This window comes from Hordeum vulgare, chromosome 1H (genome assembly GCF_904849725.1).
Source record: "Hordeum vulgare subsp. vulgare chromosome 1H, MorexV3_pseudomolecules_assembly, whole genome shotgun sequence".
NCBI classification, from domain to species: domain Eukaryota; kingdom Viridiplantae; phylum Streptophyta; class Magnoliopsida; order Poales; family Poaceae; genus Hordeum; species Hordeum vulgare.
Window position 1 is genome coordinate 372,471,385 of NC_058518.1, and position 72,089 is coordinate 372,543,473.

Sequence of the window (72,089 nt, forward strand, 5' to 3'; positions counted from 1 at the left end):
CTTTGCCATGTGCAACCCTAAACCTCTACTTCGTAGTTCTTCCTCTAGATCGGTTTTCTGCGGAGCTCGGGCGGAGCCCTACAAGAATAGATCATCCCCATCAGCGGTGTGCCATCACTCTGCCGGAGAACTCATCTACTTCCCCGTCTCTCTTGCTGGACCAAGAAGGCGGAGATAGTCATCGAGCTGTACGTGTGCTGAACGCGGAGGTGCCGTCCGTTTGGTGCTAGATCGGGACGGATCGTGTGACGACGGTGATTTGAATCACAAAGCTGTTCCACTACATCAACCGCGTTTCTTAACGCTTCTTGATCTACAAGGGTATGTGGATCCGATCTCCCTCTCGTAGATGAACATCACCATGATAGGTCTTCGTGTGCGTAGGAGTTTTTTTTGTTTCCCATGCAATGTTCCCCAACAATGGTATCAGAGCTAGGTTCATGCGTAGATGTAATCTCGAGTAGAACACAAAAGTTTTTGTGGGCGTTGATGTTTGATTTGCTGACCTTGTAAGTCTTTTCTCGATTCGGCAGTATTGTTGGATTGAAGCGGCCCGGACCAACATTACTCGTACGCTTACGAGAGACCGGTTTCATCGACTAACATGCAACTTGTTGCATAAAGATGACTGGCGGGTGTGTGTTTCTTCAACTTTAGTTGAATTGGTTTTGACCGAGGCGGTCCTTGGAGAGAGGTTAAATAGCAATTTGCACATCACCATTGTGGTTTTGCGTAAGTAAGATGCGATCATACTAGATACCCATAGCAGCCACGTAAAACATGCAACAAAAAATTAGAGGACGTCTAACTTGTTTTTGCAGGGTATGCATGTGATGTGATATGGCCAAAGACATGATGTCATATATTGGATGTATGAGATGATCATGTTGTAATAGTTAAATATCGACTTGCACGTCGATGCTACGACAATCGGCTGGAGCCATAGGGTTGTCATTAAACTAACGTTTGTGTTTGCAGATGTGTTTACTATATTGCTAGGTTGTAGCTTTAGTAGTAATAGCATTGATAGCACGGAAACCTCGATGGTGGAACGTTGATGGAGATAATGACGATTGATATCATGGTGTGGCGCCGGTGACAGTGAAGATCATGCCGGTGCTTTGGTGATGGAGATCAAGAAGCACAAGATCATGGCCATATCATGTCACTTATGAATTGCATGTGATGTTAATCCTTTTATGCACCTTATCTTGCTTAGAACGACGGTAGCATTATAAGGTGACGCCTCACTAAAATTTCAAGATAAAATTGTGTTCTCCCCGACTGTGCACCATTGCGACAGTTCGTCGTTTCGAGACACGACATGATGATCGGGTGTGATAGACTCAACTTTCACATACAACGGGTGCAAAACAGTTGCACACGCGGAACACTCGGGTTAAACTTGACGAGCCTAGTATGTGTAGACATGGTCTCGGAACACATGAAACTGAAACGTCGAGCATGAATCGTAAGGTTGATATGATTAACATAGAGATGTTTACCACTGAAGCTGCGCTCAACTCACGTGATGATCGAACTTGAGTTAGTGAATTTGGATCATGTGACACTCAAATAACTAGAGGGATGTCTAGTTGAGTGGGAGTTTATTAGTAATTTTATTAGCTAAACTCTAATTGTCTTGAACATAGTCTAAGTCCACTTTGCAATAATTTATGTTGTAGATCAATGGCTCCCGCAGTAGCAACCCTGAATTTCAATACGTCCCTAGAAAAAGCTAAGCTGAAAGATGATGGTAGAAACTTTGTAGACTAGGCTCGTAATCTGAGGCTCATCCTACAAGCTGGGAAAAAGAATTATATCCTTGATGCAGCGCTAGGAGATGAACCACCCGCTACGTCTAATCAAAATGTTTTGAACGCTTGGCAAGCACGTAAGGAGGACTAGTCAGTAGTTCAATGTGAAGTTTTGTATGGCTTAGAACCAGGACTTCAACGATGCTTTGAACGTCATGGAGCATATGATATGTTCCAGGTGTTGAATTTTATCTTTCAGAAGAATGCCCAGATCGAGAGGTATGAGACCTCCGATAAATTCTATGCTTGCAAAATGGAGGAGAATTTGTCTGTCAGTGAACATGTGCTCAAAATGTGTGGGTACCCAAACCGTCTAGCTGAGCTGGGGATTGAACTCCCGCAAGAGGCTATGACTGACAGAATTCTTCAATCACTGCCACCTAGCTACAAGAGCTTTGTGTTGAACTATAACATGCAAGGGATGAATAAGTCACCCGGCGAGTTATTCACGATGCTGAAAGTCGCAGAGTCAGAACTCCGGGAAGAACATCAAGTGTTGATGGTCAATAAGACCACTAATTTCAAGAGAAACGACAAAGGCAAGAAGGGTAACTCCAAGAAGAGTGGCAAGACTGTTGACCCTCCGACGAAGAAACCCAAGGCTGGACCTAATTCGGAAACAGAGTGCTATTATTGCAAAGGGATGGGTCACTGGAAGCGCAACTGCCCCAAGTATTTGCCTGATAAGAAGGCGGCCAACACCAAACCAGGTATATGTGATATACATGTAATTGATGTGTACCTAACCAACTCTTCCAGTAGTACCTGGGTATTTCATACCGGTTCTGTTATTCATATTTGCAACTCGAAGCAGGAACTGCGGAATAAACGAAGGCTGGTGAAGGATGAAGTGACGATGCGCGTGGGAAATGGTTCCAAGGTTTATGCAATCGCCGTCGGCACGGTCTCACTTGACTTACCATCAGGATTAGTTATGAACTTAAATAATTGTTATTTAGTGCATGCGTTAAGCATGAACCTTATATCTGGATCTTGTTTATTGCGAGACGGTTACTCATTTAAGTCAGAGAATAATGGTTGGTCTATTTTTATGAGTAATATCTTTTATGGTCATGCACCCAATGTGAGGGTTTTTTTCATATTGAATCTTGATTGTGATGACACACATATCCATAACATTGAGACCAAAAGATGTAGAGTTAACAATGATAGCGCCACCTTTTTGTGGAACTGCCGCTTAGGTCATATTTGGTGTAAAGCGCATGAAGAAACTCCATGCTGATGGACTTTTGGAGTCACTTGATTTCAAATCACTTGATAGGTGCGAACCATGCCTCATGGGCAAGATGACTAAAACTCCGTTCTCCGGAACAATGGAGTGTCCAAGTGACATGTTGGAAATCATACATACTGATGTGTGTGGGCCGATGAGTGTGGAGGTGCGCGGCAGATATTGTTATTTTCTCACCTTCACTGATGATTTGAGTAGGTATGGATATATCTACTTGATGAAGCACAAGTCTGAAATGTTTGAAAAGTTCAAGCAATTTCAGAGTGAAGTTGAAAATTATCGTAACAAGAAGATTAAGTTCCTACGATCTGATCGAGGGGGCGAATATCTGAGTTTTGAGTTTGGTGCTTACTTAAGACAATGTAGAATTGTTTCATAGTTGACACCGCGTGGAACACCACAACATAATGGTGTGTCCGAATGTCGTAATCGTACTTTGTTAGATATGGTGCGTTCTATGATGTCTCTTACCGATTTGCCATTATCTTTTTGGGGATATGCATTAGAGACAGCTGCATTCACTTTAAATAGGGCACCATCAGAATCTGTTGAGACGACACCATATGAGCTGTGGTATGGCAAGAAGCCGAAGTTGTCATTTCTTAAAGTTTGGGGATGCGATGCTTATGTCAACAAGCTTCAGCCTGAAAAGCTGGAACCCAAAGCGGAAAGGTGCGTCTTCATAGGTTACCAAAAAGAGACAGTTGGGTACATCTTCTATCTCAGATCCTAGGGCAAAGTGTTTGTTGCTAAGAACGGAGCTTTTCTTGCGAAAGAGTTTCTCTCGAAAGAATTGACTGGGAGGAAGATATAACTTGATGAGGTTTTGGAACCTCTGCTCCCTCTAGATGGTGGCGCGGGGCAGAGGGAAATCTCTGTCGAGGCAACACCAGTTGAGGAGGAAGTTAATGATGATGATCAAGAAGCTTCGTATGAAGTTACTATCGGACCTCATAGGTCGACAAGATCACGTACTCCTCCTGGGTGGTACGGGAATCCTGTCTTATCTATCATGTTGTTAGACAACAATGAGCCTGCGAATTATGAAGAAGCAATGGTGGGACCAGATTCCAGCAAATGGTTAGAGGCCATGAAGTCCGAGATATGGTCTATGTATGAAAACAAAGTGTGGACTTTGGAAGTATTTCTCAAGGTCGTAAGACTATTCAGAACAAATGTATCTTTAAGAAGAAGACGGACGTGGACAGTAATGTGAACGTTTCTAAAGCTTGACTTGTGGCAAAGGGTTTTTCACAAGTTCAAGGAGTTGACTACGATGAGACATTCTCACCGGTAGCGATGCTTAAGTCCGTACGAATCATGTTAGCAATAGCTGCATTTTCCGATTATGAAATCTGGCAGATGGATGTCAAAACAACGTTCCTTAATGGTTTTCTTAAGGAAGATTTGTATATGATGCAACCCAAAGGTTTTGTCGATCCAAAGAATGCTAACAAAGTATGCAAGCTCCAGCGACCCATTTCTAGATAGGTGCAAGCATCTCAGAGTTGGAGTAAGCGCTTTGATGAGGTGATCAAGGCGTTTGGGTTTATACAAGTTGTTGGAGAATCTTGTATATTCAAGAAAGTGAGTGGGAGCTCTGTAGCGTTTCTAATATTATATGTGGATGACATATTTCTTATTGGAAACAATGTGGATTTTTTAGAGAGCGTAAAGGATTACTTGAACAAATGTTTCTCAATGAAAGACCTAGGAGAAGCTGCTTACATATTAGGCATTAAGATCTATATAGATAGATCGAGGCGCCTAATAGGACTTTCACAAAGCACATACCTTGATAAATTTGTGAAGAAGTTCAAAATGGAGCAGTCCAAGAAGGGGTTCTTGCCAGTGTTACAAGGTATAAAGTTGAGTAAGACTAAGTGTCCAGTAACTGCAGAAGATAGAGAAAAGATGAGTACCATCCCCTATGCTTCAGCCATAGGGTCTATCATGTATGCAATGATGTGCACAAGACCGGACATCAACCTGGCCATAAGTATGGCAGACAGGTTTCAAAGTGATCCAGGAGTGGAACACTGGGCGGCGGTCAAGAATATCCTGAAGTACCTGAAAAGGACTAAGGAAATGTTTCTCGTTTATGGAGGTGACGAAGAGCTCGTTGTAAAGTGTTACTTCGATGCAAGCTTTGACACTGATACGGATGACTCTAAGTCTCAAACCGGATACATATTTATTCTTAATGGCGGCGCAGTAAGATGCTGCAGTTCCAAGCAAAGCGTCGTAGCAGATTCTACATGTGAAGCGGAGTACATGGCTGTCTAGGAGGCGGCTAAGGAGGGTGTGTGGATGAAGCAGTTCATGATGGATCTTGGAGTTGTGCCGAGCGCATTAAATCCATTAACTCTATTCTGTGACAACACTGGTGCCATTGCTCTAGCCAAGGAACCATGGTTTCACAAGAAGACCAGAGACATCAGACGACGCTTCAACCTCATCCGCGACTATGTCGAAGGAGAGGATGTAAATATTTGCAAAGTGCACACGGATCTAAATGTTGCAGATCCGATGACTAAACCTCTTCCACGAGCGAAGCATGATCAACACCATAACTATATGGGTGTTAGATTCATTCCAATGTAAATCGCATAGCGATGTGAGGCCAGATTATTGACTCTAGTGCAAGTGGGAGACTGTTGGAAATATGCCCTAGAGGCAATGATAAAATAGTTATTATTATATTTCTTATTTCAAGATAATTGCTTATTATCCATGCTATAATTGTATTGAATGAAAACATAAATGCATGTGTGGGTATATAGACAAAACTATGTCCCTAGTAAGCCTCTAGTTGACTAGCCAGTTGATCAAGGATGGTTAAGGTTTTCTGACCATATGCAAGTGTTGTCACTTGATGAGTGGATCACATCATTGGGAGAATGATGTGATGGACAAGACCCAAACTATAAATGTAGCATGTGATCGTATCATTTTGTTGCTACTGTTTTCTGCGTGTCAAGTATTCATTCCTATGACCATGAGATCATGTAACTCACTAACACCGGAGGAATACCTTGTGTGTATCAAACGTCGCAATGTTACTGGGTGACTATAAAGGTGCTCTACGGGTATCTCCGAAGGTGTCCGTTGAGTTAGCATGGATCAAGACTGGGATTTGTCATTCCGTGTGATGGAGAGGTATCTCGGGGCCCACTCGGTAATACAACATCACATATAAGCCTTGCAAGCAATGTGGCTAATGTGTTAGTCACGGGATCTTGTATTACGGAACGAGTAAAGGGACTTGCCGGTAATGAGATTGAAATAGGTATACGGATATCGACGATCAATTCTCGGGAAAGTAATATACAAAAGGACAACGGGAATGGTATATGGGATTATATCAATCCTTGGCACAGAGGTTGAACCTATAAGATCTTCGTAGAATATGTAGGATCCAATATGTACATCCAGGTCCTGCTGTTGGATATTGACCGGGGAGTGTCTTAGGTCATGTCTGCATAGTTCTTGAACCCGCAGGGTCTGCACACTTAAGGTTCAGTGACGTTTCAGTATAGTTGAGTTATAGGTGGTGGTGACCGAAGGATTGTTCGGAGTCTCGAATGAGATCACCGACATCATGAGGGTTTCCGGAATGGTCCGGAAACGAAGATTGATATATATGATTGTTTCATTTGGCCTCCGGAAAGATTTCGGGCATTACTGGCAGTGTACCGGGAGTGACGAATGGGTTCCGGGTTATTATCGGGAGGGGGCCACATACCTAGGAGAGAACCTAATAGCCCATGGGTGGAGCACCAGCCCTTGGTGGGCTGGTGAGGCCAGCCCAGGTGGTCTATTTCGGCTAAGGGAAAAATCAAAGGATAAAAAAGAAGAGGGAGGTGGGATGGAAGGAAGGGACTCCTCCTTCCCCAAACCGAATTGGAGTTGGAGTCCCTCCTTTCCCACTTTGGCCGACGCCCTAGGGGATCCCTTGAGCCCCAAGGCTAGCCCCTCCCCTCCTCCTATATATACTAGAGGTTTTAGGGTTTTTGAGACACAACTTTGCCACGTGCAACCCTAAACCTCTACTTCGTAGTTCTTCCTCTAGATCGGTTTTCTGCGGAGCTCGGGCGGAGCCCTGCAGGAATAGATCATCACCATCACCAGTGCGCCGTCACGCTGCTGGAGAACTCATCTAGTTCCCCGTCTCTCTTGCTCGATCAAGGAGGCGGAGATCATCATCGAGCTGTACATGTGCTGAACGCGGAGGTGCCACCTGTTCGGTGCTAGATCGGGACGGATCGTGGGACGACGGTGATTTGAATCACGAAGCTGTTCCACTACATCAACCGTGTTTCTTAATGCTTCCCTCTTAGCGATCTACAAGGGTATGTGCATCCGATCTCCCTCTCGTAGATGAACATCACCATGATAGGTATTCGTGTGCGTAGGAATTTTTTTGTTTCCCATGCAACGTTCCCCAACACCTAGCATGTACGGACATGGCCTCAGAACACAAGAGACCGAAAGGTCGAACATGAGTCATATAGTAGATATAATCAACATAGAAATGTTCACCATGGAAGCCAACTTAACTCACGTGATGATCGGACTTGAGTTGGTGAATTTGGATCATGTATCACTCGGATGACTAGAGGGATGTCAATTTGAGTGGGAGTTCTTAACTTATATTATTATTTGAACTTATTGTCGTCGTTTTCTTATGACAGATGCCATGGGTAAGCTTATCGAGGGTGGTTGGGACCGAAGGGACACCGGCGGGCTCCGGGAACAGGATTGGTAACTAGCGATGCAAGACGCACGATGTACCCAGGTTCGGGGCCCTCCGTGGGAGGTAACACCCCTAGTCCTGTGTGAGTGGTTGATGAGACAACGGAACTACAATGTGCTCCTTTAGCTGTTCGACGAAGGAGGAAGAAGGAGTAGCCGACTTGCAGTCTACCTCTCATGTGTGAGTGTGTGTGTGCGTAAGAATGGCCGACCCTCTGCATGGAGGGGGGCCAGGGGGTTTTATAGATGAACCCCCGGGCCTACAATATGGATATAAGGTACAACAAGGGGGGCCCGGCTGGCACCTTCTCCGGCTAGACATAGGGCCCACAGTTGATCAGTTTTGTCGCTGGCGGGGCCCGACAGCTGTAGGGTCCCATCTGGCTCTGGGACCCGCCGTCTGGCGTATGGGATTGGTGCGTGCTCCCCACGCGGGGTGCGAGAGGTATGATGGCCGTCGTCTTGCGGGATCCGGCGTCGATCAGCGGTACAGCCGTCTCCACTGTAGCCACGTCGGGCCACGTAATGGACTGGGTGGTGGCGTGGGGTACTGTACACGGTTGATGGGTCGCGGCCGGCACCGGTCAGCGGTACGGCCGCCCCCACTGTAGCCATGCGTATTCCACTCCATCGTACCTGAGCTGATGTACTTTCGCCTTTAATCGAAGGCCACCGTCGCATCATAGGGGCTGATATGACGGGTGCTCCCCAGCCGGACGGTGGCTAGCCATCCGGCCAGAGAGTAGACGACGACGCTCCTAGTCGGCATGAGCCATGCAACCGACCAGGAGGGGCCGACATGTGAGGAGGATTTCGCCCCACTCTAGGCCAAAGCGTGAAGGAGTGCGCTAGGTGAGCGTACCCCGGGGTTATCTCCCTGACAATAGTCCCCGAAGCAGGGGAGGTCCGCCGGCTCAAGGAGGAGGGCCTCACCAGCTTGGAGGTCATGCTCGCGGGTCCTGGGAGCCCACGGCTAGTGAACCCAGGGATTGGAGACGGCCAGGTGGGTAGCCACCCGGCTTTCGCGAGGCACCTCAGCTTTTCTGTTTAATGTGGCGGTGTGCCACGCTGCGGGCTTTGGGGGGTTGCGCCCTCACAGACCACGCGTGTGACAGGACCGGGCCTATACAACGGGGCCAGCAAAGCCGCGGCCTCGGCCTGCGCGTGAGGATCTTCTGCGGATACGAGGCGACGGTTGGTGTCCCGGGGCGTATAAACGTCTCCGCATAGCGCGGTGGGAACAGGGATCATGTGCACCGGATCCCCTTCCCCTTACCCTGCTCGGGGTTTCAATGGGCATGCGAGGAGGTCGAAGAGGCCATTCGCCCCCATCTTCATGTTGCTCCTGTGCCCCTCCCCTCCCGAAGCAAGAGAGAGAGAGAGACGCCGATCGCAAGCTCACCACCGCTCGCCGTCGTCGTCCGGCGCACCTTCAACTTCTTACGCTGCCCTCTTTGTGCCATGTCTCGAGCCACCGCCTGAGCGGCGAGGGTCGGAGCGAGGCGCCTAGGAATGCAACATCGTTGGGGAGGGGCACATCGAGTACCTCCGCCATTGTCGCATGATGCCTCCGCCGGAGCTCGTCGTCGCACGCATCCCGGGGGGAGAGGGCTCTCCGGCCCCGAGAGCCGGCGAGGTGGTGGTGTTCACTGAACACTTCGCTCGTGGGTTTGGGCTTCCGGGGAGCGACTTCTTCTCCGGCTTATTGGCGCACTTCGGCCTGTAGCCGCACCATCTTGCGGAGAATGCCGTGATGCAGCTGGCCGCCTACGTCACTAATATGTCTCCAACGTATCTATAATTTTTTATGGTTCCATGCTATTATCTTGTCAACTTTGGATGTTTTGTTTGCATGATTATGCTATTTTATATCTTTTTTGGGATAACCTATTAACTCAGTGCCAAGTGCCAGTTCCTATTTTTTCGTGTTTTTGACCCTTTTCAGAGAGGAATATTAAACGGAGTCCAAACAGAATAAAACCTTCAGAAAGATTTTTTCCGTAACAAAAGATACGCAGGGAACTTGAGAACCAAGGCAAAGGACTCCGGGGGAGGCCACAAACCCCCTAGCCGCGGCCTAGGGGGGCCGGGCCTACCAGGCTTGTGGGCCCCCCATGGCTCCTTTGCCCTACTTCTTTCGCCTATAAATTCCCTAAAAATCCAAAACTGCCAGAGAGAGCCACGAAACTACTTTTCCGCCGCTGCAAGCTTCTGTCTCCGCAAGATTCCATCTCGGACCATTCTGGTGCCCTTCCGGAGGGGTGATTCGGACACGGAGGGCTTCTTCATCAACACCATTGCCTCTCCGATGATGCGTTAGTAGTTCACCACGGACCTTCGGGTCCATAGCTAGTAGCTAGATGGCTTCTTCTCTCTCTTGGATCTTCAATACAAAGTTCTCCATGATCTTCATGGAGATCTATCCGATGTAATATTCTTTTGTGGTGTGTTTGTCGAGATCCAATGAATTGTGGATTTATGATCAGATTATCTATGAATATTATTTGAGTTTCCTCTGATCTCTTATATGCATGATTTCGTATCCTTGTAATTCTCTTCGAGTTGTGGGTTTCGTTTGGCTAACTTGATCTATAATTCTTGCAATATGAGAAGTGCTTGGTTTTTGGTTCATACCGTGCGGTGTCCTCACCCAGTGACAGAAGGGGTAGCAAGGCACGCATCGTGTTGTTGCTATCAAGGGTAAAAATATGGGGTTTATATCTATTGCAGGAATTTATCCCTCTACATCATGTCATCTTGCTTAAGGCGTTACTCTGTTTGTTATGAACTCTATACACTAGATGCATGCTGGACAGTGGTCGATGTGTGGAGTAATAGTAGTAGATGCAGACTGTATCGGTCTACTTGTCTCGGACGTGATGCCTATATGCATGATCATTGCCTTAGATATCATAATGACTTTGTGCGGTTCTATCAATTGCTCGATAGTAATTCGTTCACCCACCGTAATACTTGCTATCATGAGAGAAGCCTCTAGTGAAAACTATGGCCCCCGGGTCTACTTCACATCATATTTTCAGCTCTACACTTTTACTTTGTTGCTCTTTCCACCTTCAGACCTCACCTTGCAATTAATCGTGAAGGGATTGACAACCCCTTTATAGCGTTGGGTGCAAGTTTGTTTGTTTTTGCGCAGGTACATTGGTGACTTGTCTTGGTACTCCTAGTGGATTGATACCTTGGTTCTCAAACTGAGGGAAATACTTACTGCTACTGTGCTGCATCACCCTTTCCTCTTCAAGGGAAAAACCAATGCAAGATCAAGAGGTAGCAAGAAGAATTTCTGGGGCCGTTGGCGGGGAGTATCAAGTCAAGAATAGTTACCCTTCAATGTGTTAATTTCTGGCACCAGGGACTATTCTAAGTGAAGCTTATCCAAGTAACTATCGCAAACTCATCTCTTGCATTTAATTTTTTGCCTTTTGCCTCTCGTTTTCCTCTCCCCCACTTCTGAAAAAAAAAAATTTACAAAAATATTTGCCTTTTTCTCTTGCCTTTCCTTTGCTTGTGTGCTATGTGCCTTCAATATGCTTCCATCTTCGCTTGCTAAAAATCTATTGATATGTATCCTCATCCACTTGCTAATCTCTTTAAGAGATCCAATTATGTTGAACCAATTGCTAGTGAGTTGAGTGCACTTGACTATCTTTATGAAGTTTTGCTTGAGATGCGTGAATCTAAAAATTGTGATGAAGAAATTTATGAAGTGATTCACGAGGGCTCCTTGAATGAAAAGCATGATTGCAATGGTTTCACTATGAATTCAATTAATGTGAGTCATGCTAAAAATATACAAAACCCTAAGCTTGGGGATGCTAGTTTTGCTATGTCCACTACTTGTTGCAATGATCATGATTGGGTAATGATTTGTCTTATGATCTTGAAAATTTGTTTAAGCCTCATGATGAATATGATATTTGAAATAATATTGAAAGTGGGTTTGGAGAAGTCATGACTTTAGTTGATGATAATACCACTATTTTTGAAGAGCGTAAACTTTGCCTGCATGTGCATCATGAAAAGAATATCCTATGTGATAGCTATATTGTTGAATTTGAATATGATCTCACATGTAATTGTTACGAGAGAGGAAAATATTGTGGTAGAAACTTTCATATCACTAAATCACCTCTCGTCATGTTGAGATTGCTATTGTCTCTTTCTTCTTCCTTGCATATGGCCGTTATTGCTTGTCTTGATAATTTGTTTTCCTATAAAATGCCTATGCATAGGAAGTATGTTAGACTTAGATGTGATTTTCATATGCTTTATGATGCTCTCGTTGTGCTTCAATTCTTGTCTTTTATGTGAGCATCATTGAATTATCAATGCCTAGCTAAGGGAGTTAAACAATAATGCTTGTTGGGAGGCAACCCAATGAATTTATCTTTGCTTTTTTGCTTTCTGTTTTGTTGTGTCCACACCATCATAAGTCTGTTATGATTGTGTTTTTTGTGTTTCTTTTTGTGTTTGATCCAAGTAAAACTGTATGACTAGTTTTGGTGTTGGTTGTTTGATCTTGATGAAAAAGACAGAAACTTTGCGCTCACAAAATTATTTTTAATTCCTATCCAGAAAGAGATTTTGAGTTGATTATTTTTGCTGCTGGTTTATATGACAATTGACCTAATTTTCGTAATTTTTCAGAAGTTTTGAGGTACCAGAAGTATACGAAGTATACAGATTGCTATAGACTGGTCTGATTTTGACAGATTCTGTTTTTTTTGTGTTGATTGCTTATTTTGATGAAACTATGGATAGTATCGGGGGGTACTAGCTATGGAAAAGTGGGAATACAGTAATATAACACCAATATAAATAGAAATCAAGTTTGCTACAGTACCTAATGGGGTGGTGGTTTGTTTTCTTATGCTAATGATATCACGAGTTTCTGTTTAAGTTTTGTGTTGTGAAGTTTTCAAGTTTTGGGTGATGTTCTCATGGACAATGGGATAAAGAGTGGAAAGAGCTCAAGCTTGGGGATGCCCAAGGCATCCCAAGCCAAATTCAAGGACACCAAAAAGCCTAAGCTTGGGGATGCCCCGGGAAGGCATCCCCTCTTTCGTCTTCAATCCATCTGTAACGTTACTTGGAGCTATATTTTTATTCACCACATGATATGTGTTTTGCTTGGAGCGTCGTGTATTATAGGAGTCTTTTCTTTTTGTTGTGTCACAATCATCCTTGTTGCAGACTTTTTTGAGAGAGACATGCACTCTTCGTGAATTTGCTAGAATACTCATTGAGCTTCACTTATATCTTTTGAGCTAGATAAATTTGCTCTAGTGCTTCACTTAGATCTTTTTAGAGCACGGCGGTGTCATATTTTGGAGAAATAAAAACTCTCAATCTTCATTTATATCTTTTTGAGAGTGCTCTCTCTGAGTAACTTGGTAGTTGACGTGTGCCATGAAAGAGTCCTAAAGATGATAGGCATCCAAAGAGGATATAATAAAACCTCCATATTCATGTGCATTGAATAGAAGGAGAAGTTTGATTCCTCACAATTAGTTTTGAGTTGTGGATTTGGTAATTTGAGAGTCATGTTAGTAGGGTGTTGTGAATCTAGAAATACTTGTGTTGAGGTTAGTGATTCCCGTAGCATGCACGTATGGTGAATCGCTATGTTAGGAAGTCGGAGCATAATTGATTTATTGATTGTCATCCTTTGTGTGGCGATCGGGATCGCGTGATGGTTAACACCTACCAACCCTTCCCTTGGGAGTATGCGTTTAGCACTTTGTTTCAATTACTAATAAAACTTTTGCAATAACTATATGACTTCTTCATGACTAATGTGAGTCCATGGTATAGATGCACTTTCACCTTCCACCATTGCTAGCTTCTCTAGTGTCGCGCAACTTTCGCCGGTGCACAAACCCACCATATACCTTCCTCAAAACAGCCATCATACCTACCTATTATGGACTTTTCATAGCCATTCCGAGATATATTGCCATGCAACTCCCACCGTTCTGTCTCATGACTTGTGACGTCACTTTCATATTGCCATTGCATGATCATAAGCTAGCTAGCGAGATTTATCAACGTCATACGCTAAGCTAGATCGTTGCAAATCCTGGTACACTACAGGAGGCATTTCCTATAGAGTCATCATTGCTCTAAGTGTTGAGTTGTAAGTAAATAAAAGTGTGACGATCACCATTATTAGAGCATTGTCCAATGTGAGGAAATAAAAAAAGAGGCCAATGATGCCCACCACAAAAAATGAAAAGAGGTCGAAGAGCCCAAACAAAAAAACAGAGAGAAAAAGAGAGAAGGGACAATGCTACTATCTTTTTCCACACTTGTGCTTCACAAAAGCACCATGTTCTTCATGATTGAGAGTCTATTGTTTTGACACTTTCTTATACTAGTGGGAATTTTCATTATATAACTTGGCTTGTATATTACAATGATGGGCTTCCTCAAAATCGCCCTAGGTCTTCGTGAGCAAGCAAGTTGGGTGCACACCCACTAGTTTTCCTTTTGAGCTTTCACACACTTATAGCTCTAAGTGCATCCGTTCCATGGTAATCCCTGCTCATTCACATTGATATCTATTGATGGGCATCTCCATAGCCCGTTGATACGCCGAGTCGATGTAACCATCTCCTCCTTTTTGCCTCACAACCTCCACCACACTCTATTCCACCTATAGTGCTATATACATGGCTCACGCTCATGTATTGCGTGAGAGTTGAAAAGGTTTGAGAAAGTAAGAGTGCGAAAACAATTACTTGGCCAATACCGGGGTTGTGCATGATTTAAATTCGTTGTGTGGGGATGATGGAGCATAGCCAGACTATATGATTTTGTTGGGATAACTTTCTTTGGCCTTGTTATTTCAAAAGTTCATGATCACTTTGCTAGTATGCTTGAAGTATTATTGTTTTCATGTCAATTGCAAACTATTGTTTTGAATCTTACGGATCTGAAAATTCATGCTACATGAAAGAAGTTACAAAGGACAAATATGTTAGGTAGCATTCTGTGACTGCCCGATGCCGACGCCCCAGAAGATTCCCATTTATTTCCGTTTTTGTCCTGTGGCTTATTTTATTTGTCGCATCATCATCGCATTATGCGCATCATCAGCATTGCATCAGCATCTCCGTGCCGCCAGTTTTCAAACTTGCATCCGTTGTTAGTTGCCGGTTCGCGTCGTTGTCCGTTCCGAGCCCGACCGCTCACGCACGCGCCCGCGGCACCGTCGTAACCCTGTTTTGAAAGTGTGTTTAAAACTTCCTCTGACCGGGGTGAAACTTGTCATGCGGTCGTGATTAGTTATAGCCAGGCCGCCTGTCGAATTTCGTCGCGATCGGAGTCCGTCTGGTACCCGAACGGTCGACCGTAGCGGCACCGTATTCGGTCTTTCGTCGGACGTGTCCCGGTGTTTTAAATCGTGTTGCCGTGCCACCCGTTTTCCCTCTCATCCCCACCTAGCCCCTCTACACAGTGCACCGACCATACGCGTAGCCTAGTCCGGAAACCTCCCAAAACCCGAACCGGGTGCTCGTGACCATTGGGTCCAGATCAACCCGGTTTTACCGCAAACCGTCATCGGTTTGTCCATTGAACTCCCTAACCCAGCTATTTTCGATCGTCCGATTTAATCGAAGGGTCCAGATGCCATTTAGTCTAACCCAATTACTGTATATAGTCAACCTAGACCTAACCCTAGCGTACGCAGCCCCTCGCCTCGATCCTCTCCCCTCATCCCGACAACGCCGCCTCCTGCCGAAAATGGAGAGCTCGCGCAGCGCCCTTCCCTCGATCCCGCCGCCTCCTACTCGCAGCCCCAGACCCGAGCTCTGCCCCGCCTCCGTGCTTGCGTCAGCGCGCAGTTCCCTGCGCCAGCCGGTACTCCATTCGAGGGCTTCGATTCCCGCAGCCGGGCGGCGCCGTTCCCACTCGGATCAGGCCAGATCCGATCGAGCGAGGGGGCGTTGACCGCCGAGGCAGCTGCCTCCCAGCGTCCGTGCCAGCGCCGCCACGTCCTCCTCGTGTAGAGCCGACGCGAGCGCAGCGCCCGACTGGCCTCCCCGCGCGTTGACCGGTTCGCGTCGCGCCGCCAGCCGCCTCGCCAGCGCCAGCTGATCGGCCAACCGCCGCGTGGCCCAGCGCCGCCCAGGCCCAGGCGCGCCGCAACCGGCCCGCAGCGCCTCCAGCCGCCAGCACTGCACTAGGCCGGCCCAAGTGGCCAGGGTGAGCCGCCCCCCCCCCCCCCCGCCTTGCATTTTTTTTGTTGTTGTTTATCTTGCGCCCTGTCAGCCCATTTAGCATCTTAGGTTTTTATTTCGGTTTAGATATTCCAGTAAATAGTCGTATATCGCAACGTCCGTAGTTTTAAATCCGTAAGTCGGAATGCGATGAGTTGTATATGTTTTTCGTGTATAATTACGCGTAGATTACGATTTTCCAACTTGCATAATTATTTGACGTAGTTTTACGTGACGAACGCCTAGTTTTGCGTGCTGTTTCAATAGGACACGCCCCGTATTTAATTTTCGTGCCGGTCCGGATTGCTCGTATGCCGTAGTAGAAATGCCCGTGTTTTAGGGACCATTATTCCAGGTATTTTAGAGCGGTCATTGGTATTTTTACGTGTAGGGTTTGCCGGTAGTTTATTTTTCCGTATATAGGTTATTTTCCCGCATTTATGTGTGGCTTTATTTTGTGTTGCAAACCCCACATATTTTATATGTTTCCGGGGTAGAAAAATCCCATGGATTTTTCTGTGCAATTAGTTTTAGCATTGGAGCAAGTTAGTTCGCGAGATATTTTGCTATGTTGCCCTTTTGATTAATACGTAGGATTTATTCCGTGCCTCGTTTGAATTAATTGTCAACTAGAGAGTTGATCTTGGATGTTTGGTTTAGCCCCTGGTATTTTTAGTTGCAATAGAATTGCATGTTTAGGTGTGTTTTGCTTGCTCTCAAGATGCTAGAAATAGTGCTGTTTTGGACGTGCTGAAATATTTCTAAGTCTGGAATCTGTTATATTTTGTTGCTGTCTTCTCTTGCTTGTATCTTGTGATCTGTAGCTCTTTTGAGGTTGGTCCAACGGAGTTATTTGTACCCCTTGTGTTTCTATAGCATGCTGTAAATTTCCATGCCATTTGGAGTCCTGTAGATATAGGTTTTGCTGCTGTCAATATAGCTTGAGATCGAAAACTGCACTTTCATGAGGTGTAATTTTCACTAAGTCTGAAATAGTGTGTGAGATGCCATTTTGTGTCTTCTTTTCCTAGTGCTCCTTGCTTCCATGCTAGTTGTTGTTAGTTGTTTGTAGTAGTGCGTCTTGCCTTCTTTCGTGCCATGCCTTGCTTGAGTTTATCGGAGTTGTGTAGCCGTAGTTGTGGGGCGTAGAAAGTGCTATGTGACTGATTTTGGCAGATTGTAGTGATTTCTTGTTTTGCTCGTAGTTGTTGAACCGTAGCTCCGATCTGATCGTGTCCTACATGAAACTTGCTTAGAATCTTGTGTAGTTTCATTTTCTCTTGCTGGTTGTTTGTTTAGAAGTGCTCGTAGCCGTCGTTGCACACATATTGCATTCGTGCCATCATATGTTGCGATGCTTGTATCTTTTGAACCGTAGCTCCGTTGGAGATGTTCTTTATGTGTAGATTGCTTGCCTTGACGCGTAGAATCACGTGAACCTATTTGTTTTGCTGTTTAACAACTAATTAAATGCATTAGTTTAGATAACTTGAAGCTTTGTTTAACACTGGTTCTAGATAACTTGAAGTTAACTTAAATAAAACCTGCCAACTGTGTGCGTAACCATGACTGTCTCTTTCGTGAGTTCCTTCTCCGATCGAGGACACGGTGGGGTTATGTCTGACGTAGGCAAGTGTTCAGGATCATTCATTTGATCATCAGTAGTCACGTCCGTTACGCGTAGATCACCCCCCTCTTTATACTTGTACTCGTAAGTTTACCCACCAAATATATGCTTAGCCGCTGCTACAACCTCACCACTTAACCATGCCTCACCCATTAAGCTTTGCTAGTCTTGATACCTTTGGAAATGAGATTGTTGAGTCCCCTGTGGCTCACAGATTACTACAACACCAGTTGCAGGTACAGGTAAAGGTTACTTGACACGAGCGCGTTGATTGTTCATTTGGAGTTGCTTCTTCTTCTTCCTCTTTATCAATCTAGGATGGTTTCCAGGCCGGCAGCCTGGGATAGCAAGGATGGACGTCGCTCTTCTTTTGTCGTTTGTTTTCGTCCGTAGTCGGACCCTGCTCTTACTCTTGATGATTATGTGATGTACTGATGTGATTCTGATGTAGGTTGTGGTGAGTGTAAGCCAATTCTATATATATCTCTCTTTTTCAATACATGTACTTGTAACGATATCCATTCTTGTGACACGACGAGATGTGCTTCTATCCCTGACGAGGCCTTCGTGCCAAATTGAGGATAGGGTCGCATCTTGGGCGTGACAAGTTGGTATCAGAGCAGTACCGACCTAGGAGCCCCCTTGATTGATCGAACTTGGCCGAGTCGAGTCTAGTGAAAAAATTACTTTGAGTCTAGTTATATATTGGAGAGTAGGATTCTTTTTTCTCCTCTTCTATGCTCTGGTGAGGAATCTTGACGTAATAATTTATTCTACTCCTCTTCTCACTCAAAAAATTTTTAGGATCACGCGGATATTTTTGGAATCTATATGATGCCGATGTGACGGAGTTCTGTCTTGGTGCCTCCTGTCTGACTTGATTTTCTTCCGGGGAGTTGAGCTCCAGGGGATTCTTGAGCACATCGTTATCATTCAGATTTCTTAATATCTCAGAACGAAGGATGTTCGTAATTGCTTCAATACTAGTAGTGGCGAGATAACCCCGATGTCCCCAGTACTAGTGCAGATTGTTCGGGAGTACTGCCATACTTTGTATCGTTGTGATCACGAGGGTTTGTTGTAGATGAAGGTCCGAGATTCTGGTCGTGTGTTGACGGATGTGATACAGGTGACGGGTTAGTATAGGAGTTGTGTGTTATTACTCCTTGTATCCGTGTACCATATTGCATGACCAGATATTTCGGGAATTCATAGGTGGGAATTCAAGTAGTTGCTTATAGGACAATCTTCCAACAAATACATGATGTTAGGTTGGGGTTCGACATCTAGTGGATTCGTTTGTTCACGGTCGACTTACAGCGGTACACGTTGTGTCTTAAAGAGTCCTTGTAGCCTGCTACGACTTGGGGACGCTTCGTATGTCGGGTGCACTACCTTGCACTTGATGGCTACTGTAAAATCGAGCCCGTGCGATCCTGTCCACGAAAATATCGGACGGAATCTTTCTCATGAGTTTGTTCTGGCTAATTGCAAGCCGCATCCTTGTTTTGTTGGAATATGGTAATTTAAGTTGCTTCGATGTCAAGTGGTGATTTCAGATCTTTCCTAATCTCTGTTCTCATATTTTTATGTGAGAGTATTAATTCGTTTGCTCAATCAGTTGTCTTATTAATTCCTTTCAACCGGAGTCATCATATCAATTCCATTCAACCGGTGTGCTTCTCTTCAGTGAATTCAATCCTCTTTAATTTTTGCAAGATCATTCTGTCATTTTATTCCGGATTTCATCTCATCTGTCCCAACTAGTCTTTGTTTTTCCCGCCCTCCCGCCCTTTTCTTCAATGTTTCAGTCATCATCCTAGTGCCTTTATATTCAATGATGCTTCCGCTATCTCTTCTTCCTTTTGTACCCGGTGAATTTAATTCAGTTCTCCGTGTTATTCATATTCCTTTCGTCCTTGTAATTCTTTCCTGTGTTGGAAATTCTTATCTAGTATTATGTTGTCATTTATCTCTATTCTTTCCGGAGCGTGGAAGATATCCTAGTAGTTTCTTGTTTTCAGGTCTTTCATTATTTCGAGGCTCTCAACCTCATCTAGTTCTCTTCATACCGGTGCAATATCTCTCTTCTAAGCAATCTTTTCTAACGGTGGTTTCTTCGAGTGGGCCCATAACCCACAGGTCCCAGGATCTTGTCTGGCTCTTGTAATCATCCGGAGATCTTTAATTCTTTTCAACTATGACGTAAGTATGATTTTCATCAGTTATATCCCTTCTCCAAGATCTATTTGAATTAATCCTCATATTGGCTCAACCTTTCATTCTTCGTTGTTCTGGAGTGTCTCAGATATTCTTGGTGTTGTTTCTCGTCATCATTCTCAGCTTGGAAATCCGAAGGAGTGTTTCTCTCAATCTTGGTCTATTCTCTTGGATATTCATCATTTCAGCTTCGCGTTATCATCTTGAATTTGTTCCCAATCATGAGTATCCCTTTCTTGCGATCCGGTGCATTTCTGAGTTGTTTTTATTTCTCGATCCTCCGAAGGCCATCATTTCAGAAGATTCTTCGTTCTCAGCTTTCATTTTTCATCCTCAATTCTTCTCAATTGTTGTTTCGTCATTCGTCTCTCGATTATCCGGTGTCTTGTTTAAGTTTTTATCTTAGGTGGATCATGATCTCTTCATTCTCTTGTATCTCCATTAATTCTTGGTTTTCCCATTCAATTGTGAATTCTTACCGGTGCTTCCTTCAATTATGCATCAAGTGTGCTTATCTCTCTCTCTCTTCAAGATTCTATTAAGAGGAATAAGCTGTATGCTAAATTCGTTGCTTGTCATCAATTTAACTTGATGAAGGATAAGCATAACATAATTCTTATTCTTGTTCTTCCTTATTCCAAGAGATTTCAATTCTTTTTCCGGAGTGGCTCATGATATCGATTCTTTTCTCAACCGTTTATCTTTCTTTTCCGGAGTTCCAAGTTCTTTTAAGTATCTCTTTGTGAGGCTTCATCTTAATATTGGCAAGGTCATAATCATATTCTTTTCTACCTTCATATCTTTGCATCGTTCATTCGTATACGGAGGTCCTTCATGGTGGTTCATCAAGGTTTCCATTCTTTCTCAAGTGTTCTTCAAGATTCTTGTTGGAGAACCTCAAGTATCCTTTCTCTTGCATTTATATGTGCAATTGTTCTTCCTTTATCCTTTGAGGTGGTATTATAGCATTCTTGGTAGTGTAGGAGCCTCGAAGAGTTTTCCTTTCAAGAATGGGATAATTAAACCCACCAATTCTTTGATCATGAAATATTTTCAACCCATGATTCCTTCATTTGAGCTATCTTGGTTTGGATTTCACCTAAATCTTTTCCTATGGATTACGCTATCATGGTGCTTGTCATTAATCCAAGTTCTCAATGTATCCTCTTGGTGTAAGTTTGTTCTTATCTTGTTTCTCCCAATCTATCCTTGTTTCTTTTAGTGGTTGTTTGTCACCTCATATTTGTTGAGATGATTTTCATAAGCCCACTACTATCTTGTTCTTTTCGTTGTTGGTTTTCTAACCACTACGTCAATTCTATGACCGGAGGCTCTTCTATTCTATTATGATGGTAGTTGTCATTCTTTTCTTCATTCTCTTCTTCCGCTTGAGCTAGTTCCTATTCTATTGTTCCGGAGGCATTGTGATGTTGCTCTTTTGGGTCTATTATGTTGTTCTATCAAGATCATGGTGTTACCTTGTTCTATTTAGTTGTTTGTTATGTATATTGTCTAATTCTACCATCTTATCAAATTTTTTGTCCCATTTTCCTACCGAAGTGCTGCCGAAATTTTCCGTGAATTCTTGCTTCTTTCTCATATCACTCCTCAACGCTTGCAACCTTCCAGGTTCATTGTTTTCACTCGTTTGTCAAAGAAGCGACTAAGTTTTTACCTCTTGTTCTTTCTCATCCTCTCCCCCTTTCATTCTTGGATCTCGGGGCGAGATCCTCTTGTAGTGTAGGAGAGTTGTGACAGCCCGATGCCGACGCCCGAGAAGATTTCCATTTATTTCTGTTTTCGTCTTGTGGCTTATTTTATTTGTCACATCATCATCCCATCATGCGCATCATCAGCATTGCATCGGCATCTCCGTGCCGCCAGTTTTCAAACTTGCATCCGTTGTTAGTTGCCGGTTCTCATCGTTGTCCGTTCCGAGCCCGACCACTCACGCATGCGCCCGCGGCACCGTCGTAACCCTGTTTTGAAAGTGTGTTTAAAACTTCCTCTAATCGGGGTGAAACTTGTCATGCGGTCGTGATTAGTTATAGCCAGGCCGCCTGTCGAATTTCGTCGCGATCGGAGTCCGTCTGGTACCCGAACGGTCGACCATAGCGGCACCGTATTCGGTCTTTCGTCGGACGTGTCCCGGTGTTTTAAATCGTGTTGCTGCGCCACCCGTTTTCCCTCTCATCCCCTCCTAGCCCCTGTACACAGTGCACCGACCATACGCGTAGCCTAGTCCGGAAACCTCCCGAAACCCGAACCGGGTGCTCGTGACCGTTGGGTCCAGATCAACCCGGTTTTACCGCAAACCGTCATCGGTTTGTCCATTGAACTCCCTAACCCAGCTATTTCCGATCGTTCGATTTAATCGGAGGGTCCACATGCCATTTAGTCTAACCCAATTACTATATATAGTCAACCTAGACCTAACCCTGGCGTACGTAGCCCCTCGCCTCGATCCTGTCCCCTCATCCCGACAATGCCGCCTCCTGCCCAAAATGGAGAGCTCGCGCAGCGCCCTTCCCTCGATCCCACCGCCTCCTACTCGCAGCCCCAGACCCGAGCTCTGCCCCGCCTCCAGGCTTGCGTCAGCGCGCAGTTCCCTGCGCCAGCCGGTCCTCCATTCGAGGGCTTTGATTCCCGCAGCCGGGCGGCGCCGTTCCCGCTCGGATCGGGCCAGATTCGATCGAGCGAGGGGGTGTTGACCGCCAAGGCAGCCGCCTCCCAGCGTCCGTGACAGCGCCGCCACGTCCTCCTCGCGTGGAGCCACGCGAGCGCAGCGCCCGCCTGGCCTCCCCGCGCGTTGACCGGTTCGCGTCGCGCCACCAGCCGCTTCGCCAGCGCCAGCAGATCGGCCAGCCGCCGCGTGGCCCAGCGCCGCCCAGGCCCAGGCGCGCTGCAACCGGCCCGCACCAGCGCCTCCTGCCGCCAGCACTGCACCAGGCTGGCCCAAGTGGCCAGGGTGAGCGATCTTAGGTTTTTATTAAGGTTTAGATATTCCAGTGAATAGTCGTATATTGCAACGTCCATAGTTTTAAATCCGTAAGTCGGAACGCGATGAGTTGTATATGTTTTTCGTGTAGAATTACGCGTAGATTACGATTTTCCAACTTGCATAATTATTTGACGTAGTTTTACGTGAAAAACGCCTAGTTTTGCGTGCTATTTCAATAGGACACGCCCCGTATTTAATTTTCGGGCCGGTCCGGATTGCTCGTATGCCGTAGTCGAAATGCCCATGTTTTAGGGACCATTATTCCAGGTATTTTAGAGCGGTCATTGGTATTTTTACGTGTAGGGTTTGCCGGTAGTTTATTTTCCCGTATATAGGTTATTTTCCCGCATTTATGTGTGGCTTTATTTTGTGTTGCAAACCCCACATATTTTATACGTTTCCGGGGTAGAAAAATCCCATGGATTTTTCTGTGCAATTAGTTTTAGCTTTGGAGCAAGTTAGTTCGCGAGATATTTTGCTATGTTGCCCTTTTGATTAATTCGTAGGATTTATTCCGTGCCTCGTTTGAATTAGTTGTCAACTAGAGAGTTGATCTTGGATTTTTGGTTTAGCCCCTGGTTTTTTTAGTTGCAATAGAAATGCATGTTTAGGTGTGTTTTGCTTGCTCTCAAGATGCTAGAAATAGTGCTGTTTTGGACGTGCTGAAATATTTCTAAGTCTGGAATCTGTTGTATCTTGTGATCTGTAGCTCTTTTGAGGTTGGTCCAATGGCGTTATTTGTACCCCTTGTGTTTCTCTAGCATGCTGTAAATTTCCTTGCCATTTGGAGTCCTGTAGCTATAGGTTTTGCTGCTGTCAATATAGCTTCAGATCGAAAACTGCACTTTCATGAGGTGTAATTTTCACTACAAAGTAACCACAACTACAAAGTAAAGGTTAGAGATAACCACAAGTGGAACCGATGGAGACGAGGATGTGTTACCGAAGTTCCTTCCCTTTGACAGGAAGTACGTCTCCGTTGGAGCGGTGTGGAGGCACAATGCTCCCCAAAAAGCCACTAAGGCCACCGTATTCTCCTCACGCCCTCGCACGATGCAAGGTACCGTGATTCCACTATAGGTTCCCTTGAAGGCGGCGACCGAACCTTTACAAACAAGGTTGGGGCAACTCCACACAAAGCTTGGAGGCTCCCAACAAGACCACGAAGCTTCACCACAATGGAATATGGCTTCGAGGTGACCTCAACCGTCTAGGATGCTCAAACACCCAAGAGTAACAAGATCCGCAAGGGATAGGTGGGGGAATCAACTTTTCTCTCGGTGGAAGTGTGGATCTAGGCCTTCTCAACCAATCCCTAGAGAATCAACAAGTTTGATTGGCTAGAGAGAGAGATCGGGCACTTTTAAGCTTGTGGAGCAACAATGGAGCTTAGAGAGGTAAAAGGTAGAGTTCCTCAGCTAGAAGAACCCTTTATATAGTGGGGGGAAAATTCAGACCGTTTTCCCACTCTCTGCCCGAGATCCAGCGGTACTACTGCTGGGAAGGAGCGGTACTACCGCTGCCTGGCGGTACTACCGCTGCATGCAGCGGTACTACCGCTGGGGCCTCCAGCGGTACTACCGCTGGAACCAGCGGTACTACCGCTGGCCCTTGGTAGTGTATAAACACAACTACCGCCGAGAAAGTCTTCGCAAAAGGGTCCGTCCACGAACTACCGCTAGGTAGGTGGAACAGGGCACCTGGATCGGTACTACCGCTGACCAGGGGCGGTACTACCGCTGAACAGGGGTGGTACTACCGCCAGCCAGCGGTACTACCGCTGGATGCAGCGGTACTACCGCTGGTAGTCCAGCGGTACTACCGCTGTGGACCATTTTGCCGAGACGCAAAGAATAAACAGGCGAGGGCCGCTCCAAGGATAAAGGAAAGGGAGAAAATAGAGGTGTGCGTGTGCAAAGATAGATTCCACCCAAACCTTTCCACTAGGGATCCCCTCTTAATAGTACGGCTTTCCTATGACTCAAATGAAGAGAATCTAGGATAGCGCCGTGCTTCCGTTCCCGAAGAGAGGAGTCGTGTCGTCTTGTGCCGTTGACGAATGTTGCCTGAAACCTTGACACACACGATTAGTCCTGTATGGTACTGTCATCAATCACCAAAATTACTTAGGCATAAATTATGCCTCAACAATCTCCCCCTTTTTGGTGGATTGATGACAATACCGGATTTGCATGGATAATAATATGAGAAGAAAAAGGATGGAGATATATGCCATATGACTCACAGCATATGATGGAAATAAATCTAAACTCACATAGGAATAGATCATGTCTCACACACGATAGCGAACAAAGCAAACCAAGTTCAAGGCAAATCAGCAAAGCAATGCAAAGTTCGAATGAAATCAAATCCCTAGACTCTCTCCCCCTTTGGCACAAGACACCAAAAAGGGGGCACACCTAATGTCACAGGTAGCTACTCCTCGTCCTCAGGATCACCAGACTCGTCAGTCCCCTCCTGGTCAGTCTCCTCCTCATCTTCCGCCTCATCACCCGACCACTGGTACCCCTGAGCCTGCATCCAGGTGGCCTCCGGCGTGATGTCGTCCTCTGAGCCACTGGAGATGTCCACATCCAAGGTCCTGAGAACACGCTTATGCCTCTGGCGGCTCTGCTTCTCAGCCACGTGTGACTGATACTGACCCTTGGCCTGCATACAGAAGAGAGTCTTCATCTTGTCCTGCAACTTGATAGCCCAAGATGTCATGGCAGATGAGCGGGGCTGAGAGGCAGGTCCTCTACCAGCAGCGGTCTCTGTATCTGTGTCCATTTGCTGAGAGGAGGAAGATGGGTTGGTCCACTTATCCTTGATGCGCAGCTTGATTGGGTCATGCACAATATAGTCAGATTGTGCGTAGAGCGTCTCATCCGGATACGCCTGTTGCCACTTGTGGCAGATGTAAGCAAACAGGTAAGGCCCGTAGATAGGGACCTTACGGTTGATAATGCAGTTCCATAGTTCTGTGAACATCACATCTGCAATATCCAATTGAGCAGACTCCACAGACATAGCCTCCTCACATAGTAATAACATCTCAGTCAAGACGCCATGGACCTCATCGAAGTTACCACTCCGAGGGAAGAGGGTGTTCCAAAAGATGCGGTGCATAATGTCCAGGTGCTTGGGAAGCACCCCCTTCCTCAGATATAGTGGCTGCAGTCTGTCCTTTGCAAGGCCCTTATCAGCGGGGACTGGAGCGTGAGGACGCAGCCCAAGAGGGGTGTCAGCACCCTGAAAATCAATGTGCAAGAACTGCATGAACTCTGACCAGGAACCAGTCATCTTCTGTGACCCAGTCATCCAAATCATGGAGCGCTGTTCATCATGGGAGAAATGAACAGTGACGTAGAACTGAGCAACTGCCGTGGGATCAAAATCTGTCTTGAAGGTGATGATGTTTTTGAGTCCCATCTTGTCAATCAAAGCAAGAGCATCACCAAAGTAATCTGTATGCCGCTGAAGATGTGCCAAATCAATCCACTGGACAGAGATGTAATTCTTCTTGAAGTTTCCAATGACATCTCGATATATCCTGCAATGGTCCTTAACCCAGACATTTTCAACTCCCTCGATCGTCTCCCTCTCCTGGAGATAGTGGTTCTTGGTTCGAAACTGCAGAAACTCTTTAGGAGACATTGCTCGGATGTTCACCCTCTTGTCCTTGTGAGCAACCTTCTTGAAGGACTTCTTCTTAGGGGGGAGACCAGACGTGGCAGACCCCTCGGGCGCCTCTGTGTTGCGAAACTGTTTGGATGCCGTGTCCCGTGGGGGGTTCGAACGGCGAGCAGAGCCACCTGTGACACAGACCACAAAGCGAAAAAAGAGGCAACACGAAAAGTCAAGGCAATGGATCTTGAAAGTGCAGAGAAAAGAAACAAAAGAAAACATGCATTGCTAAGCCCAAGAAGAAAACACCGTGAATGCTCCTGGCGGTAGTACCGCCAGCTCTGGCGGTAGTACCGCTGGGGTCATAGCGGTAGTACCACTACCCCTGGCGGTAGTACCGCTGGGTCCTGGCGGTAGTACCGCTAGCCCTAGCGGTAGTACCGCTGGGGGTTTGACTGTCAGATCTAGACATATAAAACTCGTATGTAGGGCATGGACTGAATATAGAATCATTCATACGTATACATCAGCCCTATTGACAAAAGGAACACATAGTAACACGAGGTACAAACATGCATAGGCAAGAGAGAGCACGTTTTAGATCTAAACAAAAAGGTTAAAATATCCGATCTAAGACGATGAAACCCTAAACCACGGCAGTAATCTTAGCAACAAGCCATTGGATCAACAAGATGAATGCAATCCCCAATGCTCCTAACCCTAGAACACGAAAAACAACCAAATAGAAGAGGGGAGGAGCTTTTGTTACCGGGATTCATGGCTTTGGAGGAGGAAGAAGAAGTAAATCAGCCCTTCCACACCAACGGGAAGAGAGAGCTCCTCCAAGAAAGATCCAAACAGCGGGTTTTCGGGGTAGGGGAGGGAGGAGCCGCGAGGAAGAAGAAACAGATTGAAAATCGGGCTCCCCCTCCCTTTATATAGCCCAAGGGGTATGGGCAGCGGTAGTACCGCTGGGTCCAGCGGTAGTACCGCTGTCCTGGCGGTAGTACCGCTGGACTAGAGCGGTAGTACCGCTACCTAGCGGTAGTACCGCTGGAGTGCAGCGGTAGTACCGCTTGGGGTCCTGGCGGTAGTACCGCTCCCCCTGTCGGTAGTACCGCTCCCCTCGAAACCCTAGAAATATTCCGGCCGGCCGAGTTAGATTTTGAACGTTGGCGGTAGTACCGCTACCCATGGCGGTAGTACCGCTGGGGTCCTGGCGGTAGTACCGCTACCCCTGGCGGTAGTACCACTGGGGTCCTGGCGGTAGTACCGCTACCCCTGGCGGTAGTACCGCTGTACATGTTTCAGCACGGCCAAGGAAAGCGGGAAAACTTGGGGGGCACATGACAAGTGAGTAAAAAGGGATGACTACTAAGAAAAAGTACCGACTTGTCATTGTATATCCTCTCCTTTATACGCAAGAGAGGATGGAGGGGCGGTGGCCGAGGCCACCTATGTTTGAGACAATGGTATGACACCGCGAAGAATTATCCTTGGGTTCATGACCAATGCTCGTCTTTGAGGCACAAGTGCCATTTGACAATGGCTAAAGTGAAAGACTAGATTGATTTACGCATAATGGGGGGATGGAGAGTTCATTGAGAGAACAACACTCCCCCTATGTCCATGCCTACATCTAGACCAAGATGGAATGTGAAGTGAGGTGCAATATGCCTAGTTTCAATCCACATTACTCGAATCAATGATATTTAGCTCATGCCTTAACTCCCGGAACCTTGCTTCATCAAGTGGCTTGGTGAAAATATCTGCAAGTTGCTCTTCAGTGTGAATGAAGTGAACCTCAATATCACCTAGCTTGATATGTTCACGGATGAAGTGATGACGAATATCAATATGTTTGGTTTTGCTATGTTGCACTGGGTTGAGGGAAATCTTGATGGCGCTTTGATTGTCACATAGAAGAGGCACTTTGTCACAAGTGACACCATAATCCTTTAAAGTTTGCCTCATCCATAGCAATTGTGCACAACAACTTGCAGCTGCCACATACTCAGCTTCGGTGGATGATAAGGAGACACAATTCTGCTTCTTTGACGACCAACTTACCAAAGAGCGACCAAGGAATTGGCACCCTCCAGATGTTGACTTCCTCTCCACACAATCTCCAGCCCAGTCTGAGTCAGAATAGCCAACTAGATTGAAGTTTGCTCCTTTGGGATACCAGAGGCCAAAGTTTGGGGTATGAGCCAAATATCGAAAGATTCGTTTGACAGCCATGTAATGACTTTCTTTTGGTGCGGATTGAAACCGTGCACATATCCCTACACTCAACATAATATCCGGTCTAGATGCACAAAGGTAAAGGAGGGATCCAATCATGGAGCGGTATACCTTTTGATCCACTGCTTTACCATTGGGATCACTGTCAAGCTTGCATCTGGTTGGCATGGGAAACTTGACCGGTTTGACATCTTCGAGCTCGAACCGTTTGAGCATGTCTTGAGTGTACTTGGCTTGTTTGATGAATGTCCCTTCTAGACCTTGCTTAATCTCGAATCCGAGAAAAAACTTCAACTCTCCCATCATGGACATCTCAAACTTCTCAGTCATTAGCGCGGCAAATTCTTCATTGAATGAAATGTTAGGAGAGCCAAAGATAATATCATCAACATATAGTTGGCATATGAACAAATCCCCTTTAACCCTCTTAGTAAAAAGAGTGGGATCAATCTTCCCAATTTCAAACCCACGATCTTGTAACAACTCAGTAAGGTACTCATACCACGCGCGTGGGGCTTGTTTAAGACCATAGAGTGCCTTATTGAGTTTGTACACATGATTTGGGAGCTTGGGATGTTCGAATCCCGGGGGTTGTTTGACATATACCAACTCATTTAAAGGACCATTAAGAAATGCACTTTTCACATCCATTTGCTGTAATTTGAAGTTATGATGAGAGGCAAAAGCAAGTAGCATGCGAATAGATTCTAGACGAGCGACAGGGGCAAAGGTTTCACCGTAGTCGATACCCTCGACTTGGGAGTAGCCTTGAGCCACCAATCTTGCCGTGTTTCGAATCACAATTCCATTTGCATCTTGCTTGTTCTTGAATATCCATTTGGTCCCGATGACATTATGTTCCTTCGTTGGTCGTGGCACTAGATCCCATACTTGGTTGCGCTCGAAGTTGTTAAGTTCTTCGTGCATGGCCATAAGCCAATCCTCATCATCGAGCGCTTCCTGTACCTGTTGAGGTTCACAATACGAGACAAACGCGTGATGCTCACAATAATTCCAAAGTTGTTGACGGGTAGATACTCCCCTTTTTAAACTACCAAGAACATTCTTCATAAGATGTGACTTGGCTTTCAGCTTGTTCGCATTCTTGGCTGCTCGACGCTCCAAGAGTTCTTCATTAGATAACAGAGGAGCATCGACTTGTATCTTTTGTTTGCCCTTGCGTCTTGAGCCGGTTGTTTGAGCTCCAGAAGGGAATTGTGAGACAGTCTCCTGATCACTTTGTCCTTCGACTTGAGCAGGTTCACTAGTTTGATCTTGTATTAGTGGTTGCTCTTGATCTTGATCTCGTATTGGTTCAAGGTCTTGGGGCAGTGCTTGAGTGGGCATATCACCATTGTTAGACAATTGATCTTGACCGAGAGCTTGATCAACTTGTTTAGAGTCTTCTCTTTGTTCATCGGAAGCGAGTGGGGCTTGTGGGGGTGATGGCTCCACTTGAGTAGAGCATTGTCCTTCTCCTTCGGCCATAAGGGGTTCCTCAATGGGGAGTATTTGACCAATCCCCATTCTTCTTATGGCTTCGGGAGGAATTTCATCACCTATATCACAAAGACCACTTTGCTCCACTTGGGAGCCATTATTTTCGTCAAACTCCACGTTACACGTCTCCTCAATTAGTCCGGTGGACTTGTTGAGGACACGGTAAGCATGAGAGTTTGTAGCATAACCAACAAAGATACCCTCATGTGCTCTAGAGTCAAATTTAGCTAACCGAGCTCCCTTTTTAAGAATGAAACACTTACAACCGAATACCCGGAAGTACTTCAGATTGGGTTTGTTTCCAGTTAGAATCTCATACGGAGTCTTGTTCAAGCCTTTGCGGATGTAGAGCCGATTGGACGCATGATATGCTGTGTTGATGGCCTCTGCCCAGAAGTTGTATGGAGATTTGAATTCTGCCATCATTGTTCTTGCAGCGTCTATCAAGGTCCGGTTCTTCCTTTCTGCCACGCCGTTTTGCTGAGGGGTATATGGTGCAGAATATTGGTGCTTTATTCCCTCATCACCTAGAAACTCATCTAGGGTATAGTTCTTGAACTCGGTGCCGTTGTCACTCCTAATCATCAAGATCTTTGCTTCATGTTGACGTTGCGCTTCATTGGCAAAGTTGATGACCGTTTGTTGAGTTTCACTCTTCCTTTTGAAGAAATATACCCAGGTATATCTTGAGTAGTCGTCAACAATTACTAAGCAATACTTTCTGCCTCCAAGACTATCGAATGTTGGAGGACCAAACAGATCCATGTGAAGAAGTTCCAATGGCCTCTTAGTGTAGATAAGAGTTGATGGACGATGAGCAGTTTCATGAATCTTTCCTTCAATGCAAGCACTGCAAACACGATCTTTAGCAAAGCTCACATTTGTTAGTCCACGAACATGGTCCCCTGTGAGAAGACTTTGCAAAGACCTCATATTGACATGAGCTAAACGGCGATGCCAAAGCCAGCCCACGTCAACTTTAGCCATTAGACATGTCGCAGTCTTAGTGGGTCGCTTTGAAAAGTTTACCACATAGAGACCATTTTCGACATGTCCAACATAGGCTACTTTAAGAGTCTTGCTCCTTAGGAGGACCACATTGTCAATATTAAAGAATGTGGAAAAACCCATGATTGCAAGTTGACGAACGGAAAGTAAATTGTAGGCAAGAGACTCAACAAGCATGACCTTCTCAATAGACAAATCTTGAGAGACGACCACCTTACCAAATCCCAATACCTTTGACGAGGATGCATCAGCGAATTGGACATGGGTAGGCATAGATGGAGAAGGGTGCACATCCACCACTAAGTCCTTGCTTCCGGTCATATGATTTGTTGCTCCACTATCGAGCAACCATGACACCCCACCGGAAGCAAACTCCTGCAATAGATCAAGGCTTGGTTTTAGGTACCCATTTTTTAATGGGTCCTTTCATGTTAGAGACAAGGGTCTTAGGAACCCAGATAGCCCATTCAATATCTTCATCGTAGGAACCAATAAATCTGGCATAAACATGCCCATCACTAGCACAACATAACACATAAGAGGAATTGAGTTTGCCGGCTGTGTTAGTAGGAGCGGCTTTGCCCTTCTTGAGGTTCCCATAGTCCACCTTGTTCCTGTTCACCTTCTGAGTACCCTCACCCTCCTTGACAAAGATGTCCATGAGGGTGAGAGATCGTTTGCTCTTGTTCTTCCTTTTGCCTTTTGACTTGGAGGTAAGTCCAATTCCTTCCTTTCCTACGACACCCTTTTGAGTGCTCAAGAGATCGTTCAGACTCTTCTCACCTTGTCTGCATGACACAAGGCCCTTCTCAAGTTTCTCCTTTAACTTGGCATTTTCTTCCACAAGATGAACATGCTCACAACAAGGGTTAGTTGCACAAGTATTATCAATTAGCACAAAGGGAGGACAAGTAGAGATCTCCTTGGTAAGCTTTGCTTGGAGTTGATCATGAGACTCTTTCAGAGCGAAATGAACACCTTTCAAGGCTTTGTGGGCCTTGTCAAGTATGTCAAACTCTTCTTTGAGTCTGTCACGGCCAACCTCAAGAGCATACTTTTCAGATTTAAGCATGCGAGTAAGAACAACATCATGATCCAGTTTCTTTTGCATTTTAGTGCAGTCATCGTTATATGACTCCTCAAGAGCCAGACGAAGAGTGCGCTCTTCTTCAAGAGTACTAGATAATTCGGCAATTTCATCGGCATAGTCACGACTATGTCCATGAAGCTCGGAGATGGTCTCCTCATGAGACTCAATAAGGTCAGTGGCCTCACCCAATTGTTCCAAGAGAGCAACAAAATGCTTCTTGGTTTCTCCCTTAATAGTGCATAGAAACTTATCAAGATCATGTTCATTAAGTTCTCCAACATCACTATCTTCTACACAATTTAACAATGAAGGAGTAGAAGTAATGTTGGTCTTAATGATAGAAGTTACCTGATTGGTACCTTTTGCCATGAGGCACTTGGTGATGTGGTTCTCGTTGGGGGCGTTGAAAAGAGACACCTTCTGGGAAGGGGTAGTGGCTATAGCAACAGTTGCCGTTGCCACTGTATCATCATCATCATCATCATCAGAAGGATACTCCTCCAGGGCCACCATTCCTTTTGGGTGAGGTTTCTTCACAAAGTTGTTCTTGATTGGAAATGATTTGGTTTTGTATTTGCGAATGAGCTTGCCTCCATTGTCTTCTCTCTTCTCATATGGACATTCTGCCATGAAGTGACTCACGTTGCCACAGTTATAGCATGTCCTTACTCGTTGTTTGGGTTTGAAACCACTTGAGTTGTTCTTGTTGAAGGTTGGTCTTGAGTTCCTTTTATTTCCCCAGAATTGCCTTGATGCAAGAGCCATGTGCTCATGATAGGCATACTTTGTGTCTTCCGGGCACCTCTCCTCTTCCTCATCTTCTTCTTCTTCTTCAAGCATTACTCTTGCTTTCAACGCAAGTTTGGGTGAAGTGATTTTTGATCGGACACGAGCAAGTGCATTGTCGGCAGTTTCGTTCATGATTGACATTGCAATGAGCTCATCCAACACTTCACTGGAAGACAAAGAGTGAAAGTCTGGCCGCTGACGAATGACAGATGACATGGCTTTGTTGAAAGGCATGATGGCTTTGAGAAACTTGCGTTTGACCCAAGTGTCATCCACATCCTTACTTCCATGATCCTTTAGTGCCACGGCAATAGCAGTCACCCTCCGATAGAGATCACGAGGGTCCTCTTCTTCCTTCATCACAAACTCATCGGCCTGATCAAGTATCACTTCATAGTTGGATCGTTGAATACTTGAGCTTCCCTTATACAACACCATAATATGCTCCCAACAATCCTTGGCCAATGTGAAGGGACGTAAGTGGGGAAGATCTTCAGGTGGCACAGCAGACTGAAGGATAAACAGCGCAGAGTGATTATATTGATTGTCTGCATCTTCTCTTGGAGTGAGGTTGCTTGGGTCATGGGGGTAATATCCTTGCTCGATAATTCTCCACAAGTTTGTTGAGCTGTGATTCAAATGAGACTTAATAGAAAATACCCAGTTAGCAAAGTCACCTTTCACAAGCTTAGGAGGAGGACCAACAGGATTAAGACGAGGTGCGAGAACGGGTCCTCCATAAGTCATGGGAGGTGGAACAGAGGCATGTGTTCCAGTCCCATCCTTTTCGTGAGGTGAAGCAGGTTGCATACCTTTAGCCGCTTCCTTAGAGGAGTTGGCCTCCGAATCGGAAATGGTGGGTTTAACCACTAAAGCCGGTTCGGGTGAACTTCTAAGACCGTCAATTAATTCCTTAAGCATGGTTTTGACTTCGCTCGTCAAGGACGTCTTGAGGGTTGCCATAGCCGTATTCAAGTCGTCCCTTGTGACCGAAGTCAAGTCCATGCCCTCGGGTTGCCCATGGTTCACTTCCTCTTCGCCTTCCATACTCTTCGGGTGGTTAAACCCTTAATAAAGAGACGTGGCTCTGATACCAATTGAAAGGATCGATATGGTTGGCTAGAGGGGGGGGTGAATAGACAACGACCACTTTTTAATTAATCTTAACAAGTTAAGGTAAACATTATACGGGTTCACAAGTAATATGGCAAAGAGGTGACCCCTATAGAAGCTATCAACAAGACCTATTAAGACAAGTAAGATATTGTAACAAGGAAAAACAACTACAAAGTAAAGGTTAGAGATAACCACAAGTGGAACCGATGGAGACGAGGATGTGTTACCGAAGTTCCTTCCCTTTGACAGGAAGTACGTCTCCGTTGGAGCGGTTTGGAGGCACAATGCTCCCCAAAAAGCCACTAAGGCCACCGTATTCTCCTCACGCCCTCGCACGATGCAAGGTACCGTGATTCCACTATAGGTGCCCTTGAAGGCGGCGACCGAACCTTTACAAACAAGGTTGGGGCAACTCCACACAAAGCTTGGAGGCTCCCAACAAGACCACGAAGCTTCACCACAATGGAATATGGCTTCGAGGTGACCTCAACCGTCTAGGATGCTCAAACACCCAAGAGTAACAAGATCCGCAAGGGATAGGTGGGGGAATCAACTTTTCTCTCGGTGGAAGTGTGGATCTAGGCCTTCTCAACCAATCCCTAGAGAATCAACAAGTTTGATTGGCTAGGGAGAGAGATCGGGCACTTTTAAGCTTGTGGAGCAACAATGGAGCTTAGAGAGGTAAAAGGTAGAGTTCCTCAGCTAGAAGAACCCTTTATATAGTGGGGGGAAAATTCAGACTGTTTTCCCACTCTCTGCCCGAGATCCGGCGGTACTACCGCTGGGAAGGAGCGGTACTACCGCTGCCTGGCGGTACTACCGCTACATGCAGCGGTACTACCGCTGGGGCCTCCAGCGGTACTACCGCTGGCACCAGCGGTACTACCGCTGGGGCTTCCAGCGGTACTACCGCTGGCCCTTGGTAGTGTATAAACACAACTACCGCCGAGAAAGTCTTCGCAAAAGGGTCCGTCCACGAACTACCGCTAGGTAGGTGGAACAGGGCACCTGGAGCGGTACTACCGCTGACCAGGGGCGGTACTACCGCTGGCCAGCGGTACTATCGCTGAACAGGGGCGGTACTACCGCCAGCCAGCGGTACTACCGCTGGATGCAGCGGTACTACCGCTGGTAGTCCAGCGGTACTACCGCTGGGACCAGCGGTACTACCGCTGTGGACCATTTTGCCGAGACGCAAAGAACAAACAGGCGAGGGCCGCTCCAAGGATAAAGGAAAGGGAGAAAATAGAGGTGTGCGTGTGCAAAGATAGATTCCACCCAAACCTTTCCACTACGGATCCCCTCTTAATAGTACGGCTTTCCTATGACTCAAATGAAGAGAATCTAGGATAGCGCCGTGCTTCCGTTCCCGAAGAGAGGAGTCGTGTCGTCTTGTGCCGTTGACGAATGTTGCCTGAAACCTTGACACACACGATTAGTCCTGTATGGTACTGTCATCAATCACCAAAATTACTTAGGCATAAATTATGCCTCAACAGTGCATCTTGCCCTATTTTGTGCCATGCCTTGCTTGAGTTTATCGGAGTTGTGTAGCCGTAGTTGTGGGGCGTAGAAAGTGCTATGTGACTGATTTTGGCAGATTGTAGTGATTTCTTGTTTTGCTCGTAGTTGTTGAACCGTAGCTCTGATCTGATCATGTCCTACATGAAACTTGCTTAGAATCTTGTGTAGTTTCATTTTCTCTTGCTGGTTGTTTGTTTTGAAGTGCTCGTAGCCGTCGTTGCACACATATTGCATTCATGCCATCATATCTTGCGATGCTTGTATCTTTTGAACCGTAGCTCCGTTGGAGATGTTCTTTATGTGTAGATTGCTTGCCTTGACGCGTAGAGTCACGTGAAACTATTTGTTTTGCTGTTTAAGAACTAATTAAATGCATTAGTTTAGATCTGGACAGAATTGTAAATTAACATGTGAGGTCGTCTCGGAGGTGCTATATGTCATTTCTGACCTCATTTAAAATGCCTAGATAAGTAGTCTAATTACGCTTCACCTGTTGCCATGTTTAATCACATTTATTATTGTCGTGTACCTAATCGGGATAGAACTAAATAATTAACGTGGAGTTACGTCCATATTGAACTTCACTTAATGTGTAGTGTTTGATTGTGTGAATTGTCATGCCGTGACTTGCATATATTCAGCTGCTCATGCATCATATGTGTTGTGCATCGTGTGGTGAATTTCGTGTGTTGATTTGTGTTTCCGATTTGCTTCATCTCGATAGAGTTCCGCAGCGTCTCGGATGTGAGGACCCGTTCGACTACATCGGTTCGTCTGCTTCACGGAGTCATTCTTCTTCCAAGCGGGATCTCAGGCAAGATGATCATTTCCCCCAGATACCATTACTATCATTGCCATGCTAGTTATTTCGATGCTATCGATTATGTCTCGTTGCCTACCACTTGTTAAATATCAGCCTCTCAACAATGCCATGTTAACCTTCAACCTGTTCGACCTAGCAAACCACTGATTGGCTATGTTACTGCTTTTTTAATCCTATTGATAGTGTTGCTAGTTGCAGGTGCAGTTGCTTCCATGTGATAACATGGGTTCCTTGTCATATCACCATATTAAATGCTATTTAATTTAATGCACCTATATACTTGGTAAAAGGTGGAAGGCTCGGCATTTCTAGCCTGGTGTTTTGTTCCACCTTTGCCCCCTTAGTTTCTGGCTACCGGTGTTATGTTCCATAAATGAGCGCTCCTAACACGATCGGGGTTGTTATGGGGACCCCCTTGATAATTCGTTTTAGATTAAGATTGGTCTGGCAAGGCCCAACTTTGGTACTACATTTGCCTAATAACCTAATAATAATGCATAGGGACCTGCCGGCACCCGAGGAAATTTAATCAACCCCCGGGCCAGTGCTCCTCATGAGTGTTGGTCCAAATTGGCAGACTACGGGGCCACCGCGGGGCAACCCGAGGTCTGGTTCTCCTAGTGTGACCCATCCGTCGTGTCCTGAGAACGAGGTACGCGACTCCTATCTGGATCGTCGCCACGTCGGGCGGCCTTGCTGGATTAGTTTTACCTTTGACGAAATATCTTGTGCATCGGGATTCCCGTGATGCTTTGGGTAATCTCAGAGTTGAGGTTTTCCACTAGGGAATCCGACGAGATCGCGAGCTTCGTGATTGAGGATTTCTATGCGGCTTGTGGTAATTTGTGATGGACTAGTTGGAGCACCCCTGCAGGGTTAAATCTTTTCGGAAAGCTGTGCCCGCGGTTATGTGGCAACGTGGAAGATTTGTTTAACACGGGTTCTAGATAACTTGAAGTTAACTTAATTAAAACATGCCAACTGTGTGCGTAACCATGACTGTCTCTTTCGTGAGTTCCTTCTCCGATCGAGGACACGGTGGGGCTATGTCTGACGTAGGCAGGTGTTCAGGATCATTCATTTGATCATCAGTAGTCACATTCGTTACGCGTAGATCACCCCCCTCTTTATTCTTGTACTCGTAAGTTTAGCCACCAAATATATGCTTAGCCGCTGCTGCAACCTCACCACTTAACCATGCCTCACCCATTAAGCTTTGCTAGTCTTGATACCTTTGGAAATGAGATTGCTGAGTCCCCTGTGGCTCACAGATTACTACAACACCAGTTGCAGGTACAGGTAAAGGTTACTTGACGCGAGTGCATTTATTGTTCATTTGGAGTTGCTTCTTCTTCTTCCTCTTCATCGATCTAGGATGGGTTCCAGCCTGGCAGCCTGGGATAGCAAGGATGGACGTCGCTCTTCTTTTGTCGTTTGTTTTCGTCCGTAGTCGGACCCTGCTCTTACTCTTGATGATTATGTGATGTATTGATGTGACTCTGATGTAGGTTGTGGCGAGTGTAAGCCAATTCTACATATATCTCTCCTTTTCAGTACATGTACTTGTAACGATATCCATTCTTGCGACATGACGAGATGCGCTTCTATCCCTGACGAGGCATTCGTGCCAAAATGAGGATAGGGTCGCATCTTGGGCGTGACACATTCCACATAAAAAATTCAGTCTTTATCACTTCCCTACTCGAGGACAAGCACGAGTTAAGCTTGGGGATGCTTGATACGTCTCCAACGTATCTATAATTTTTGATGGTTCCATGCTATTATCTTGTCAACTTTGGATGTTTTGTTTGCATGATTATGCTATTTTATATCTTTTTTGGGATAACCTATTAACTCAGTGCCAAGTGCCAGTTCCTGTTTTTTCCGTGTTTTTGACCCACTTCAGAGAAGAATATTAAACGGAGTCCAAACGGAATAAAACCTTCGGAAAGATTTTTTCCGTAATAGAAGATACGCAGGGAACTTGAGAACCAAGGCAAAGGACTCCTGGGGAGGCCACAAGCCCCCTAGTCGCGGCCTGGGGGGCGCCTACTAGGCTTGTGCCCCCCCCCCCCCCCCCGTGGCTCCTTTGCCCTACTTCTTCTGCCTATAAATTTCCTAAAAATCCAAAACTGGCACAGAGAGCCACGAAAATACTTTTCCGTCGCCGCAAGCTTCTGTCTCCGCAAGATCCCATCTAGGGACCATTCTGGTGCCCTGTCGGAGGGGGAATTCGGACACGATGGGGTTCTTCATCAACACCATTGCCTCTCTGATGATGCGTGAGTAGTTCACCATAGACCTTTGGGTCCATAGCTAGTAGCTAGATGGCTTCTTCTCTCTCTTGGATCTTCAATACAAAGTTCTCCATGATCTTCATGGAGATCTATCCGATGTAATCTTCTTTTGCGGTGTGTTTGTCGAGATCCGATGAATTGTGGATTTATGATCAGATTATCTATGAATATTATTTGAGTTTCCTCTGGTCTCTTATATGCATGATTTCGTATCCTTGTAAATCTCTTCGAGTTGTGGGTTTCGTTTGGCCAACTTGATCTATAAATCTTGCAATGGGAGAAGTGCTTGGTTTTGGGTTCATACCATGCGGTGTCCTCACCCAGTGACAGAAGGGGTAACGAGTCAAGCATCGTGTTGTTGCCATCAAGGGTAAAAAGATGGGGTTTATATCTATTGCATGAATTTATCCCTCTACATCATGTCATCTTGCTTAAGGCGTTACTCTGTTTGTTATGAACTCAAAACACTAGATGCATGTTGGATAGCGGTCGATGTGTGGAGTAATAGTAGTAGATGCAGACAGTATCGGTCTACTTGTCTCGGACGTGATGCCTATATGCATGATCATTGCCTTAGATATCATCATGACTTTGCACGGTTCTATCAATTGCTCGACAGTAATTCGTTCACCCACCGTAATACTTGCTATCATGAGAGATGCCTCTAGTGAACACTATGGCCCCCGGGTCTACTTCACATCATATTTTCAGCTCTACACTTTTACTTTGTTGCTCTTTCCACCTTCACATCTCACCTTGCAATTAATCGTGAAGGGATTGACAACCCCTTTATAGCGTTGCGTGCAAGTTTGTTTGTTTTTGCGCAGGTACATTGGTGACTTGTCTTGGTACTCCTACTGGATTGATACCTTGGTTCTCAAACTGAGGGAAATACTTACTGCTACTGTGCTGCATCACCCTTTCCTCTTTGAGGGAAAAACCAACGCAAGATCAAGAGGTAGCATTCACCGTCTGTGAGGGTTTCCTACGGATCGAGCAGCACCTGGATCTTTGGCCCCTGCTAGTCTTCTTCAAGCAGCAATCGATGCCGGATGGGCCCGCCGGCAACAAACTGACTGTGGCGTAGCCCTCGTCCATCACCGGACCGCATCGGGCATCCCGAAGCTCCCTTCGCAGGACTTGGTGAAGAAGTGTCAAAAGGGGTTCTTCTACGCGAAGAACGTAGACCCCAAGAATGACTGCATCAATCAGCCTCCCTTCGTCATTGCCCCGCTGATGCCTACTACGCAACCTTCTCCTTGTAGACGTTGTTGGGCCTTCAAGTGCAGAGGTTTGTAGGACAATAGCAATTTTCCCTCAAGTGGGTGACCTAAGGTTTATCAATCCGCGGGAGGCGTAGGATGAAGATGGTCTCTCTCAAGCAACCCTGCAACCAAATAACAAAGAGTCTCTTGTGTCCCCAACACACCCAATACAATGGTCAGTTGTATAGGTGCACTAGTTCGGCGAAGAGATGGTGATACAAGTGTAAAATGGATGGTAGATATAGGTTTTTGTAATCTGAAATTACAAAAACAGCAAGGTAACTAGTAACAAAAGTGAGCACGAACGATATTGCAATGCGTGCAAACAAGGCATAGGGTTCATACTTTCACTAGTGAAGTTCTCTCAACAATGATAACATAATTGGATCATATAACTAGCCCTCGACATGCAACAAAAAGTCACTCCAAAGTCACTAATAGCGGAGAACAAATGAAGAGATTATTGTCAGGTACGAAACCACCACAAAGTTATTCTTTCTGATTGATCTATTCAAGAGTCCGTAGTAAAATAACACGAAGCTATTCTTTCCGTTCGATCCATCATAGAGTTTGTACTAGAATAACACCTTAAGATACATATCAACCAAGACCCTAATGTCACCTAGATACTCCATTGTCACCTCAAGTATCCATGTGCATGATTATACGATATGCATCACACAATCTTAGAATCATCTATTCAACCAACACATAGAACTTCAAAGAGTGGCCCGAAGTTTCTACCGGAGAGTCAAAACGTGTGCCAACCCATATGCATAGGTTCCCAATGTCACAAAACCCACAAGTTGATCACCAAAACATACATCAAGTACTCACATGAATATCCAAATGTGTGCCAACCCATGTGCATAGGTTCCCAATGTCACAAACCCGCAAGTTGATCACCACAGATAGACATGTGCAAGACATACATCAAGTGTTCTCAAAGGCTCAATCCGATAAGATAACTTCAAAGGGAAACTCAACTAATTACAAGAAGGGAGAAGGGGAAGAACATCATAAGATCCAACTATAGTAGCAAAGCCCACGGTACATCCAGATCAAGACATCTCAAGAATACGAGAGAGAGAGATCAAACACATAGCTACTAGTACATACCCTCAGCCCCGAGGGAGAACTACTCCCTCCTCGTCATGGAGATTGCCGGGATGATGAAGATGGCCACCGGAGATGGATTCCCCCTGCGGCAGGGTGCCGGAACGGGCTCCAGATTGGGTTTTGGTGGCTACAGAGGCTTGCGGCGGCGGAACTCCCGATCTAGGTTTCTTTGTGGGGGTTTCTGTATTTATAGGAATTTATGGTGGTGGAATTACGTCGGTTGGGCCCACGAGGAGGTCACAAGCCTCGTAGGTGCGACCTAGGGGGGGTCGCGCCTCCCGGGCTTGTGACTCCCTCGTGGCTCTTCTAGCCTTCTTAGAAACCTTCGGGGGTCTCTTTTGGTCCAAAAAAATCATCGTAAAGTTTTATTCCATTTGGACTCCGTCTAAAAAGGGTCAAAAAGACGGAAAAAACAGAAACTGGCACTTGGCATTGAGTTAATAGGTTAGTCCCAAAAAATATATAAAATAGCATATTAATGCATATAAAACATCCAAAGTTGACAAGATAATAGCATGGAACCATCAAAAATTATAGATACGTTGGAGACGTATCAAGCATCCCCAAGCTTAACTCCTGCTCGTCCTCGAGTAGGGAAGTGATAAAGACTGAATTTTTGATGTGGAATGCTACCTAACATATTTGTCCTTTGTAACTTCTTTATTGTGGATGAATGTTCAGATCCGTAAGATTCAAAACAATAGTTTACTATTGACATCAAAACAATAATACATCAAGCATACTAGCAAAGTAATCATGAACTTTTGAAATAACAAGGCCAAAGAAAGTTATCCCTACAAAATCATATGGTCTGGATATGCTCCATCATCCCCACACAATGAATTTAAATCATGCACAACCCCGGTATTGGCCAAGTAATTGTTTTGCACTCTTACTTTCTCAAACTTTTTCAACTCTCACGCAATACATGAGCGTGAGCCATGGATATAGCACTATAGGTGGAATAGAGTGTGCTGGAGGTTGTGAGGCAAAAAGGAGGAGATGGTCACATGGACTCGGCGTATAAACGGGCTATGGAGATGACCATCAATAGATATCAATGTGAATGAGTAGGGATTACCATGCAACGGATGCACTTAGAGCTATAAGTGTGTGAAATCTCAAAAGGAGAACTAGTGGGTGTGCACCCAACTTGCTTGCTCACGAAGACCTAGGGCAATTTTGAGGAAGCCCATCATTGGAATATACAAGCCAAGTTATATAATGAAAATTCCCACTAGTATATGGAAGTGTCAAAATAAGAGACTCTCTATCATGAAGAACATGGTGCTTTTTGAAGCACAAGTGTGGAAAAAGATAGTAGCATTGTCCCTTTTCTCTTTTTCTCTCCTTTTTTGTTTGGGCTCTTTGGCCTCTTTTCATTTTTTTGGTGGGCATCTTTGGCCTCTTTTTTTTCCTCACATGGGACAATGCTCTAATAATGATGATCGTCACACTTTTATTTACTCACAACTCAATACTTAGAGCAATGATGACTCTATATGAAATGCCTCCGGCTGTGTACCGGGATGTGCAACGATCTAGCTTAGCGTATGACGTTGAAACATCTCGCTAGCTATCTTACGATCATGCAATGGCAATATGAAAGTGACGGCACAAGTCATGAGATAGAACGGTGGGAGTTGCATGGCAATATATCTCGGAATGGCTATGAAAATGCCATAATAGGTAGGTATGGTGGCTGTTTTGAGGAAGGTATATGGTGGGTTTGTGCACCGGCGAAAGTTGCGCGGCACTAGAGAGGCTAGCAATGGTGGAAGGTGAAAGTGCATCTATACCATGGACTCACATTAGTCATGAATAACTCATATACTTATTGCGAAAGTTTTTATTAGTAATCGAAACAAAGTGCTAAACGCATACTCCTAGGGGAAGGGTTGGTAGGTGTTAATCATCGCACGATCCCGACCGCCACACAAAGGATGGCAATCAATAAATCAATTATGCTCCAACTTCCTAACATAGCAGTTCACCATACGTGCATGCTACGGGAATCACTAAGTTCAACACAAGTATTTCTAGATTCACAACACCCTACTAGCATAACTCTAATATTACCATATCCATATCTCAAAACCAATTGAGAGGAATCAAACTTCTCTTACTAATCAATGCACATGAATATGAAGGTTTTTATCCTCTTTGGATGCCTATCATATTAGGACTAGATTCATAACCTATGCAAGGTACCATGCTCTTTAAGACTCTCAAAATGATCTAAGTGAAGCACGAGAGTTCAACTAGTTCTATAAAATAGAACCATTGTAATGCTCTACAAAGATATAAGTGAAGCACGAGAGCAAAAGACAAACTACTCCAAAAGATACAAGTGAAGCTCAATGAGTAGTTGAACAACTATTTGGCTATGTGGAGACTCTCCCAACTAATAATTTCAGATCCTAAGTACCTTATTCTAACAAAACAAAATGACGCTCCAAGCAAAACACATATCATGTGGTGAATAAAAATATAGCCCCAACTAAAGTTACCGATGGATTGAAGACGAAAGAGGGGATGCCTTCCCTGGGCATCCCCAAGCTTAGGCTCTTTGGTGTCCTTGAATATGTCTTTGGGGTGCCTTGGGCATCCCCAAGCTTAGGCTCTTGCCACTCCTTGCTCCATAGTCCATCGAAACTCTACCCAAAACTTGAAAACTTCACAACACAAAACTTAATGGAACTTCGTGAGATGGGTTAGTATGATAACGAGCAAATCAATCACTTGGGAACTGTCAAAACAAGACTCATAATTATTTTCACACAATGCCTACTGTATGTTACTATTTACACAATTTATATCACTTAATATAATCTATGGAAACACTAAAAGAAGCAAACTATGCATTGAAAACAGAATTTGTCAAAATCAGAACAGTCTGTAATGATCTGAATGAGAACCATACTTATGCACCTCCAACAATTCTGAAAAATTATGAAAATTAGGTAAATTTGCATATCAATCAGCATAAAAAATAATCAACTCAAAATCACTATCTGGATAGGATTGAAAAATAATTTCGTGAGCACAAAGTTTCTGTCTTTTTCAGCATGATTGAACAACTATCACCAAAACCAATCATAAAGGTTCTACTTGGCACAAAAACAAAATAAAACACAAAAAACACAACCATAACAGAATTATGATGGTGTGGACACAACAAAACAGAAAGCAAAAAGCAAAAATAAATTCATTGGGTTGCCTCCCAACAAGCGCTTTTCTTTAAAGCCTTTTAGCTAGGCATTGATTTCAATGATGCTCACATAAAAGGTAAGGATTGAAACACAACGAGAGCATCATGGGGCATATGGATAGCACATTTAAGTCTAACCCACTTCCTATGCATAGGTATTTTGTGAAAAAACAACTTGTTGGAGCAATAATCAACTAGCATAGGAAGGCAAAACAAGCATAACTTCAAAAATTTCAACACATGGAGAGGAAGCTTCATACTATTGCAATAAGTAGAAGCATATCATCCTCTCTCATAGTAATTTTCAGTAGCATCATGAATGAATTCAACAATATAACCAACACCTAAGGATTTATTTTCATGATCAACAAGCATAGGAATTTTACTACTCTCCACATAAGGAAATCTATTCTCAAGAATAGTGGTGGGAGTATCGTAAAAGACTTGAGCACTACAAAATGTGTCCACAATGAAAAAGCAAGGTTTATGAAAGGGGTTCTCGAGAGTATGACAAGTTTTATCATCCCTCTTCTTTATAGCATAAGTATCCTCGCAATAATCATCATAGATAGGGGGCATGCTTTCATCAAAATGATTTTGATCATTCAAAGTGGAAGAACTAAAAAGATCATCTTCATCAAATATAGCATCCCCAAGCTTGTGGCTTTGCATATCATTAGCATCATGGGTATTAAAAGAATTCATGCTAACAACATTGCAATCATGCTCATCATTCACATATTCTATGCCAAGCATTCTACGTAATTCTTCTTTCAGCACTTGAGCACAATTTCCTTCCCATCATGCTCACGAAAGACATTAAAAAGATGGAGCATATGAGGCATCCTCAATTCCATTTTTTTGTATTTTTCTAGAGAAATAACAAGAAACAAAAAGATTCGATTGCAAGATCTAAACATATACCTTCAGGTGCTAACCTCCCTGGCAACGGCGCCAGAAAAGAGCTTGATGTCTACTACGCAACCTTCTCCTTGTAGACGTTGTTGGGCCTCCAAGTGCAGAGGTTTGTAGGACAGTAGCAATTTTCCCTCAAGTGGGTGACATAAGTTTATCAATCCGTAGGAGGCGTAGGATGAAGATGGTCTCTCTCAAGCAACCCTGCAACCAAATAACAAAGAGTCTCTTGTGTCCCCAACACACCCAATACAATGGTAAGTTGTATAGGTGCACTAGTTCGGCGAAGAGATGGTGATACAAGTGCAAAATGGATGGTAGATATAGGTTTTTGTAATCTGAAATTACAAAAACAGCAAGGTAACTAGTAACAAAAGTGAGCACAACAGTATTGCAATGCGTGGAAACAAGGCCTAGGGTTCATACTTTCACTAGTGAAGTTCTCTCAACAATGATAACACAATTGGATCATATAACTAGCCCTCAACATGCATCAAAGATTCACTCCAAAGTCACTAATAGCGGAGAACAAACGAAGAGATTATTGTTGGGTACGAAACCACCACAAAGTTATTCTTTCTGATCGATCTATTCACGAGTCTGTAGTAAAATAACACGAACCTATTCTTTCCGTTCGATCCATCATAGAGCTCGTACTAGAATAACACCTTAATATACATATCAACCAAGACCCTAATGTCACCTAGATACTCCATTGTCACCTCAAGTATCCGTGGGCATGATTGTACGATATGCATCGCACAATCTCAGAATCATCTATTCAATCAACACATAGAACTTCAAAGAGTGCCCCGAAGTTTCTACCGGAGAGTCAAAATGTGTGCCAACCCATATGCATAGGTTCCCAATGTCACGAAACCCGCAATTTGATCACCAAAACATACATCGAGTACTCACATGAATATCCAAACGTGTGCCAACCCATATGCATAGGTTCCCAATGTCACAAACCCGCAAGTTGATCACCACAGATAGACACGTGCAAGACATACATCAAGTGTTCTCAAAGACTCAACCCGATAAGATAACTTCAAAGGGGAAACTCAATTTATTACAAGAAGGGAGAGGGGGAAGAGCATCATAAGATCCAACTATAGTAGCAAAGCCCGCGGTACATCGAGATCAAGACATCTCAAGAACACGAGAGAGAGAGAGATCAAACACATAGCTACTGTACATACCCTCAGCCCCGAGGGAGAACTACTCCCTCCTCGTCATGGAGATCGTCGGGATGATGAATATGGCCACCTGAGATGGATTCCCCCTCGGCAGGGTGCCGGAACAGGCTCCAGATTGGTTTTTTGTGGCTACAGAGGCTTGCGGCGGCGGAACTACCGATCTAGGTTTCTTTTTGGGGGTTTCCGCATTTATAGGAATTTATGGCGGTAGAATTACGTCGGTTGGGCTCACGAGGAGGTCACAAGCCTAGTAGGTGCGGCCTAGGGGGGGTCGCGCCTCCCGGGCTTGTGACTCCCTCGTGGCTCTTCTAGCCTTCTTTAAAACCTTTGGGGTCTCTTTTGGTCCAAAAAAACATCGTAAAGTTTTATTCCATTTGGACTCCGTATGAAAAAGGGTCAAAAACACGAAAAAAATAGAAACTGGCACTTGGCACTGAGTTAATAGGTTAGTCCCAAAAAAGATATAAAATGGCATATTCATGCATATAAAACATCCAAAGTTGACAAGATAATAGCATGGAACCATCAAAAATTATAGATACGTTGGAGACGTATCACCCGCCGACGGCGAAGCTGAACTGGAAGAGCACCCTGCCGAAACCGACCGTGGAGGAAAAACTGATGTGCGCCCACCTCCAGCTTCTCAAGGCGGAAGGCCTCACGGTCGAGGATCTTCTTGCCACCATGGTGGCTGATACGTCTCCAACGTATCTATAATTTTTGATGGTTTCATGCTATTATCTTGTCAAACTTTGGATGTTTTGCATGCCTTTTATATATTTTTTCGAACTAACTTATTAACTCAGTGCCAAGTGCCAGTTCCTGTTTTCCATGTTTTTGACTCCTTTCAGAGGAGGATTTTGAACGGAGTCCAAACGGAATGAAACTGCCAAAAAGATTTTTTCCAGAACAGAAAAGATCGAAGAGCCGGAGAATCAGGGCAGGGGGCCACCAGGGACCCGACAAGCCCTCATGGCGCGGCCAGGGGGGCCCGCACCCCCTGGCTTGTGGGCTCCCTGAGGCCCCTTTGCCCTAGGTTTTGCGCCTATATATCCCCAAAAAATCCACAAAAAATCAGGAGCTCATTGAAAGTACTTTTCCGCTGCCGCAAGCTTATGTCTCCACAAGATCCCATCTGGGGCATGTTCTGGTGCCCTATCGGAGGGGGGATTCAGATACGGAAGGCTTGTTCATCAACACCATGACCTCTCCGATGATGCGTGAGTAGTTCACCATAGACCTACGGGTCCATAGCTAGTAACTAGATGGCTTCTTCTCTCTCTTGGATCCTCAATACAAAGTTCTCCATGATCTTCATGGAGATCTATCCAATGTAATCTTCTTTTGCGGTGTGTTTGTCGAGATCCGATGAATTGTGGATTTATGATCAGATTATCTATGAATCTTATTTGAGTTTCTTCTGATCTCCCTTATGCATGATTTCGTATCCTTGTAATTCTCTTCGAGTTGTGGGTTTTGTTTGGCCAACTAGATCTATGATTCTTGCAATGTGAGAAGTGCTTGGTTTTGGGTTCATACCGTGTGGTGACCTCACCCAGTGACAGAAGGGGTAGCGAGGCACGCATCGTGTTGTTGCCATCAAGGGTAAAAAGATGGCGTTTTCATCATTGGTTTGAGATTATCCCTCTACATCATGTCATCTTGCTTGGCGTTACTCTGTTCGTCATGAACTCAATACACTAGATGCATGCTGGATAGCGGTCGATGTGTGGAGTAATAGTAGTAGATGCAGAAAGTATCGGTCTACTTGTCTCGGACGTGATGCCTATATGTATGATCATTGCCTTAGATATAGTCATGACTTTGCGCGGTTCTATCAATTGCTCGATAGTAATTTGTTCACCCACCGTGATATTTGCTATTTTGAGAGAAGCCTCTAGTGAACACTATGGCCCCCGGGTCTACTCCACACCATATTTTCAGCCTTACACTTTTTACTTCATTGCACTTTCCGTCTTCAGATCTCACTTTGCAAACAATCTTGAAGGGATTGACAACCCCTTTGAAGCGTTAGGTGCAAGCTCGTTTGTGTTCGCGCAGGTACTCTGGACTTGACGAGACCCTCCTACTGGATCGATACCTTGGTTCTCAAACTGAGGGAAATACTTACTGCTCCTTTGATGCATCACCCTTTCCTCTTCAAGGGAAAAACCAACCCAAGCAAGTCTCCGTCAACATGTCAATTTCTGGCACTGTTGTTTGAGAAGTAGCAAGAAGAATTTCTGGCGCCGTTGCCGGGGAGGATCAAGTCAAGAGCTCATCCAAGTAAGTGTCGCAAACTCATCTTTTGCATTTACCTTTTTTTGCCTCTCGTTTTCCTCTCCCCCACTTCTGAAAAACAAAAATTTACAAAAATATTTGCCTTTCCTTTGCTTGTGTGCTATGTTCCTTCAATATGCTTGCATCTTCGCTTGCTGAAAATCTATTGATATGGATCCTCATCCACTTGCTAATCTCTTTAAGAGATCCAATTATGTTGATCCAATTGCTAATGAGTTGAGTGCACTTGATTATCTTTATGGAGTTTTGCTTGATATGCGTGAATCTGAAAATCGTGATGAAGAAATTTATGAAATGATTCACGAGGGCTCCTTGAATGAAAAGCTTGATTGCAATGATTTCATTATAAATTCTATTAATGACAATCATGCCAAAAATATGCAAAACCATAAGCTTGGGGATGCTAGTTTTGCTATGTCCACTACTTGTTGCAATGATCATGATTGGGGTAATGATTTTTCTTATGATCTTGAAAATTTGTTTAAGCCTCATGATGTTTATGATGTTTGCAATAAGATTGAAAGTGGGATTGGAGAAGTCATGACTTTAGTTAATGATAATCCCATTATTTTTGAAGAGCGTCAACTTTGCATGCATGTGGATCATGAAAATAATATCCTATGGGATAGCTATATTGTTGAATTTGAATATGATCCCACATGTATTTGCTATGAGAGAGGAAAATATTGTGGTAGAAACTTTCATGTTACCAATTTACCTCTCGTTATGTGGAGATTGCTATTGTCTCTTTCTTCTTCCTTGCATTTGGTAACTATTGGTTGTCTTGACAATCTGTTTTCCTATAAAATGCCTATGCATAGGAAGTATGTTAGACTTAGATGTGATTTTCACGTGCTTCATGATTCTCTCGTTGTGCTTCAATTCCTATCTTTTATGTGAGCATCATTGAATTATCAATGCCTAGCTAACAATAGCGCTTGTTGGGAGGAAACCCAATGAATTTATTTCTTTTTCTTTCTGTTTTGTTGCGTCCACACCATCATAATTCTGTTGTGATTGTGTTTTTGTGTTTCTTTTTGTGTTTGAGCCAAGCAAAACCTTTATGATTAGTCTTGGTAATGGTTGTTTGATCCTGCTGGAAAAAGACAGAAACTTTTTGCTCAGGAGATGATTTTTCATTTTCATTCAGAAAGAGATTTTGAGTTGATTCTTTTTGCTGCTGGTTGATATGCATTTTTCCCAGGCAGTCGAAATTTTTCAGAATTTGTGAGGTACAAGTTTACGAAGTATACAGATTGCTACAAACTGGCCTATTTTTGACAGATTCTGTTTTTATTGAGTTGGTTGCTTGTTTTGATCAAACTATGGTTCGTATCGGGGGGTACTAGCCATGTAAAAGTTAGAATACAGTAGCCCAACACCAATATAGATAGAATTCAAGTTTTCTATAGTACCAAAAGAAGTGGTAGTTTGTTTTCTTGTGCTAATGTTATCACGAGTTTCTGTTTAAGTTTTGTGTTGTGAAGTTTTCAAGTTTTGAGTCATGTTCTCATGGACAAAGAGATAAGGAGTGGAAAGAGCTCAAGCTTGGGGATGCCCAAGGAATCCCAAGACAAATTCAAGGACACCAAAAAAGCCTAAGCTTGGGGATGCCCCGGGAAGGCATCCCCTCTTTCGTCTTCAATCCATCGGTAACATTACTTGGAGCTATATTTTTATTCACCACATGATATGTGTTTTGCTTGGAGCATCTTGTATCTTAGGAATATTTTCTTTTTATTGTGTCACAATCATCCTTGATGCACACCTTTTTTAGAGAGAGAGACATGCACTCATCGTGATTTTGCTAGAATGCTCATAGTGCTTCACATATATCTTTTGAGCTAGATACTTTTGCTCTATGTGCTTCACTTATATCTTTTAGAGCACGGCGGTGCGTGACTTGGTAGTTGGCTTATGCTATGAAAGTAGTCCCAAAGGTCATAGGTACCCAAAGAAGATGCAAAAACCTCCATCTTCATTTGCATTGAGTAGAAAGAGAAGTCTTGATTCCTCTCAATTAGTTTTGAGACGTGGATTTGGTAATATTAAGAGCTATGTTAGTAGGGTGTTGTGAATCTAGAAATACTTGTGTTGAAGTTAGTGATTCCCGAAGCATGCACGTATGATGAACCGCTATGTTAGGAAGTCGGAGCATAATTGATCTATTGATTGTCATCCTTTGTGTTGAGGTCGGGATCGCGCGATGGTTAACACATACCAACCCTTCCCCTAGGAGTATGCGTTTAGCACTTTCTTTCGATTACTAATAAAAACTTTCGCAACAAGTATGTGAGTTCTTCATGACTAATGTGAGTCCATGGTATAGATGCACTTTCACCTTCCACCATTTCTAGCCTCTCTAGTGCCGCGCAATTCTCGCCGGTGCACAAACCCACCATATGCCTTCCTCAAAACAGCCACCATACCTATCTACTATGGCATTTTCATCGCCATTCTGAGATATATTGACATGCAACTCCCACCGTTCCGTCTCATGACTTGTGCCGTCACTCTCATATTGCCATTGCATGATCGTAAGATAGCTAGCGAGATGTTTCAACGTCATACGCCATGCTAGATCGTTGCACATCCCGGTACACTGCCGGAGGCATTTCCTATAGAGTCATCATCATTTTGAGCTTTGAGCTGTGAGTAAATAAAAGTGTGATGATCATCATTATTAGAGCATTGTCCCATGTGATGAAATAAAAAAAAGAGGCCAAAGAGCCCAAAATAAAAAATAGAAAAAAGAGGCCCAAGAGCCCAAATAAAAAAGAGAGAGAGAAAAAGAGAGAAGGGACAATGCTACTATACTTTTCCACACTTGTGCTTCATAATAGCACCATGTTCTGCATGATTGAGAGCTTCTTGCTTTGTCACTACCATATGCTAGTGGGAATATTCGTTATATAACTTTGCTTTTATATTCCAATGATGGGCATCCTCAAAATTGCCCTAGGTCTTCGTGAGCAAGCAAGTTGGATGCACACCCACTAGTTCTCCTTTTGAGCTTTCACATACTTATAGCTCTAGTGCATCTCTTGTATGGCAATCCCTACTCATTCACATTGATATCTATTAATGGGCATCTCCATAGCCCTTTGATACGCCGAGTCAATGTGACCATCTCCTCCTTTTTGTCTCACAACCACCGCCACACTCTATTCCACTTATAGTGTTATATCCATGGCTCACGCTCATGTATTGCGTGATAGTTATAAAAAGTTTGAGAAAGTAAGAGTGCAAAAACAATTACTTGGCCAATACCGGGGTTGTGCATGATTTACATTAGTTGTGTGAGGATGATGGAGCATAGCCAGATTATATGATTTTGTAGGGATTACTTTCCTTGGCCTTGTTGTTTTGAAAGTTCATGATTACCTTGCTAGTTTGCTTGAAGTATTATTGTTCTCATGTCAATAACAAACTATTGTTTCGAATCTTACGGATCTGAACATTCATGTCACGTGAAAGAAGTTGCAAAGTACAACTATGCTAGGTAGCATTCCACATCAAAAATTCATTCTTTATCACTTCCCTACTCGAGGACGAGCAGGAGTTAAGCTTGGGGATGCTTGATACGTCTCCAACGTATCTAATTTTTTTGATGGTTTCATGCTATTATCTTGTCAAACTTTGGATGTTTTGCATGCCTTTTATATATTTTTGGGACTAACTTATTAACTCAGTGCAAGTGCCAGTTCTTATTTTTTCCATGTTTTTGACCCCTTTCAGTGCAGGATTTTGAACGGGGTCCAAACGGAATGAAACTGCCAAAAAGATTTTTTCTGGAACAAAAAAAGATCGCAGAGGCGGAGAATCAGGGCAGGGGGCCACCAGGGACCCCGCAAGCCCTCATGGCGCGGCCAGGGGGGGCCGTGGCCCCCTGGCTTGTGGGCTCCCTGAGGCCCCTTTGCCCTAGGTTTTGCGCCTATATATCCCCAAAAATTCCACAAAAAATCAGGAGATCATCGAAAGTACTTTTCCACCGTCGCAAGCTTCTGTGTCCGCAAGATCCCATCTGGGGCACGTTCTGGTGCCCTGTCGGAGGGGGATTCAGATACGGAAGGCTTCTTCATCAACACCATGACCTCTCCGATGATACGTGAGTAGTTCACCATAGACCTACGGGTCCATAGCTAGTAACTAGATGGCTTCTTCTCTCTCTTGGATCCTCAATACAAAGTTCTCCATGATCTTCATGGAGATCTATCCGATGTAATCTTCTTTTGCGGTGTGTTTGTCGAGATCCAATGAATTGTGGATTTATGATGAGATTATCAATGAATCTTAGTTGAGTTTCTTCTGATCTCTCTTATGCATGATTTCATATCCTTGTAATTCTCTTCGAGTTGTGGGTTTTGTTTGGCCAACTAGATCTATGATTCTTGCAATGGGAGAAGTGCTTGGTTTTGGGTTCATATCCTGCGGTGACCTCACCCAGTGACAGAAGGGGTAGCAAGGAACGCATCATGTTGTTGCCATCAAGGGTAAAAAGATGGGGTTTTCATCATTGGTTTGAGATTATCCCTCTACATCATGTCATCTTGCTTAAGGCGTTACTCTGTTCGTCAGGAACTCAATACACTAGATGCATGCTGGATAGCGGTCGATGTGTGGAGTAATAGTAGTAAATGCAGAAAGTATCGGTCTACTTGTCTCGTACGTGATGCCTATATGTATGATCATTGCCTTAGATATCGTCTTGACTTTGCGTGGTTCTATAAATTGCCCGAGAGTAATTTGTTCACCCACCGTGATATTTGCTATTTTGAGAGAAGCCTCTAGTGAACACTATGGCCCCCGGGTCTACTCCACACCATATTTTCATCCTTACACTTTTTACTTCATTGCACTTTCCGCCTTCAGATATCACTTTGCAAACAATCTTGAAGGGATTGACAACCCCTTTGAAGCGTTGGGTGCAAGCTCGTTTGTGTTTGCGCAGGTACTCTGGACTTGACGAGACCCTCCTACTCGATCAATACCTTGGTTCTCAAACTAAGGGAAATACTTACTGCTCCTTTGCCGCATCACCCTTTCCTCTTCAAGGGAAAAACCAACGCAAGCAAGTCTCCGTAAACGTGTCAATTACTGGCACTGTTGGTTTGAGAAGTAGCAGTGGCGCGCCGAATTCTGCCATTGGAGTGCCATCCGCATCTAATCTGTCAGATGAGCAGCTGGCGTGACCCATGCCGGCTCACAACGAAGGAGTTGCGTGCCGGGAAGGTGGCAGAGTGAGTGAATTTGATCTCCTCCGCCTCCATGGACGAGGGCGGCGCATGGGAATGGGGCATGGCCTCGTATGATCAGGATCATCCGGCCCCGATGGTAAGCCGCACCATGACATTACTTTTTTACTTTTCCTTGGGATGCAGCCCGTCTCGTGACGCCGGATGCCGGCTACTCTGCCAGCTGTTCGAACGTGTGCAGGTCTACCGCCAGCCGACTACCATCGACCTCCATGACGGCCACCCACCGGGATTTGGGCCGGCTGGGTTCGAGGTTCGTCGTACCCGGCGGCGTGGGCAGAGCCGGCAAGACAGCAGGGGTCGTCAAAGCCTGGGGAGCCGGCGGAGTTGACGAAGCCGGCAGGGCCTCCGGACCCGAAGTCATCGGGCCAGATGGTTCCACAGGCACGAAGATCGATGACGAATCCGGAGACGGCTAGATGGAAGGCTTGCGAAGTTGCTCGAGGGAAACGCTGGCTGGGATTGCCTGTCTGGTGGAGCTGATTTTTGCTAGCGCGTCCGCCGCCTCGTTGTCCGCTCGGGGGACATGGTGGAATTTGCAACCCTCGAAAGGGCGGCTGAGCTACTGGATGAGGAAGTGGTAGCTGGCCATTTTGGCGTCCCTGGCGTCCCATTCGCCAGAGACGTGCTGCACCACGAGGTCAGAGTCACCGAAGCAAAGAATTCGTCGGATGCCGATTTCTCTAGCAAGCCGGAGGCCATGTGTGAGTGCCTTGTACTCGGCGACGTTGTTAGAGGCGGCGAAGTGGATTTGGAGAGCATATTTGAGCTGGTACCCTTTCGAGGACGACATGACGATGTCGGCTCCCAAACCGTACCGCGTCTTGGAGCCGTTGAAGTGCATCCGCAAGTGCATGGAGTCGGGAGGCGGCGGCAGGAACTAGGTTTCGGCCGAGTCGACGAGGAAATTGTCCACCACCTGGGACTTGATGGCAGTGCGCGGCTCGTAGCGAATGTCGTGGTCAGCCATGGCGATGGACCACTTGGCGATCCGCCTAGTGGCATCACGGTTGCCCATGATTTCTGAAAGTGGAGTCGTGCTCACCACCATAATGGTGTGCTCCTAGAAGTATTGCTTCAGCTTCTTGGCGGCAAAGTACACACCATAGCACATCTTCTCGTAGTGGGGGTAGTTTTGCTTGGAGGCGGATAGGACTTCACTCATATAGTAGACAGGGCGCTGAACTGGCAGCACCCTGCTCTCCTCCTTTCGCTCCACCACCAAGACGACACTGACCACGCACGTGGTTTCCATGATGTAGACGAGTATGTGTTCCCTCTCAGCCAGCGCGGCCAACACGGGCGTGCTGGAGATCACACGCTTTAGTTCGCGGAATGCTTCGTCCGCCTGATCGTTCCACTTGAATTTGGTGGTTTTCTTCATCAGCTGGTAGAGTGGCAGCGCCTTCTCACCCAATGAGCTGACGAAACGGCCGAGGGATGTCACGCAGCCAGCAACTTTTGGATGTTGAGGAGTCGATCCATCTTGGCCATGTGCCCGATGGTTCTGATCTTCTCAGGGTTGGCTTCGATGTCGCGCACCAACACGAAGAAACCCAGGGGTTTGCCGGCTGGCACCCCAAAGACGCACTTCTCCAGATTGAGCCGGATCTTGTACTCGCGCGGGTTGGAGAAGGTCTCCCATAGATCGTCAAGGAGACTGAAGTGCTTCTTGGTCTTGACAATGATGGCATCGACGTAGACGTGTATGTTCCTGCCAATTTGCGGCAGGAGGCACTGCTGCATGCAGCCCTGGAAGGTGGCGCCTGCATTCTTTAGGCCGAACATCATTGTCGTGTAGTAGTAAGCTCTGAAGGGGGTGATGAAGGAGGTCTTGACTTTGTCGGCCTGGTCCAGCTTGATTTGGTGGTAGCCGAAATAGGCATCCAGAAAGGACAGCAAATCATAGCCGGCCGTGGAGTCGATCACTTGATCTATCTGTGGCAGGGCGAAAAGTCCTTCGAACATGCCTTGTTCAGGCTTGTGTAGTCAATGCACATGCGCCATGTCTTGTTTTTCTTCAGCACCAGGACTGGGTTTCCCAGCCAGTCCGAGTGGAAAACTTCCATGATGAAGTCGGCTATGAGCAGTCGGGTGATCTCTTCTCCAATTGTGCGCCGCTTCCCCTCAGCGAAGTGGCGCAAAGGTTGTTTGACCGGCTTTACATCCGGCCGTACATGAATCTTGTGTTCGGCATACTTCCTCGGGACTCCCGACATGTCCTTGGGGGACCATGCAAACATATCACGATTCTCACGGAGGAAGTCGACGAGCTTGTCTTCCCATTTGGGGCCGAGGTTGGCGCCGATTGTGGCACACTGCTTGGGGTTGGCCGGGTCGAGTGGCACTTGCTTGGTTTCCTTGGACGGCTCGAATGTTGCCTCGCTGGCCGGCTGGGACGGGGGAGTCGGCACGGCCGGCTGCTCGCTGGCCTGAGCCACGAGCCGGTCGAGCTGCCCCTTCTCCTCCGCAATCACCAGTGCCTCGGCCAGCCGACTGTTGTCGCATGCGCACTCGACCGACTTCTTGTAGTCACCGGCAATAGTGATAATGCCCTTGGGCCCAGGCATCTTCATCTTGAGGTAGGCGTAATGGGGGATCGCCATGAACTTGGCAAGCGCCGGCCTACCCAGCAATGCTTGGTAGGGGCTGTTGAGGTTCACCACTTCGAACTAGATCGGCTTGTAACAGAAATGGGCCTTGTCACCAAAGAGGACGTCCAGTTGGATCTTGCCGATGGGCGAGCAAGACTGTCCCATCATAATGTCATGGAAGATAGTCCTGGTCGGCTGCAGGTCCTTCTTCATGAGCCCCAGCTTGAGCAGGGTGTCGCGGTAGAGGATGTCGATGCTGCTCCCGCCGTCGACCAGCACCCGTGAGAACCGCCAGGTGAGTCTCTTGGAGGTGATGGTGGGGTCGAGGATGAGAGCGTAGGTGTCGGGGTTCAGCATCACTGCGAGAAGGTCAGCCCGGCTCCATGTGATTGGCTTTTCGGACCAATGCATGTATTGGGGGACCGAGTGGACAATGGCATTCACCTCATGCCGACGCTGACGCGGGTTGTGCTTGTCGTCGCCCTGGCTGGTGAAGACGACGTAGGCCTCGTCTGGGTCGAGGAAATGATCATTGAGACGACCGTCATTGGGTGGCGGCGGAGCTGGAGCCGGACCCGGCCCACAAGCCGGAACTCGAGGAGCCAACCCCGAAGGAGCCAGCAGCCCTCGCCCCGAGCCACGCGTTGCAAGGAGCTGCACTGTCGGAGCGTATGAGTGGCTGGCTTTGCCCCGGTGTGCATTTTGCAGGGTGCATCGAGCATCTACTCGAAGGTGAGGTTGGGCTGCCAGGTGTTCTTGTCGGTTCGTTGTCGTTGAGTGCCGGCTTGCGCAACCGGCTGCTCTTCCTCGACGGTCTCCACTTGCTTGCTCCCAGGCCGTGGGTCCAGCTGACCAGCCTTGCGCTTGTTGTTCTGCCTGCCACGGTTGTCGCCAGCTGGCCGCATTGTAGCAGGCGGTGGGATGGCCTTGTCCGTCGTGCTAACCTTCATCCACATCGCAGAGTCGGCGGTGGCGTACTTGTCCGCCTTGGCCATGAGTGTCGCCAAAGAGGTAGGCTAGGAGCACATGAGCTTGTGCATGAGAAGGGTGCCGTATCGGCAGCCTTTGATGAAGTACTGGACGACCTGCACCTCATGCACTCCTTCGCAGGAGTTGCGCAACTCGGTCCAGCGTGTGACGTAGTCGCGGAGGGGCTCGTCGGGCTTCTGGACGCACATGGCCATCTAGCGGGGGCGGCCAGGGCATTTCTAGGTGCCAGTGAAGTTGCGGACAAAGGCCTCCTCGAAGTCAATCCAGGTGTTGACGCTGCCGGCTCCCAGGCTGTGAAGCCAGGTCCGGGTCGAGCCGATCAACATGAGTGGCACATAGTGGACGGCTACGCGCTTGTTGCCTGTGGTGATGCCGACTGAAGTGGTGTAGTCGATCAGCCAGTCCTCCGGCTTGGCGGAGCCGTTGTATTTTGGAATATCGCGGGGAAGGGTGAAGCCGGAAGGAAATGAATCCCCGCGGATCCAGGGGCCGAAGCACGCTAGACCAATGGGACCCTCCTCTTTCACGAGGGCCGACTGCGCCAGCCGGTCGAGACGGGTGCAAGGTCATTCTCGCTGAGGGTGACACTAGGACCGAGACGAGCCGCGAGCTCGGGTCGGACACGAGGCACGGGCGTGTGGGCCTTCTCCCGTCGCTCAGGCGGGGGGACGTCATGGACCGACAGGCCATCATCACGAGTCGTCTGGAAACCGTTGGATGGTCACTCCGGCGCTGGGAGCGCTGACCACGACTCCCCTCGACCCTCCGGCCAGAGTCGTGCGGGGAGGAAGAGTGCTGAGCTGGCTCATGATATGTCTCCAATGTATCTATAATTTTTTATTGTTCCATGCTATTATATTATCTGTTTTGGATGTTTTATATGCATTAATATGTTGTTTTATATTATTTTTGGGATTAACCTATTAATCTAGATCCTAGTGCCAGTTTCTGTTTTTCCATGCTTTTGAATATTGCAGATAACGAATATTAAATGGAGTCCAAACGGAACAAATACTTGGAAATATTTTTCTTGGACTAGAAGACACTGATACGTCTCCAACGTATCTATAATGTTTGATTGTTCCATGCTATTATATTATCAACTTGTGATGTCTTATATGCATTTATATGTCATTTTATATCATTTTTGGGACTAACCTATTAACTCAGTGCCTAGTGCCAGTTTCTGTTTTTTCCATGCTTTTGACCTTTTTCAGAAAAGAATATTAAACGGAGTCCAAACGGAATAAAACCTGCGGGATGATTTTTTCCATAACAGAAGATACACAGAGGACTTGAGAACCAAGGCCGGAGGTCTCGTGGGAGGTCACGAGCCCCCTAGGCACGCCCTAGGGGGGCCGCGCCTAGCAGGCTCGTGCCCCCCCCGGTGGCTCCTCTGCCCTACCTCTTTCGCCTATAAATTCCCAAAAATCCCGAAACCAACAGAGAGAGCCACGAAAATACTTTTCCACATAATAACTCATTTTCCATAACAACTCACACACACATGGCGACTCCCACCTCCCACCTACCTCTCCGGTGACTCCATGGCAATCTGTACTTCTAGCCAGTGGATACCTTTTCCACTCCGGTCAACACCACAGGTGCACTCTCACGACCACGCTCGTGTGTTTTTATGGCTTGCATGGGTGGCTCCATGTTGGATCTGGATTTTTCCCATGGGGCTTCTTTTGCGGATGAGGTGTTTTTATCACTATGGACTCCCGGTACATCCTCTCCCTTGACGTCGTCCGTTCATCCTGGTGGTCTCGTTTGGTCGCCATGCATTCACGCTCTCGGAGGATTCAGTCGCGGCGGCACTAGAGGCGGCCATTGGTGCCTCTGCCGTTGAGCTTATGGTCTAAAAAATCACTGATTCGGTCTTCTCTTTCATGGTTTCTTCGAAGCAAGTTGGCTTTCATATTCTTGATCTATGTTCTTTTAATTGCTCCAGCTTCAAGTGCTTTTTTCATCTATGGGGCAATGGTGGACCTAATTGGCACCGTGAGTTTTCTCTTTGGAAGAAACAATGTGATGCAGAATGGATTTTGGTTAGTCCTTCTAAGAGACAGGCTTCTTTAGGTTTGATGGCAATGCATTCCAGACCTATGAAATCATGTTTTAAATCGAGTTCCTCGGTTCGCAAGAAGTTGTCTTCTACAACCCTCCAGCAATACGAGGTTTGCAAAGGGTATCGCTGTCCTGTTACACATGATGAGCTTCTTACGCTACAAGATGCTGGATATTCGTTGCCTCCTCGTGAGCGTGTTATCATCAGTGCTCCACCGTCGGCGGAGCTCCGGTGGACGTCGGCGACGCCCCACATCTCTTTTGGAACGGTCAATCCGACGGTTCTACATTCCGTAATTCCTGGCACTTCAAATTCAAATAGCGATATTACCGGGATTTTAACGGCTGATCCGATATATCCCTCTGGCTTGGATGGGTCTAGGGATCCATTTGAAACAACACCACATGATTTACCTAGTGCACCTGAGCCTTTTTTCTCTACTGGGCCAGAGAATTCCAATGATACTAGTAGCCTGCCCTCTTCGCAGGAGGCGCAGCGACAGTTTGACGACTTTATTAATGAGATGGTGGAAGAAATTTTCTCCCGCTCAAACTATTTTGAACGTGGGCATTTTGCTTCGGCCTGCCCAAACTCGCTCACGTTAATTTGCTCCTCTTGCGGCATTGTGGGCCATACCAAATCTAGCTGCGATACTTTTAGGCGTGATAATTGTCTCACTTGGAAACGCAAGAGCCCCACCACCTCCCCTGCCGCCGATTTCTCGGGAACTGCTGCTGATTTTGGGGGAAACCGCGAAGCTTACCGAGCAGTTCCTCCCTGTCTCATCGCCCCCGTCACTTCCATCATCTCCTAGGACGCCACTGGAGACCCCACCATTGACACCTGACCCTCCTGCTTCTCTGCCGGACATGGCCAACTTCGAGCTTGATCCTACTCGCTTTGTCCCGGTGGGGCACCATATCATCGACAGCGGCCCTGACCGACTGCCGCGGACCTTCATAATGCCGACGATGCCCATTGCCCGCCGCTTCGAGCAGTTTGTTATTGCTGAAGTCATGCCTGCTCCGCCGATGGACCATATTGCTGAGGTACGACAACAAGTTATTGACCTCTTGAACGATATGGGTTTTCATGTTCGTTCGACTCAACCCTGGATTGAGGGGGTTAGTCTTTTTGAGCTCCGTAATGCGGGTGAAAGCTTCGCCGCAGTCCAGATGTCTCCTGATGCGTTGGGGAACGACTCTTTTGTTCGGTGCATGCACCACAACACCGGAGTTGTCTTTAGGGGAACTACTGGATTTCGTCAAGGCTGTCTGATGCTTTTGGGGGTCCCCCTGGACTTCCATAACACGAATGATCTTTGTGCGGCAGTCAATACTTTCGGAGAATTCCATCATTGGGTCAGTGAGGACCCTTTTCTTGCACGTTCGATTGTCTTTGCCTCTTTTCCTGACGACTTCCTGGTCCCTCGAAGTGTTACTTTCTCAGAATATGCTGCTTGGGGGGAGGGGGGTGCGAGGGTTTCTTGGACTGCTCCGGTGTTTATTCTGGGGCCTGGATTTGCTGAGCAAATGCTGAACGATGAGGATCACCTGCCTTTGGATGGCAACCCCCTCCCCCTCCCTGGGCAGTTGGTCCAGGATAACTTGATGTTTTCTCTCCCGCAGTTCCCTGCTCTTGGATGGAATGTTGTGCCAGTACCGCCGCCAATGCCGGAGGCGCCTGCTGACGATGGTGGGTGGGGGTGGCAGCCTGAAGCTCCCGCTGACGAGCCCGCTGCCCTAGTGCAGGATCAAGAATCAATGGTCATTGATCAACCTACCTCCTCTGACTCGATTCAGGAGGTTTTCCTTGTTCCACAGGAGAATGTGGAGGCTCCGGCGGCTGCAGAAGGCGCTGTTCTTGATGCTAACCTGGAGGTTGACAATGCTAATGCTGAATTGGAGGTGGTTTTTGCACAGCCTGTTGTTCATCAGGATCAGCATAATGAAGGATTTGTTGTTGCTGATGATGCTGCAATTGAAGAAGCCCAGGAGGAGATCAATCCCTTGGCAATTGTCCCCTACCAACAGCCACCGGTATGTCCTGACACTGTGTTTGTTGGTGCGGCACGCGTCATGTATGGGCCTGTTCTCCCTCCTGCTCTGGCATGGGCTCATGCTATCGACAGGCTTAGGGGGGAAATTTCCTCCCTGCATGTTCCTCGCCACCTGCATTTGCCTACGGTGATGCCAATTGTTCTGCCCAAGCGATCTTGGTCCTTGGCTTTTGATGAGGTGCGGGCTGAACCTTCCATCACCTACTTGGATGACACCCCTGCAGTTTCAACGCCCTTCGACACTGCTGCTGCTCCAACAGGTGGTGTTGTGTTTGCCTCCCCTGTTGCTACAAAGAAGGTTGCCCGCAAGAAGGCGACTCCAATTGTTGACTCCTCAGTGCGTCGTTTTACCAGGGGTTCAATTAAGAGAGATGGTTTGAAGCCTGTGTTGCAGGAGCTACCACTGCCGGTGCCCAAGAAGAGGAAGCCCCGGGCCAAGCCATTGGAGGACTCGGTGGATCAGGCGACTCAAGATGAAGCTATTCCTCCCGCAACTCCTATCCGGGTGATTTAGGTTGTTGGCCAAAGCTTTGGCATCACCCCCGACAAGCTGACCGTGGATCGTCTTATGGAGGATCCTGCGAGCTCCAAGCCTACATCTTCTGATGATTGAACAACTGTTGTTAATGTATCTATGTTCCTGTTTTTCTAAGACATGTTATGGGCTCTTTTGCTTGGTGTGGTACTTTACTGAACCCTGGATGCGGGAGTTATTATGTAACTCCGCTTTTGCTACTATGTTACTTTTCCATGGATAGTCGTTCTACTAGAAGTTGGCGTGTTCTCTGCTGGAATGTGCGGGGCTTGAATTCAGATTCACGGCAACGAGCGGTGCGCAACAAAATTGATGAGAGACCTGCAACAGTTGTCTGTCTGCAAGAAACTAAAATGCAAAATATCGACTTCCGGTCTGTCAGAAATTTTTGTCCCAAACGATTTGATCAGTTTGCTTATACCCCCTCGAGAGGTGCTTCTGGTGGTTTTATTACTCTATGGAATTCCTCAGTGCTGTCTAGTACTCTGGTAACAGTGCAGCCGTTTGGGGTCATTGTGTCCTTCACCTCTAACCACACTTTTGAATCTGGACACTTGTTAATGTTTATGGCCCTTGTCAGGGTGAGCCGAGGGACCAATTTGTTAGCTGGTTATATCACCTCCAAATACCAGTAATGGATAACTGGTTGCTTGTTGGGGATTTTAATTTCCTTCGTTCTCCTTCCAACAGAAATCTCCGAGGAGCTGATGTAAATGATATGTTCATTTTCAATGAGATTATTGGGCACCTTGGACTCTTGGAACTGCCTCTCAAAGGAAGATCTTTTACATGGTCCAACATGCAAGACTCACCACTCCTTGAACAGCTTGATTGGTTCTTCACTTCTGCTAATTGGATATCTTCATATCCATTGACTCAAGTGATCCCTCTAGCTAAGTCTGCTTCTGACCATGTTCCATGTGTAGTCACTGTTAATACAACCATTCCCAAAAGTAACCCTTTTAGGTTTGAAAAATATTGGGTGGAAATGGAGGGTTTCCTGGAATGTGTTGCAAACTCATGGAATGTTCCTTCCAGAAAGGGGCATATATCTGCTATCATCATGGACAAGTTCAAGCATCTTAGAAAGGCTCTAAGGAAATGGCAAACCAGCCTGTCCAAACTCAAAGCTACTATTGACAAATGCAATAAGGTTATACTCTGTCTTGATGATCTTGAGGAGCTCATGCCACTATACAGACCAGAAGCAAACTTCAGGATAATTGTCAAATTTCACTTGGAGCACTTGTTACATTTACAATTTATTTACTGGAAAAAGAGAGCCACAATCAGATATATTAAAGTGAGGGAGGAGAATACAATTTTTTTCATGCCATGGCTACTGAGAGATACAGAAAAAACTCCATCTCATCTCTCACCTTGCATGATGGTTCAGTCATCACTGAACATGATCAGATTGGTGCTTTCTTTTGGTCTTCCTTCAAAGATAGGATGGGCACCTCACATGGCATTAATTTAGTTTTTGATCTCCAAGCTCTCATCCAAAAAGTGGAGGGCTGTCAATTCTGACTGAACCTTTTTCCAAAGAGGAAATGGACAGAACTATCAAGGAAATGCCTATTGACAAAGCACATGGTCCTGATGGTTTTAATGGACTCTTTTTCAAAAAATGTTGGCACATCATCTCCCCTGAGTTTTACCAACTTGCTACTGCATTTCATGCAGGATCAGCCCAGTTGGAAAACACGAATTCCTCCGATATCACCCTTGTGCCAAAAAAGAGATCTCCTGAGCAAGTGGGTGACTTCAGTCCTATCTCTCTCACTGGTATGGGGCTTAAATTCCTGTCCAAAATGATTGCTAATAGACTTCAGCTGCAGATTATGAATTGCATTCATAAGAACCAGTATGGCTTCATTAAGTCTAGGACCATTCAGGACTGTGTGGGTTGGACACTTGAATACTTGCATCAATGTCATCAGTCTAAAAAACCTATTGTCATACTAAAGCTGGATTTTGATAAAGGCTTTTGACTCTATAGAACATGAGTTTATTCTTCAGATCCTGCAGCATAAAGGTTTTCCTGCCAAGTGGCTTCTTTGGGTTCAACAGTTGCTCAACACTGGATCCTCCTCCATCCTTGTTAATGGAGTTCGTGGTAAAAAATTCATGGGCAGAAGAGGGGTCAGGCAGGGGGGATCCTTTGTCCCCTCTACTCTTTGCAATAGGTGCAGATTTTCTTCAGACCTTGGTTAACAAGTTGTTAGAAGATGGTTTGTTGCAGCTCCCAATTCCTTGTCATGACAAGGATTTTCCAATTTTCCAATATGTTGATGATACTCTTATCATCATGCCTGCTGATAAATCACAACTTTTGGAGCGCAAAGGAATGCTTTTCCTCTTCTCACAGTCCATAGGTCTTCAGGTGAATTACCACAAATCTGCTCTGTTACCAGTAAACATTGATCATCACCATCTTCAAATCCTGGCTAATGCAATAGGTTGTAAGACTGGATCTCTTCCCTTCACTTATCTTGGTCTACCTATTGGTACAACTAAACCTAGAATCATTGACCTCATGCCCTTGGTGGACAGTATGGAGATGAGGCTCTCTACTAGTTCTTCTTTTCTAGCTCAAGGAGGAAGGCTTCAATACCTCAACTCTGCTCTGTCCTCTGTTCCACTTTTCTTTCTGTGCAGTCTGGATATCCCCCCTGGAATACTTAAGCAGTTGGAAAGAATCCAGAGGCAATGTGTGTGGAGAAAAAATAGTCAGGATCATGCACCCTCTCTTGCTGCATGGGACCTGGTGTGCAGGCCTAAAATGAAGGGGGGTCTGGGCATTATGAATTTGGTTGTTCAGAATGAAGCTCTCCTGCTCAAGCATGTAGATAAATTTCTGAACAAAGCTGATGTTCCTTGGGCGAAGTTAATCTGGGATACTTACTACCACAATATTGTCCCTCAAGGGACTTCTCTCTGTGGCTCTTTCTGGTGGAAGGACATTTGCAAAAAAATGGACAATTTCAGGGCTGCCACCTATGTTTTGCCCAATATAGGTGACACATTCCTGTTCTGGTATGATTCCTGGGTTGTAGATGGTTCTATCATGCCTCTGGCCCAAAGGTTTCAGAGATTATTCTCTTTTGCTGTGGACTCTTTTTGTACTGCTGAGAAAGTCTTCCAAGCTGCACACACTGATAGCATGATCAATCTCTTTCATCTCCCATTGTCTGAAAGAGCTCATCAGGAGTTTGAAACAGTCAGCTATCTAGTCCAAAACCTCAACAGAGACCCACAAAGCAAGGACATTTGGCTTTGGAGTTCTGATAGTAAATCTTACTCTGCTAAGAAATACTACAACCATGTACACAAGTCTATTGTTCCTAATCCTTTACTCTGTTGGATTTGGAAGAGCTGATGTACCATGAAAACAAAAATGTTTGCATGGATGCTTATTATGGACAGGCTCAATACACAGGACATGCTTGAACGCCAACATTGGAAAGTTTCTGAATCCAACCTCTTTGTTCTCTGTCATGCTCAGGTCAAGGAGGACATAGACCACCTTTTCTTCAGCTGTTCCTTTAGCATCAGGATATGGAACTATCTACAGATTTCTTGGCAGGGATCTGACATGTACACAACCACTATTGCTGCAAGGAAGGACTTTGCCCACCCTTTTTTCTCAGAGGCAGTCTTCACTGCCTGCTGGAACATTTGGACTGTCAGGAATGCCAAGGTTTTCAGGAATGATCAACCTAGCTTCAGGAGATGGAGGTCTGGTTTTATTTAGGATATGTCCCTTCTAGCTTACAGAATTAAACCTAGACTTAGAGAGGTTCTCTTGAAGTGGATTTCCTTTTTACCTCCTTGAGGTTGGTAATATCTACCCCACCCGTGTACATTCTAATCCCCTCTGCTGTAAATATTGTAAATATTGTTTAATAAAACTAAGAGCTGTGGGGTGTTTCCCTACAATAGCTGATAAAAAAAATACTTTTCCACCGCCGCAAGCTTCTGTCTCCGCAAGATCCCATCTAGGAACCGTTCTGGTGCCGTGCCAGAGGGGGACTCAGACACAAAGGGTTTCTTCATCAACACCATTGCCTCTCCGATGATGCGTGAGTAGTTCACCACAGACCTTCGGGTCCATATCTAGTAGCTATATGGCTTCTTCTCTCTCTTGAATCTTCAATACAAAGTTCTCCATGATCTTCATGGAGATCTATCCGATGTAACTTTCTTTTGCGGTGTGTTTGTCGAGATCCGATGAATTGTGGATTTATGATCAGATTATCTATGAATATTATTTGAGTCTCCTCTGATTTCTTATATGCATGATTTCGTATCCTTGTAATTCTCTTCGAGTTATGGGTTTCGTTTGGCCAACTTGATCTATAATTCTTGCAATGGGAGAAGTGCTTGGTTTTGGGTTCATACTGTGTGGTGTCCTGACCTAGTGACAAAAGGGGTAGCGAGGCACGCATCGTGTTGCTGCCATCAAGGGTAAAAAGATGGGGTTTATATCATATTGCATGAATTTATCCCTCTACATCATGTCATCTTGCTTAAGGCGTTACTCCGTTTGTTATGAACTTAATACACTAGATGCATGCTGGATAGCGGTCGATGTGTGGAGTAATAGTAGTAGATGCAGAAAGTATCGGTCTACTTGTCTCGGACGTGATGCCTATATGGATGATCATTGCCTTAGATATCATCATGACTTTGCGCGATTCTATCAATTGCTCGACAGTAATTCGTTCACCCACCGTAATACTTGCTATCATGAGAGAAGCCTCTAGTGAACACTATGGCCCCCTAGTCTATTTTACACATCATATATTCAGATCTACATATAAAAATACCAAAAGTACTTTGCTGCACTTTTATTTCTTTTTACCTTTTGCCACCTTCAGATCTCACCTTGCAAGTAATCGTGAAGGGATTGACAACCCCTTTATCACTTTGGGTGCAAGTTTGTTTGCTTTTGCGCAGGTTCAATTGTGCCACATCTTGATACTCCTACTGGATTGATACCTTGGTTCTCAAACTGAGGGAAATACTTATCTCTACTTTTCTGCATCACCCTTTCCTCTTCAAGGGAAAAACCAATGCAAGCTCAAGAAGTAGCAGACACCTAGGAGACTTGGAGTAGGGGGCAAGGCACTTGCTGGGAGGCCACAAGCCTGCAGGGCGCCCCCTGGGGGGTGGCCGCGCCCCTATCTTGTGGGCCCCTTGCAGGTCTCCAAACCCTAATTATTGCCCTATAAATTCCCAAATATACCCGTATCGCCAAAAAGAGCCAGGAAAATACTTTTACGCTGCCGGAGGCCTCTGTTCCCGAGAGATCCAATCTGGGAGCCTTTTCCGATAATCTGCCAGAGAGGGAATTGATCACAGAGGGCATCTACATCAACTCCATTGCCTCTCCGATGATGTGTGAGTACTTTACCACAGACCTACGGGTGCATAGCTAGTAGCTAGATGGCTTCTTCTCTTTCTTTGATCTTCACTACCATGTTATTCATGATGCTCATGGAGATCTATCGATGTCATACTCTTTTGCGGTGGTATTGTCGAGATCCAATGAATTGTGATTTTATGTTTAGATTATCTATGAAAATTATTTGAGTCTCTTCTGAATTCTTATGTTCATGATTACATATCTTTGCAAGTCTCTTTGAATTATTGGTTTGGTTACCCAACTAGATTGGTAATTCTTGCAATGGGATAAGTGCTTAGTTTTGGGTTCAATTTTGCGGTGTCCTCACCCAGTTACAGTAGGGGTAGCGAGGCACGTATTGTATTGTTTTCATCAAGGGTAAAAGGATGGGGTTTTCCTCGTATTTCTTGAGTTTATCCCTCTACATCATGTCATCTTACTTAATGCGTTACTTTGTTCTTCATGAACTTAACAATCTAGATGCAGGCAGGAGTCGGTCGATGTGTGGAGTAATAATAGTAGATGCAGAATCGTTTATGTCTACTTGATACGGACATGATGCCTATATGCATAATCATTGCCTTAGATATCTTCATAATTATTTGCTTTTCTATTAATTGCTCGACAGTAATTTGTTCACCCACCGTATTATTTTTCTTTATGAGAGAAGCCTCTAGTGAAACCAATGGCCCCCGGGTCTATTTTCCATATTATATTTTTAGATCTATGAACCAAAAATACTTTCCAGTAATTTATTTACTTTTGTTTCTGCAATATTTTATATCTATCTCTATCATATCTCATTCTTGCAAGTAACTCGGAAGGGATTGACAACCCCTTTATAGTGTTGGGTGCAAGATTTTGATTATTTGTGTAGGTACTACTATTGGGGCCTTGCTTGTTCCTTCTACTGGATTGATACCTTGGTTGTCAACAAACTGAGGGAAATACTTATCTACTTTGTTGCATCACCCTTTCCTCTTCAAGAGAAACCCAACGCAAGCTCAAGAGGTAGCAAGAAGGATTTCTGGCGCCGTTGCCGGGGAGGATACATAGCAAGATCACCGAGTACCCATCACAAACTCATCTCTTGCATTTACCTTATATGCCGTTTGCCTCTCGTTTTCCTCTCCCCCACTTCTAAAATGATTTTGAGAAAATTCCAAAAAGATTTGCCTTTTTATTCTCTCTTTTTCGTTCGGTTTTTTGTTTGCTTGCTTGTGTGCTAGATTGCTTGCTTTGTCACGATGGCTCAAGAGAATACCAAGTTATGTGAATTTTCCACTACTAATAATAATGATTTTATTAGTACTCCGATTGCTCCCGCCACTAGTGAGGAATCTTCTGAAATTAATGCCGCTTTGCTCAATCTTGTTATGAAAGAACAATTTTCTGGCCTTCCTAGTGAAGATGTCGCATCTCATCTAAACACTTTTGTTGAGTTGTGTGATATGAAAAACAAGAAAGATGTGGATAATGAAATTGTTAAATTGAACCTTTTTTCCTTTCTCACTACGAGGTCATGCTAAAACTTGGTTTTCATCTTTACCTAAAAATAGTATTGATTCATGGAATAAGTGTAAAGATGCTTTTATTTCCAAGTACTTTCCGCCCGCTAAGATTATCTCCCTTAGGAACGATATAATGGATTTTAACCAACTTGATCATGAGCATGTTGCACAATCTTGGGAGAGGATGAAACTAATGATTAGGAATTGCCCCGCGCATGGTTTGAGTTTATGGATGATTCTACAAAAAATTTATGAGTTATTGAATTTTCCTTCTAGAAATCTTTTAGATTCCGCCGCGGGTGGTACTTTTATGAAAATCACGTTAGGAGAAGCTACTAAGCTCCTAGATAATATCATGGCTAATTACTCCGAATGGCATACCGAAAGATCTCCTACTAGTAAAAAAGTGCATGCTAAGGAAGAAATAAATACTTTGAGTGGAAAGATGGATGAATTAATGAAATTATTTGCTACTAAGAGTGCTCCTATTGATCCCAATGATGTGTCGTTGTCTTCTTTGATTGGAAATAATAATGAATCTATGTATGTGAATTTTATTGGTAGGAACAATTTTGGCAATAACGCGTATAGAGGTAATTTTAATCCCAGGTCGTTTCCTAGCAATTCCTCTAATAATTATGATATTTCTTACAAAAATTCTTATGGAAATTATAATAATATTCCCTCTGATCTTTAGAATAATATTAAAGAATTCTTTAGCTCTCAAAAAGGTTTCAATGTTATGACCGAAGAAAAATTGCTCAAGATTGATGATTTGGCCACGAACGTTGATAGAATTTCTCTTGAGAATGATTCTTTGAAAATTAGATATATTCCACCCAAGCATGATATTCATGAGTCTTTTAAAGCTATGAGAGTTTCTATTGATGAGTGTAAGGAAAGAACCGCTAGAATTCGTGCTAAGCGTGAATAGCTTGAAAAGGTGTTTTCTCGTGATAATAATGATGAAGATCTTAAAGTGATTGGTGTGACACCTATTGAATCTTTGTTTACTAGTATAAATCTTGAAAAATATGGGACTGGATATTAGTCAACTTTAATTAAAAGGCGTCCCAATAATTCAGAGTTTTTAGATCTTAATGATAAGATTGATAAAAGTGGGATGGAAGAGGTCAAAACTTTAAATAGCAATGAGCCCACTATTTCGGATTTCAAGTACTTTAATTATGATAATTGCTCTTTGATTGATTGTGCTTCCTTGTTACAATCCATGTTGAATTCTCCGCATTCTTATAGTTAAAATAAAGCTTTTACTAAACACATTGTGGATGCCATGATGAAATCTTTTGAAGAAAAACTTGAGTTGGAGATTTCTATACCTAGAAAGCTTTATGATGAGTGTGAACCTACTATTAATATTAAAATTAAATATTATGAGTGCCATGCTTTGTGTGATTTGGGTGCTAGCGTTTCCACGATTCCAAAAACTTTATGTGATGTGCTAGGATTTCGTGAATTTGATGATTGTTCTTTAAATTTGCACCTAGCGGAATATACAATTAAGAAACCTGTGGGAAGGATTGATGTTCTTATTGTTGCAAATAGGAATTATGTGCCTGTAGGTTTCATTGTTCTCAATATAGATTGCAATCGTACATGTCCTATTATTCTTGGTAGACCTTTCCTTATAACAATTGGTGCAATTATTGATACGACGGAAGGTAATATTAGATTCCAATTCCCATTAAGGAAAGGCATGGAGCACTTTTCTAGGAATAAAATAAGATTACCTTATGAGTCTATTATAAGATCTACCTATGGATGGCATACCAAAGATGACAATACCTAGATCTATTGCATTATGGCTAGCTACGGGCGTTAAACAATGGCGCTTGTTGGGAGGCAACCCAATTCTATTTGTTTTGTTTATGTTTTTGTTTCTGTTTTTGAGTGATGCACACATTATTACCTCTATAATAATTATATTTTCTTGTTTTAATTAGTGTTTGAGCCAAGTAAGACCTTTGGGATGGTCTATGGTGTTTGCAAGTTGATTTTGGTGAAAAACATAAACTTTCCCTCTCAGTCCAGGAATTTTATAAATTCTCTGGAACGTGTTTTTGATCTGAATTCTTTACACAAGATTTGTTTACAAATTTCCAAGATCATCCTAATTGTTCATAATTTTTAGAGTTACAGAAGTATTCGAAGTAAATAGATTGCTATAGTTTGTTGTGTTTTTGACAGATTCTGTTTCTTTGTATTGTTCGCTTATTTTGATGAATCTATGAGTTGTATCGGGGGTATGAACCATGGAGAAGTTGGAATACAGTAAATATTACATCAATATAAGTAAAGAATGAGTTCACAACAGCACCTAAATGGTGATTTATTTTTCTTATACTAACGGATCTCATGAGTTTTCTGTCGAGTTTTGTGTTGTGAAATTTTCATGTTTTGGGTAAAGATTTGATGGACTACAGAATAAGGAGTGGCAAGAGCCTAAGATTGGGGATGCCCAAGGCACCCCAAGCCATATTCAAGGATACCAAAGAGCCTAATCTTGGGGATGCCCCGGAAGGCATCCCCTCTTTCGTCTTCAATCCATCGGTAAATTTACTTGATGCTATATTTTTATTCACCACATGATATGTGTTTTGCTTGGAGCGTATTGTATGATATGAGTCTTTACTTTTTAATTTTCCACAATTATCCTTGCTGCGCCCATATTTTGAGAGATAGACACGCTGACTCGTGAAT